The sequence below is a fragment of the Lissotriton vulgaris genome, chromosome 1_1, assembly GCF_964263255.1.
Source record: "Lissotriton vulgaris chromosome 1_1, aLisVul1.2, whole genome shotgun sequence".
Taxonomy (NCBI): domain Eukaryota; kingdom Metazoa; phylum Chordata; class Amphibia; order Caudata; family Salamandridae; genus Lissotriton; species Lissotriton vulgaris.
In genome coordinates this window covers 477,225,919-477,298,007 of record NC_141685.1, presented here as the reverse complement: position 1 = coordinate 477,298,007, position 72,089 = coordinate 477,225,919, and positions in this window count along the sequence as shown.

Below are 72,089 nucleotides of genomic sequence, written 5' to 3'. Positions count from 1 at the left end.
AGGGACTTCAATCTGGCAAGTTCCAGGTTACCAACAGGGCTGACAACCTCCATTCGCCCCTTTTCAGCAACCACCTTTTCTAGGCAGAGGCTGGGGCAGGGGCAGAGGAAAAAGAAGAGGAGGCAAAAACCCGTGCAAGCAGGTGCAATGGCATGGTCAACCACATCAACTAGAGTTGGAACTCAGGAGTCAATCAGGCAAGAAAAACTCATTTTTAATTTGTCTGACGCACATTGAACGCAACAGAATAAAGGGTCCTTCACAAAGTACTTGGGTTTGTACCCACACCAGCCACTGATGTGTTCAGAATCAATTGTGAACTCCATGATTTTTTTAGGAAGGTTCACCTGAGGAGTTTTTTCGCTGACCAAGCTGGTCCAACACCTGCGGACACAGGATTACAAAAACTTTTGACCTTTACACCGACTGCGGCCATGATACCACTGTAGGTCTTAACCTTCGAAAAGGCAGTCCTCAATGACATCAGGATGATGAAATCAAAGAGTGCCTTCCACAACACCTCAAGTCAAGAAAATGAAGACATTAAAAATCTGGCTAGTGACAAATCGATCACTATGAAAGAAGCCGATAAGAAGGGGGCCATTGTCATCATGTCGACCATGGACTACAGTACAGAATGCCTTTGGCAGTTGAACAACAGGATGTACTACACCCCCCTTAGGCAGGCTCTGACTACACGACTTATGACAAACATCAGGTCCATATTGATGGAAGCCCTGACACAGGGAGGGATTACCAAAAATGAGTCTGAGTTTTTTACTAATGAAAACCCCTGCATCCCATACTTTTACTGCCTACTAAAAATCCACAAGGGAACCCTACCACCATCAGGGAAGCCCATTGTCTCGGGGATCATTTCGGTACTGGAACCGCTGTCAAAGTTCTGCAACCATTTCCTCAGGAACCTGGTAAAAGCCACTCCGACATTTCTACAAGACACTAGAGATGTCCTGAATATCATAGAACTACACAATAAAGAGGCCCCCATCTGGATGCATTAATAACCTTAGATGTGGAGGCCCTCTACACCAACATTCCACAATTGGCCACACTAGAGGTGATAGAGGAGATATTACGCTCCACCACATGGGTAGCCCCTACACCCTTTTCATTTATCATTGAATGCGCACATGCTGCACTTACTGAGAACTACTTTCAATTTGAGGACCTCATCTACCATTAAACCCAGGGGACATCAATTGAGAGCACCTTCGCCCCTAGTCTGGCATGTCTCTACATGTCAAACTTTGAGGCCAAGCACATCCTGCCTGCTACCAACTTGTACAGAGAGCACGTCGTCCTCTGGTGACGCCGTATTGATGACGTTCTGGTGTTCTGTAAAGGGGATTTGAACACAATACCCCGTTTTGTCACATGGGTCAACAGTCTCAATCCTTACCTTCGCTCCACAGCGAACATTTCAAAATGCGAAATACCATTCCTGGGCCTCCAAATAAGACTTACCACCACAGGGTTGAAAACAATCACTTATAGAAAACTGACGGATAGCCACAGTCCCCTACTTTTCAGTAGATTCCATCCAAAGGTATTACGTGACAACCTGCCATATGGACAATATTTGAGGCTTAGATGCAATTGCAGCAACCTGTAGGACTTTAAAATGCAGTCCTCGTTGCTGATATCCCATCTGGCTAGAAGGGAATACCCAATGAAAACTATCTAAATGGCCTGCAAAAGAGCCCGCAATGCAAATAGGGAAACCCTTTTAGAAACCAAAGCTAAAAACCGACACTAAACAAATCGCCAGAAGGGGTTTTTTCCTGTCTGGCGGGCTGGTTTTAGGCATTCCTGCAGTGGTGCCTCTATAAATGGGCACTGCAATGGGAACCCCCAAAACAGTTCCTGCACGGCCTGGTCTGAAAAGTGCATGCAATGCAGGAACTGTGTTGCATGCTCACAGGGGGGCACATTTTGTGGAGACACAGGGGGCACTGAAGGGACCCTCTGTTTTCTCTCTGCCATAGTGGTTATGGAGGAGGGATCTCCATGACACCATTGCGGAGAGGAAACTTGTGATGTGCTTGGTAGGACTGCAGTGGTTTCGCAAAGTATATTGCGACCTCCTGACGGCTGCAACACTGCCAGGGAACGGCAGTTACCTGGCGGCTGCAGCAGAACTGTGGTTATCCTTCCCTCCAACCACCAAGTTACTGCGTGTCTAGTGGTCCGTTGACCATCAGACTCGTAACCGGGGCCTTAGTGACATTGGTAAAGAGTATTGTGTATAAGCTTCATCCAATATTACATTAGACATTGTGGCAGAAGATGTCAATACAGAGAGAAGGGCAGTGGCACTTGTTCTCTTTGTGTGAATGTGCATCCCAGGGGCAGTGACCCCCCCCCCCCCCCGCCACACACACCCCTGGACAATAATGCTGGATATGAATTGCAAGGCAAACTCATAAGTTGGAGAAACTAAGCCATTCTGAGACCTCCAAATGGCATGAGGCCACCTCACTTCAAACCTATATCAACAAGGCCATGGTTCCGCATGGCTTACATATCTACACAGTACCGTTATATGAATCTCCCAACCCCCAGATGCTGAATAATTGGGCAGAGAATGCCACACCCAGCTCTAAAAGGAAATTGGACATTCTAATTAAATATGCTTTGGTTGATAGAGGGGTCATTCTTAAAGAGATAGCAGCCATCAAAGCAGAACTTAGTGGAAGACCAGAGAAGGAAATCACATCTAAATGTCTTACAGCCATGAAGGCATGCTTATTGAAACATGAGGAAGACATCAAATTACATAACCAAACCAAGCTATAGCAAGATTATGATGATTATGAAAGCCAAAGAATGTTAACGTTCAACCGCAAGTATGATGAGGAGATGAGGAAGTTAACAACAACAGCCCCACCAAGCAAAGGTAATAAACGAGTTGATGACATGGGCAACATCACTGGCAATGAATCCGATACTTCAACAGGCAGCAACCCCACAGGAAGTAAAAGGGGTTGTAGATCAGCACATTGTTTAGACAATTTAGGAGAAGCGTCAAATGACACGGAGGACAGTCACACTCAAGAACAGAGACTGTCGGTCCACATCAAATACCAGAGGAAGGGGAAGAGGTTGGGGAGGAGCTGTTATTGCTTTTTCTGCAATGCTTGTATTTTACACTTTCCACAGCGCCATACTTTCCGGGTATCTACTCACACCAGATCTCATTCACAGTAAGATCAATTTTCTGTCACTATAACTCTTATCAATTGCCTGTGCTCTTCCTGTGGCAGTTATAGGAGTTTTACAATATAGATCATTAGGAGCTACCTGCGTTTTTTTAATTCCAGTGCTGAACCAGCCTCATTGGGACTTGTGCCCCTACAATACAACACTACCATTCACCCATGGGCAGGCGGAACATTCCGCACCTGGTGGAGACCTTTGACTTGTTGTTCGCCAGTTCTTGACCTTCATGTATACATTTAGCGTTTGATGTTTCACACTTGTACTTTGTTTAATTAGCACGCACATACTCACCATGATAACCGCATAGCAGATTATGTTTCTCCGCCTCCGAATCTTACCTATGTTTGGGCGATTGCTCATGTTAATCAGAGACAAGGGTCAACAGCATATGACTGCAGCATACTTTATGTTGTTCTAATACTCTGTTGGACCTGTATTATCTATGCAATTATGTTTATTTTACTTTATTCTTTGAATTCTTCCTAGGCAGTTCATGCGTTTAATGATGGTGTGCCTGTTTACACCAGTTTTCATATTAATCTGAGAGTCCTTTCTTTGTTTTCATTTTTCTTGGCATATGCACCGTGATTACTCTAACCTGTATATGTCAACAAGGCCACTGCCGAAACACGTCTTGTTGGAAGTAAACGCTTTTTCCACATTAAAGAAATCAATACAATTTAAAATTGTTGGAAGTAAAAGCTTTTTCCACATACATCTGAGTGAGCATCTATTTTTGAAGGATAAATATTTTAGACCTGAGTCTTGGGCTGCTGGAGGTTGTTAATGTGGAGGTCTGAGTTGGGCTCCGATACTCTATACACCAAATGACAAAATCCTCGTGATACGAAAAAAGACTCAGACACTCCTGGATGTATGTGGTATCATTTATTGCATAGTAAAGCCTCTCAGACGCATTTAGGCCGTAGCCTTGGTTATGGATAGCGAGTGAAGCTGACATGTCCCTTTATGTATCCTTGACAAACAACATAGAAAATGGACTAGAGTGAGTAAATAGTATAAACAGAGCCAGAAAATGGCCGCCATCTTGTAGCAGGAAAAGACACAGGGAAACGCTCTAAGAGAATAGATAACTCATATTCAATGTACCAATAAGTATCTCCCCATGTAAACATCAAACATTAGTAACATCAAAGGTAATATGTTGACAGTAATACAGAGGCAACTGACGTCGATTAGCCACCAATAAGTCTCCAATGCTGCCCCAGCCGCTGCAAAATATTAGATGAGTGCAAAAGTGCAAGGTACATTTCAGTGCGCAATAACTGTGCGATACTGTAACAAATGAAAAAAATAGATGTCTTTGGTACTCTAATTCCATTACGCCTCTAGCCCGGTGCAGTGCATAACGGTGTCCCGACCTCATGCTAGTAATTACAATGATATCGCTTGCTGACACCTGCGCTTTATGTCCCTTTTCAACCCTCTTGGCGTGCTTCAAGGGGTACAAGAACAAAAAGTACCTGTCGGTCGGATAACGCCGAGGTGCTAAGAAATAGTGCTGGAGAAAGGAATGCACAGAAGAAACAATACAACAACCAGATAAATCAAAAACTCATTTGACCATCAACATTTGCTGATTAAAGTCCTATCAGACCAACCAAACAAGGCGGGGCCTCATCATGTAGGACACTCAGGCCATGGTCAGTCTACAGATGCCCAGATGTAAATTGGCGATGTATGACTGAGTCACGGTCTGGACACCGCAAAAGTTAATATAGAAATGGTACTGATAGGTGCAGTGCAAACAAAGAATACATAAGTATAGTGCAGTGGCTAAAATGGCTGTCGAGGCAAACAAGGACCTTTATTAGTGCCTGCCTGGACGTCAGATTAAAAATAGTGTAATGACAGCGTAAAATAATCACTGTCCTGCTCGCTTGGTGGAAAACAAAAATAAGGCCAACATGTTTCTGCCGTATTGTGTCAGTACACCGGCATTCGTCAGGGCCAAGCTATCAAATGCTACTGCAGATCACACTACCTAATGTGTAGAGAAAATAAAAACGTGAATAAACTAAGAGTGGTCGGACACGACCATCCTACCGCATCTTCTAAATCTTGGCAGTGGATGCGAATGGACTTCCCCATTAACTGTGGGAAGTACGCCTCACCTCACCCGGCAACTGCTCGGAAAGACAAGGCCCCGCTCTGTCCGTCGGTACCTCACGGCGGGTTCACGAGCCGAAGGGGAGGCCACAACCCATAGTAGCGTCCACCAAAGGTCATCCCCAAAAGTATAACTACGGCGTAATTGCATAACCAAATTGAGCAGTCCTGACTGAGTGGGCTCAGAAATGCATGGACCGTTATCTGGTGGGGGTGCTTGCATTGTGCCCAAATTATCTACTGATGTGTGTGGATTGTATCAGCATCAAGGTATGGTTAATGGTGGGTAGGTAAATAGGACAATGGACTCCTGTTGTCACAGTGGGTATTAAGTGAAAAAATTGTGCCCAAGTGGGCTAATGTGTCTAATGGTTGCTCAGCAGGTGTTACTAAAAGGTGACGAAAGATGCTCGGCTGGCTACTCTCAGTCCCAATATGTGCAACTAAAAAAGATAAAATGTGATTAAAATGAACTCAACATCTAATGACACTCAAAAAAGCCTAAAGGGAAGAACGAGGTTATCACAGAATTACACCAATCAACCCAGATGCTTAGGGCCTGATTCACAGAACTAACTTAAGACAAAATCCTAAACTTACTACTTTTGGTATTCACAGAAGTTAGGATTTTGTCTTAAATTTGTCTTAAAACAGACTTAAGACAGACTTAAGGCAGACTTAAGTTAGGATTTTGTCTTAAGTCTGTCTTAAGACAAACTTAAGACAAAATCCTAACTTCTGTGAATACCAAAAGTAGTAAGTTTAGGATTTTGTCTTAAGTTAGTTCTGTGAATCGGGCCCACAGACATTTCTTCACTGGAATTTAAACCTAACAATGCTAGTGTATCAAAGTCAAGAATATACTTGGATTCAAGGACCTGCAATTTGCGTTCACTGTCACCCCTCCTGATGTCAGGTTTCATGGCGTCAATCACCACAAATTAAAGTATGTTTCAATTTGGAAGTGTTACACAGTGAAGTGCAGTGCAACCGGGTACTGGTGATTGTTATGATGGATTGCATGTTTGTACTCTAATTAGGCCCAGGCAGTAAAATCAGATCCGCTCACGGAGTTTGCAGAATTTTGGGCCATTGCTCCCTTGGCAGACTGTGGAGCTCCTGGAGTAAACCTTCCGGGTGCGAAGCAGAGATTTTTTTTTGTTTGCGTGCTTGATATTCTCAGGCTGCTAGCGAACGCACACAAGACCTCACTTCACGCCCGCTTGCATGACTTTTGGCCATGATGGCATCAATATAGTGCTGGTTGCAGTCACAAATGCACCACTTGAGCAGCTTTTGTGCTCGAGAAGCAGTTACAGGGTTTCTCAATTGTAATTGGATTTTTTTCTCCAACAGACCATTCGAGTTGTTTTTTTTGTGCGAGAAGCCTTTTTTTAAACTTTTATTTCCAACAGGAAGGAAGTGTCCCAGAGACTCCAACTTTCTATTACTGTCCAGCAGGCACCTCCAAGTGCTTTGTCCATCTCCTGGTCACTTTTCTTTGGATTTGGAGCTGGAAGGATAACTCTCTTTGTCTGCTGCATATATACCAATAGATTTGAGGACTCTGTAATTGAGATTTCATGGGTTAAAGGGACGTTATAGTTAGAAATTAGCATTTAAAAAAACTTTGAAATTCACTGAAAAAAAACATAGGTTTAAGGGACGTTATAGTAGCATTTAAAAAACCTTAGAAATTCACTGAAAAAACACAGATTTCAGGGATGTTATAGTTAGAAATTATCATTTAAAAAAACCTTTGAAATTCACAGAAAAAAACATAGGTTTCAGGGACATTATGGTTAGTTGGACATTTTACTTGTACACAACCACAGAAATTCAGCCGTTATAGTTAGTTGCGCTAACTATAATTCACGCCCCTGCAATGCACTGCTGATGACGTCCCATATTACATCATTCATGACATGGTCAGTGACATCACTGATGACATCTCAAATGACAAGTCTTTTAAATGCTTATTTCTAACTATACCGTCCCTGAAACCTATGTTTTTTTCAGTGAATATACATACATATATATATTAATATACATAAACATATATATGTATGTATTTAACACATTGATACACAAGCCATTATTTTAAAAAGAACTGAACAAGAGCAAATATAAATACGAATGTAGGCAATAAATAAAATTTGAAAAATTAAAAAACAAATTCACAAAAAGACTATAAACATGAGAATAAACATAGAAATAAAAATAAATAATATAAATGTAAACCAAATTAATTGAATAATGCTATAAAATCTATTCAGTCAATAATATGAAAAGTATAGGAGTCTAAGGGCCAGATGTATGACCATTTCATTCTGCGACTCGTAAATCATCTCCTTGTGTTTGCTTTGTTCTCCCTAAGTTGGCAGGGTATGACCAGACGTGGGACCCTTGCTCACTTTGCCACTAGATTCAAGCTAGCCTGGCTGAAGAGGTGTGTTACCCCGCAACCGGTCCCAGGATGCTTGTTTCCGGTCCAGAGAAGACATGGCATGGCAGTTCAGGTTGGACTGTTCCCATGAAGCACAGGGCCAAGAATGATTTGCATAAAGCTGAGTCTGAACTGGGATGGTGAAGTGAGCTAAAGAATGGTGATGGATTCAACCCTGATCTGTGACTGGGGGTGAGTATCTCAAATGTTTCAGCGCTTCGTCCATCATCTCCTTGTGTTTTCTATATTTAATTTTCCCTCATCGTTGTCCATTGAAATCCCTTCCACTGGGCCCCACCACCGCACCGATCTTACCTGCACAGGCCGCAGCTGTTCCTACTACAATCTAAGGAAGAGTAGGGAAAATTGCTCACTTCAAACACATTATATGTATGAGCAACCCCATAAAGTTAAAAGAATTCTAAATAAATATTAATGAACATAAATAAATATATATAAATATATATATGGATTTAAACAACTAAAAACAATCAATGCACATAACTACTATTCTATAAATAAAATATTAATTATTAAATATTTGCTATATTATTATTAATTAATTATTTCCCACCCTGTACAATCCATATTAGTCCAATTCCAGGGGAGTTTTTGGTTTTATTTTGTAACTGTAACTTCATTATAACTGTTTTTTTTAATAGAATATCTAAGAATTTTTAAATGTACATTAATGCATGAATGTGTTATGAGCAGAAGAAGTTATAGCATTCGTTTAGCAAAGTGTTTGTTTAACTGAATTTTCAAGGTCTTTGGAGGGTGTACTACCTCCAACATCTATTCCACTCACTATTGAATGCTGAATGATGAGGACTTAGTCATTGAAATGGAAGTCAAAAATCTCCTGCGGAACAAGGCAGAGGGCTATAGCCTATGACAGTTCCACAAAGTTGGATACCCCTTTCGCATGGGACTGCTGAAACAGATTTGCTGCTGTGGAGAAAAACGAAGCAGGAGAAGCCGCAAATTCAATCCGACTGGTGATGCACCTCTGGCAGATATGAGAGCAGGCAGATCGTGGTCTTCTGGTTCTCATAGCAGTTTATGGTCCAAATTTGTCCTAGGTCCATGCAGTACTTTTGAGCCGTCTCCAGAGCATAGAAGTAACTGGTTTGGCCTTGAGTTGGTTAACATCATACCTCAGTAACAGACAGCAGGCAGTGGCACTACCTCCTTTTCGATCTGCCATACGGCAAGTGAATCAGGGTGTTCCCCAGGGGTCAGTGATAAGCCCGATTCTTTTCAACCTTTATCTTCGGCCCCTGGTAGACCTGATAAAGTCATTCGGCATATCTGTCATCAATTATGCCGATGACACTCAATTGATCTTTTCATTTGAGGGCACAAAGGCAGTATCGAGGGACACTTTTCACTGCTGTATGTCGGCAACAGCAGAGTGGTTGCGAGCTAATTCGCTCCAATTCAATGGATCCAAAACAGAGGTTCTTCACTGCTCCTTAGATCGCGTCTCTCGTCCGCTTCCGGACGATTTTTGGCCTACATCCATCTTAGGTACAGCAGAGGCTGCCAAATCGGCCTGTAATCTAGGAGTTCTGTTTGAACCTAATCTGCAGCTTGATGCCTCTGTGAATAGGACTACGGCGACTTGTATGGGCTTACTCCGGGCCCTACGTAAGATCTTACCGCTCCTTCCCACGGAGGCTAGGGCGGAGGTAGTGCGCAGTTCTATTCTTAGTCGATTAGATTACTGCAACGCACTACTTTTGGGAGCTCCCAAAACTCTGATCCTAAAGCTGCAGAAGATCCATAATATGGCGGCCAAACTGGCTTTAGCCCGCCCTCGCTCTGCCTCTTCTTCGGCTGCCTTGGCTGATCTTCATTGGTTGCCTGTCCAACAGAGGATTGCCTTTAAAGCTCTGTGCCTTGTTTTTAAGGCTTTGCATGAACAGGGACCGATACCGCTCCCAAATCTTTTTTCCTGGTATCAGACTACCAGACTTCTGTGATCCTCATCTGCGTTTCTAGTAACGATCCCTATGATCAATAGAGTGAGGATGGGTGGCCGTGCTTTTAGTTTCACAGCCGTTACACTTTGGAACACCCTCCCGCTGACACTGAGGAGTAGACAAGACCTTACCTCTTTTAAAAAGGATCTTAAAACCTTTCTGTTTCCCAGAGTAATGTAAGATGGTCTATCTGCAGGAATGATGTGGTCTCAGCACCAGGATACCCTTTGGGTGGCAGATGCGCTTAACAAGCAATAAATAAATACATACATACATACATACATACATACAGGTCCTCAGTTTTGGGATTTGGCCATCTGGGTACCTTTAGTATCAAAACAAAGGGTTCATGACTGGTGGGGCACAACTTGAGGGTTCTGGACTCAATCAAGCTGGGTTCAGGTTTGAGTTCAAAACAGTGGAAGTATTTTATGTCCCTGTGGCTCTGAACAGAAGACAAGCAAACTAGCCCTTGGAGACACTTCTGGTAGTCCTTGGAGACACTTCTGGTAGTCCTGGGTGCAGGAGAATGCAGAGCTGGTCTCTGAAGGTCCAAGGCAAGCTTCAGGCAGCTAAGCAGTTCTTCCAGGTACAGCAGCAGTCTGGCTGAGTGAACAGCAGATCGCAGCAACAGGCAGGCCTATGAGAGGTTTTCTGCAGGTCCCGAAGTAAACTGGAGAGGGGGTCTGAAGGACTTATTTTTATACCCTGGTGCCTTTCTTCTGGAAGGTGGAAGATGCTTCTAGAAAGGTTCTTTGAACTGCATGGAGTTCCCGGACTCCTGCCCTGGCTCCAAGCTATAGCAACACAAAAAGATGATGGACGGAATGCTGAACAATATCAAACATTCACCCCCAATCTCAGTTCTAGGGTAAATCCATCATTTATTTGCTCAGCATTCCACCCCTGTTGGGACCCAGATATATGCATATTATTCTTGCTTCATGTATGGAAACGGAGATCATTGCTGTTGGCCACTCTGCCTATAAATGCTACCGTCTGCATTAACTTCATTGTACTAACATGACGACCATGGCACTATACCTATTTGTATCTTAGAACCCGTCTTTATTATTAGAATACGAACAAATAACGTGCATATAATTCTGAGCCCTGAAGAGGTCCCTTCTGAGACGAAACACGTTTGCTAAATGAATTTTTGAATGTTGGATTTTAACAACTGCACATATTTAACAATAAAGAAAAACTTTTGAGATTACAAGAAAAATCTGGACCTGGCATTTTCTTCAAATCATCATGGACACCTGATGCTCTAATGGACTTTAAACACGATTTATAATCAATGTGTGCTGATTCCATTCCTTTCTGTTATTGTTTTTGGGGTTCAACCCAATAGGAAGTGGAGAGGGGTGCACTTCCTTGTTTTTTAGCACCATCACCATACCGTTAGGCCACTTTAAGTGGCAGGTGCGGGATTATTGCCTCAACCTTCTTTGTATTTTGTTCTCTGCAGATCAGTCCAGACTGAGCTGCCAGGCCAAATCCACCCTGGACCGGAAATCAAGCATCCTGAGACTGGGTTCAGGGTAAACCCCTCATCAGCTAGGCTAGCTTGAATCTAGTAGCATAGTGAGCACGGGACCCACGTCTGGGCTTACCCTTCCCATTTCGGGCGACTATAGCAACACAAAAAGGTGATGGACGGAATACTGAATGAACATTGTCAAACCTTCACCCCCCAGTCACAGTGTAGTGTAGTTCCTATATTCCCAATAGGCTCTGCGCATTGGAATAATATATACTGTAGTTTAGACGTAGGACTGAGGTCTACCAGGTCTCTACCGATTATATTAAACTTAATAGTGAGTGCCAGCTAGCTCAGAGGTCACAAGAAACTTTCTCGAATTCACAAGAAGGGATTCGTTTCTGACAACCGCATAAACATGACAACTTTGTTTCCCAAGAATAAGAAATCAAATCTCTACAGTCGCAGAAACAATAGACATCTATTTCACTCAGTCAATCGTGCATGCTTCGTTTCACCAGAGATGCAGAGAAATAGAGAGACTGGCGTTTTCAATAAAAGTATTTATTGAACAGTCTTCTTTCTCAAGCATTGGAAGTTAACTGCTACAATCGTAATACTGGTTATACAGTACAAGGCATATAATACAAACAGTATTATAAAGTAGTACTGTAAAAGCATGATATGGTTTCTAAGCCATAAAAGTGTATAAAATATATAAAGTACATACAGTAATAAATAATGATAAAAGTACTCAACTGGTGCTTCCAAAATACGCCTACCCCGGTGTACCTAACCGAAGTCTAGTACTAGGTAGGAAGTAAGTGAGGAGTAGCCTAAGTTTAGTAGTTCTCTGCCAGGAATCTATTCCAAGAATTCTCTAAAGAGTCTAATCAGCTCCGTACCTTGGTTTTAGAATGAATGAGGTCTTGTATCTCTCTCTCAGTAATCGATTTCCCAAATACCCGCAAGGGTAAGCTGGAAACACTGGAGCTGGATTTCTCGGCAAGAGAAAAGACAGCGTCTCTCTCAATGCGTCAGCTGGAGGGTCGTTTCCTTCGGCACTTGCTGCTGCAGGGCGTCGGGCAAGTAGATAGTCGATCTGCTCAAACCACTGTGTGTTTGACTGGGCAAACCTGGGCATATTTATACTTTGAAGGTGCCGAGTTTGACTCAAATTCTAAATTCTTGGAAAACGCCAGGAGTTCTTGGAGAACTTAATATTCAAGCAGTGGGAAGTTCTTAGCTGCTGGAAGGCAGGTTTTTCCAAGAAATCGTTGTTAATTCTCGGAACCTAGTGGAAGTAGCCTTGCTGTATTTGGGCTGTATGGCTTAGGCCAAATAGGGTAGTGATTTCCATGCCTATATAAGGATATGATAAAGTATACCTATATAAGGGCATGAATTGGGAAAATTACACTAGGGGCCTAGATTTGATTACAACACCCACTCCACGATCTTAAGTTCAATTAAGCTAACCTAATAAGCACTGAACATATCTAAAGCTAGTGTTTACTATCCCATCCCAAAATACAAAAAAATGCACTTCGAAATGGTTGTATATGAGAAAATATAGAGCATTTCTACAGTACCCTTTTGTAAGGAAGTGATGACATTCTAAGCCTATAGTATTGTATCTAAATATGCAATTTCAATGAATCATTAATTTATATTTATGAAAAATGGCTCTTAAATACAGAAAGAAAAGTCGAGACCATTTCATAACATAACATATCATGTCAATGGTTATATGAGGACAAGGCCAAATATATTTTTTTCTAGGCAGTGTTTAAAAAAAAGAATTTCTTGTTCTCTAAGGATAGTTCTACTTTAAGCAGATTAGTCTGTGCCAAAACAAAAGTTCAAACATTCAATGGTTGTGAAAAATAGAGTCTCAAAGTTAGAATTTTTTGTTTTAAAAAGTTGAAGGCCGAATTTCAGAGTTCAGGGAACGCTCTGTGCATGAATCAAAAGTTATTCTCGGTGTCAGGAGAAAACATCAGATCATCAAGGCTGGCAAAGAAATCGTCTACCACAGTAGGTGAAAGTGGAACCACTTGATCAAGCAGATCAAATGTGCACAGATGAGAAGCATTGCCGTCAGCGCCAGGTGCCGCATTAGCAGTGTTCAAATCAGATAGTACCTGTGTGCCTGTTGATTCTCGTATCTCACCCTCAGTTAGACTTACTGGTGAGACCTCAATGAATGCCGTCATCAGGATTGGTAGCCGTTGGGGCCAACACAATGCATGAGCCGTTACAGGACCTAGCAAGGTGTCGACATCCGATGGCAGGACTGATGAAGTGTAAGACAGATGTCCAACACGCATTCCTCTCCGCAAAGCAGGCATTGTAGAACAGGTAAGATGCAATCTTGCCAGAATGGTCTGAACGATAGAAACCAGGTTGTGTTCAGATCTCTTAAACGAGCCAAGCCAAGAATCTGTGAAATCCTCTCACGATACCTCATGGCAAGGAGGGCCCCTACCAGGTCTGGGTATCGTTGGTTGTCGGACTTGCCATATCGGAGCAGAAGAAATAAAAATAGAATTCCTGCTACGAGTCCCAAGATGAGAGGCAGGCCGCCGAACACAGAGTGCACGAAGCTTGGTAAAATGCTGAGGACTGCTTTGACTTGAGTAAACAGTCCCGAAAAAATCGTCATAAATACATGCGTGATGCCACTGGTATCAGACATATTTAAGATGTGACTTAACATTTCTGCGAAATGTACTGGGCAGTTTGTTGATAATAATGCATGTATCTCTGCAGATATCCTTGCAACTTGCAGATCATACGTTTCTTTAGACGAGGTCAGTGGCACAGATTTTTGCAAAAGAATGGCTTTTATTCTGCTTAAAGTACCAATTCGTATAGAAGAGATATTCAGTGAAGGCCATGATGCTGTCCCACTGTCTGTCTTGTGAGTTGGATACAATTCTTGCATACAACAAGTGACCATGGACGACACACTAACGAGATAAAGTTTTCCTGGCATCATGCCACAGCAGCTGTGATCATTCAATATAACGTAACTGCCATTGGATAGTTGCCTGAAAATGGGCTCTATCACGGTGGAGGGAGAACCATGCAGGTGGCAAGAGAGGTTATTTGCAGAATCGTCGCAGGCTCGGTGTAAATTAATACTTTTGCATAAAAGTGTACCACTTAGTGAGTTTTTACAATTTTTTCCACTAAGAAATACCTCTTTTCCCTTGTTCCAACATGTGTGTGTGTAAGGTAAAGTCAATGTTGACTTAATGTATTCTTTACCCAACCTTTCATACCAGCCCGCTGGCATATGCTGTAGACAATACTGAAATTGGAAAATCGTCACTTGTATCATGATTGCTGTCCAAAGAATATATTCTGGAGGACAGAGTCGTTAACCCATTGCCCACTACACAGAGAGCTTTCTCTAAATTAATACGATCAATTTCTGGTATTTTTTCTGCAGTTTCCATTTGCGTTATTTTTAAAACTTCGTTGCACACAGCTTATATACCGGCGTATATGAAACGTTTTTGACGTGGTTTGTGAGGCCCCATTAGGAAATTTCGCAAATCATTGCTTTCTTTAAGTAAAGATAAGTGTTGTTTGATTTCCGGAAGTGTGGATGTCTTTAGTCACTCAAGGCAAAGTTTCCCTACACTATATGATGTTACTATCCCTGGATGTTGTCTCTTGGAGCATCTTGGATCTGGCCTGTTCAGTTTTAACCCCTGTGTTTTGTTCAGGAATCTATCATGACAGTTATTGGTGTCTACGGGCCAGATTAACAATTTTTTCTAATCAGGATTAGTTCTGTTTTGTGTTAAAATATATGGTACGTCTACCTCTTTTTCTGTAGTGTCATTACTCTCAGAAGTGGGTTTAGGTAAAGACGGTTTATTCAAATCTTTTATCTGAGCCAGGCCAAGACAAGAAGTCTGTTGAACAGTATCGTTTAAAAACATTATTTATTCTGGTATAATGCAGGCTCTGAACAAGTCCTCTAAACCTTGTACCTGCCATTCTTTTTTTTGTGCCCTAGACAGTTTTTGACTCAATGTTGTCTTTCCAAAAGTCAAAACCTAATGTAGACAGCTGAGCATAAAAGTTTGCAGAATAAATTTGTTTAGTGTTGGTCAACATTGTTTTCATTCCTGTCTTATTTACACGTTTAAAATAAATCATTTCTGGATTTGTAACATTAAACCCTGAGAAGTATCAAAACTTTTCTTGAAATGTTTTTGAGCTGCCTTTTGGTGGCGTGGGACAATGTTCCAATTGATTATATGTAAGAACATTCCTAGCACTTGCAGATCTGTGCAAATAGTGGTGACCATAGTGATTAAAACAATACATTTGTTCATAGTCTGATGACCCTTCTAAATAGTCATGTTCAGTAAATTTTGTAGACATTTCTAAATCTGACCTCATATTATTAATAGTCTCAAAGTCCCAATCATCAGAAAATGTGCTGGGTGAAACAAAGTCACTTAAAGAAACCTTGAACTGGTGTGGAATCTTCAACAGCTCCACCAGGCCATTGATGTCATAATCAGTTCTATCCCATGCTATACCACCAGGTATAGGAACGGCTGTGATGTTTACTGATGACAAGTCTCTTTTTTCACGATGGGATGATTTGTGAAGTTTTAGGACCAAGTTGATTTTCTGACTTGCTGTGTCCATTGTACTGTATTTTCCATCTATCATTTGTCCCAAGCTTAAAACTAATATCAGCCAGAGTAGGAGAAAAAATACACCTAAACCAATCCAAAATTCAATCCATGGTGAAACCAGATATATTTTCTCAAATTGATGAAAGAGTTCTGTTGCCTTTTCCTTGAGAGTTTTATTTGCTGGCCTTTCTTCGGGTTCACTGGTATGCTCAGAAAATGTATCAAAGTTGATGAAATAGCCAGAGGCAGTTCTGTCAATTGTTGGAATTGCATCAGGATTGTTATTATTGTTTGGAGTTGCTTCTTCCTTTGTCATATTGGTGTAATCATAGGCTACATCATTGTAGAAGGTGTTTCTTGACAAACTGTTATTTGGGTCTCAAGAGGCACGAGTTCCATGGCTTTATTGCATAGTCCTTCTTTTCTTACTGCTGGTTTATCAAACGTGATAAGTCTTTCAGTCTGAACCTCTTGGATAGTAGCAAGATTTGGTCTTTTGCTACACCTTGGGAGTCCACTGGGCCTACTACTTATTATTGGCCACATGTTGTAGTTTGACCAGGTCGATGGACACGACCCGGTTCTCCTTTTTACCAGCAAGGGGCGGTGGTAAAATTGATCATGTTCCTTGGATTGCTAAGACAGGTACTGCTTTTCTGTAAGAAGGCCCAAATTCCTTCTTCACCGCTATCTTTTCCCTGACTAGATTCCCAATCTTTGGAATCCAGACAGGTGTTGCTGGGACAGGTGTTTTTTCTTCAGTGACTGTTGGCTTTTGTGTTGTGTTACTCAGACTTCTTCTTGTTTCATTTAAGTCCTGTAAAACAGCTAAGCGATCTTCGACATCAAATGGTTCTTGTTCCACCCCTGAAGTTTGACAATCGAGGTCTTCGATTATCATTCTACTAGCAAACAGTAATTCATAAGGAGTGATTCCCCCCAGAGAATTTCTTGGCAGATTGTTAAGACTAAGTTGGACACGTATTAAATGTTTGACCCACCCATCACCCGAACCTAATAACTTAGCTGTTATGGATTGCTTTATGTCACGGTTTATTCTTTCCACTACCACATTACCCTCAGGATGGAAGGGACTAGAATACTGCAATGCAATGCCCAAACTAACCATAGCCTCCTTGTAAGCTCGAGAGCTAAATGCAGGACCCTGGTCAGAATGTAGCGTGCCGATTGCGTATGTGCCGATAAAGACTCGCAAATCCTTTATTACAGTTCTGGCATCAGCTGAGCGCTGGGGCCATAACCAAATAAATCTTGTCCTAATAGTTGTGGGATCGCATCTGTCTATAGGGACGTCTGCGTGTAGATAGCCGAATGCTGTCTAACAGTGGTATCTGAACTGGGCTGGCTACACTGTAGTCAGGTATCTGGTGGTTGTCAAAGCTATGATATCTGTAACAGGTATCAGAGTTTATTCCAAATTCATAAACTTGGATGCTCATTCCTGGCCACCAGTACATCTCTTCTAACTCTATAAGAGATTTCAAGATCCCTTGATGTGTCAGACCCTCTCCCATATGTGCTTCTTGAACCGCTTCCTGTTTGGAATTACTCTGTCCCCCACCTCAGGGATTCGAGCAAAAGGAACGGAGTTTGCATCAATTATGTACGTATAAGTGAGTGGATAGTTTACTGCCAATAGCGTTTCACCATCTATTACTCTTTTTGAGAGAGCGATTGTAGCTACGGAAGCCGTTTGCACAGCTGCCTTCGTGGCATCATCAGCCAATGAATTCCCTGCAACGTGAAAGCCATCACGCTGATGACTCAGTGTATGTATCACGTGAGTCTTTTGTAGTTCTTTCTGTAAAAGAACTACTTGTTCCCAAAGCGTTTTATACTTAATTGAGCCACCTTTTGATTTTTTGGACCTGTTTTTAACCCAGTTCTGCAAATTTTTGTTGTAAGATTCAACATAGAAATATGAATCGCACACTATTAGTGTGGGGAATTCGTGATCGGTATATTCAAGCGCCATCTTGAAAGCCTGTAGTTCAGCTCACTGAGCTGTACAGTCTCCGAGTGCTTGAGTTTTAGTGACCATAGGTCTGAATTTGCCTTCGCGCCAGTGACCTTTAACACTCGCGCAGGCAGCACTACAAGCTTGTTTACCCCCAATTGCGGGCTGTGCTGATCCGTCTCTCTTTTGCTACTGCAGTTTGAACCGCTGTCAGAATTTAGAAGTGAACTTCATTTCAGCTTGTGTGTACAAGTGTGATTTGTACGCTATTGGTACCGTTTCTCCCTCATTAAAGGTCAGGTACGTGAATCCGCATCTCCCTGGGATGATTCGGATCACAAGGTTGCGAACGTTTTCGCGTGTCTGTAATTGTGTTTTTACTAACATGTCTGTTTGGACTGAACGCAGAATTTCTGTGTGTGTTTGAGTCCAATTAGTCGGTTTGATATCAGGTTTGATTAGTACGTAGAGAGGTTTAACCATTTCTGCATAAATTTAGAAGGTAAGTTCTTCCAAAATTCAGGAAACCTAGAATTGACTGTAAGTTTTTCAGCGATCTTGGAGTTTGGAGCAGCGCACATTTTTCTAGAAAGTTTGCTGCCAGGCTTTTGCCTTCACTTGATAACTCGAATCCTAGAAATAGGACATTGAGGTGGACAATTGTGATTTCTTAAAATTAAATTCATACCCTTCAGAGGCGAACCCAAGTATTGTGGTGTTCATTCTTTTCAAGTGTATGTCCAAGTCGTCATCTGTAAGATAGATGTCATCGACATAAGATAATGTCTCATCATCGTACATTTGTAGTAACTCTGCTACCCTGGATGAAAATAACCCTGGACTGTTCTTGAATCCTTGGGGCAGACGGGAAAATTGTCGCTGCGTCCCCATAATTGAGAAAGCGGTCAGATGCCTGCTTTCGGGTGCAATGTTTTGACAAAAAAACTCATTCGATATATCTAATGTGGTTTTATATTTTTTTCCGCACAATGGTATTCATAAGTGCTGCACTATGTGCATTTTGTACTGCAAACATTTTGCAACAAGAGTTTAAGTGTCTGTAATCCAATACTAGAAGATATGAATTGTCTGGTTTGGAGACAGGAAACAAAGGATTATTCATTGACGAGGTGCATGTTTCAATCACCCCTTGGTATTCAAGTTGATTTAAAATCTCCCTGACTTGTTTTTTAGCTTCTTGCTTCACTGGGTACTGCCTTTGTGCAGCAGGTTGATTTTTCAACTGGATTTTATGGTGAGGAGTATCCTCATCCCATCCCACATGAATTTTATATAATGCTGGAGCCTGAGCTATTGCCCATTTTCTGGCATAAGTATATTTTTTATGAATTGGAATATGATTTGAGAAGGCCGGCATAATTATCTCTTCACCATGTGGGCACTCCCTGACAGATTCAGGCGGCCAGTCTTGTTCAGATAGAAGAATGTCATAGCCCTTAGAGAGCTTTTCCCAAAAGAGTGCTCTTATTTTTTTAGTTATGTCATCCGGAGTGTTACTTCATATAATTTGTGTGGTACACTAACCCTGGTGTCGGCAGTTTCAACCTGAATGCATTCATTCAAGTCCACTGTCTCCAGATGATCCTTCAGGATCCTGCGAACTATGGTGACTTCTGATGCGCTGTCTAGCATTGTTTGAGCCCACTCCCCGTTCTTGAGTTGTGTCCTCATGATCCTCGGCATGTCTGATTTTTACACTTGCTACCTTCTTTTTGGGAAATTGAGCTTTTTTACTTTGGTGAACGGGTTCTTTGTCTTTTGACTTGACGCGTTCTTCCTTGTGTTCTGACCGTCCTCTTCTTTCCGAAGTCTGAAAAGATCGAGAGGGATGTGTATCATTATCTTGATATCTGTCAGGCTTTTTTCAAATTATCCCTATTCCTAAGGTTATACGTTGGGGAGATCTACCTCCCCGTTGGGGAGATCTTCTTCTGGACTGAGAAATTGTTTCTCTCTGAAGAGTCTGTTTAGTATTTTCCCACTTCTTTTTAGGAGTAGTGAGATTATTTTTAATAAATACCTTTTCAGGATTTTCTATTAATTCAGGTTTTACTGGTTTCCCACCCAAACTATCTTTTCCTAATTCTTCATAAGATTTTTCAATTATTCTCGCAAGCTCATATGGTTGATCTGTTATATCTGTTACTTTTAACTTTTGGCGGATTGCCACGGATGCTACTTCACCTTTAATGTTAGCTAATAGTATAGCCGAAAGCTGTTTTAAATCTTTCAGTAATTTCATACCTAGATTTAAGGCCGGTTCTGGACCGTATTCATTTTGAATCTGTCTCAGAACGTCTGATATTACCGCCATGGATGGTACACCATGTGTTTTTGTGTAGATTGAAGCAAACACTGTACCCCAAGTGTCACAGTCCTCCACATGTGGTGCTGTCCCCATTGGTAAACAGATTGTCAGAATTCTGTGTTTCTCATGAGGTGTACTATCAGGAAATTCTGCCTCAATCTGAGTGATTTTTTTAGCTAACCAGAACGGAATTTGTTCCCTCTTTGCGGGTAATGTACCAATGACTGATTGTATAGTCTGTGGTGTAATTTTGTTTATGTTCCCCTGGTGAGGGGTGTGCTGTGGAATCCTTATAGCAGGTTGGACTGTTAAGGTCCGCATGACATATTGAACCAATTGTCTGTGTATTTTGATTAACTGTTTCAGCTGGGCTAACAGTGCTGGACCTGTCATTCTGTTAATGTCAGAATGTGGTGTTTAGCTGGCTAGTACCGGCCATGTAGCTCCTGGTCTACCTAGTGGACCGAGCCTGGTAATGTGATTTTGATGTTGTAGGGCGCCTTTAAAACAGAGCTGATGCTCTTGGTAAGTTAGTGGAATTTCAACGTCCTCGGAAGGAACATATTCCGCTGGAGGTTGCTCTGCTTTGTAGTAGTGGAACTCTGTATTTCTGGTTTTGCTTGTGGAAAAGTAATCCATGAATAGAATACCTCTGTTTGCCGATACTCATGTGCCTCTATAACAAATATAACTTTACCACCTCTCGATGATACACCGTTTTCTATAAGTTTTATAGTTATGATTTCCTTATATTTGCCGGGATTATTACAGTATCCTTGTCGTTTTCATTAAACCCTGTAACTTCTAAACCTGGTTGGTTCGCATTTTCTGCAGCTCCACCGGTTGCGTTGTTGTCGCCGTTATCCGACATTGTTTAATGAAAGTTTGCAGAACAAATTTCAAGGAAACAAAGATTAGGTGCACAATATTTTGGAACACTGTATCCTTCAACGTTGAACAAACCAAAACCTAATACATAGGATTTTCGTCCTACTCAGTTATGGCGGATATTAACCTTTTACCCACTCCAGACGTCTATTGGAATATTTTACGGGAAAAAGGGGTCTGTGTGAAAAGCACGACTGAGTTACTCTAGTATCTAGCGTTAAATTATTGCCTTACCAAAGGTTGGGCGCCATGTAGTAAAGTTCCTATATTCCCAATAGGCTCTGCACATTGGAATAATATATACTGTAGTTTAGACGTAGGACTGAGGTCTACTAGGTCTCTACCGAATATATTGAACTAAATAGTGAGTGCCAGCTAGCTCAGAGGTCACTAGAAACGTTCTCGAATTCACAAGAAGGGATTAGTTTCTGACAACCGCATAAACATGACAACTTTCTTTCCCAAGAATAAGAAATCAAATCTCGAGAGTCGCGGAAACAATAGACAGCTATTTCACTCAGTCAATCGTGCATGCTTCGTTTCACCAGAGATGCAGAGAAAAAGAGAGACGGGCATTTTCAATAAAAGTATTTATTGAACAGTCTTCTTTCTCAAGCATTGTAAATGAACTGCTACAATCATAATACTGCTTATAAAGTACAAGGCATATAATACAAACAGTATTATAAAGTAGTACTGTAAAAGCATGATATGGTTTCTAAGCCATAAAAGTGCATAAAATGTATAAAATACATACAGTAATAAATATTGACTAAAAGTACTCAACTGGTGCTTCTAAAATACGCCTACCCCGGTGTACCTAACCTAAGTCTAGTACTAGGGAGGAAGTAAGTGAGGAGTAGTCTAGGTTTAGTAGTTCACTGCCAGGAATCTATTCCAAGAATTCTCAAAGAGGTCTAATCAGCTCCGTACCTTGGTTTTAGAATAAAGGAGGTCTTGTATCTCTCTCTCAGGAATCGATTTCCCAGATACCCGCAAGGGTAAGCCGGAAACACTGGAGCTGGATTTCTCGGCAAGAGAAAAGACTGCGTCTCTCTCAGTGCGTAAGCTGGAGGGTCGGTTTCCTTCGGCACTTGCTGTTGCAGGGCGTCGGGCAAGTAGATAATCGATCTGCTCCAAACCACTGTGTGTTTGACTGGGCAAACTGGGCATATTTATACTTTGAAGGTGCCGAGTTTGACGCATGTTTGGACTTAATATCGTCACTCAAAGGCTAAATTCTTGGAAAACGCCAGGAGTTCTTGGAGATCGATTTACAAAAGGGGGTGGTGATGAACAGAGTGTCTGAATTGAGCAGACCACTCTTACCCAGTCCAAAGATCAGGGCTTGATCCATCACCGTTATTTATCTCACTGCCCCATCCCAGCTCAGAATCTGGCTATATGCAAATCAGTCTGTCCCTGGCCCAGTGCATCATGGGAACAGGGCAGACTAAACTACCAAGCCAATTCTTTACCAGAAAGGAGACAAGCTACCGGGGACCGGTTTCTGGCATTTCAGCCTCTTCGGCCCGGCTTGCTTGAATCCTGATGGAGCAGTGAGAAAGGGACTCATGTCTGAGTATACCCTGCCACACCTATAGTGGCCAAAATCGATTTACAAAAGGGGGTGGTGATGAACAGAGTGTCTGAATTGAGCAGACCACTCTTACCCAGTCCAAAGATCAGGGCTTGATCCATCACCGTTATTTATCTCACTGCCCCATCCCAGCTCAGAATCTGGCTATATGCAAATCAGTCTGTCCCTGGCCCAGTGCATCATGGGAACAGGGCAGACTAAACTACCAAGCCAATTCTTTACCAGAAAGGAGACAAGCTACCGGGGACCGGTTTCTGGCATTTCAGCCTCTTCGGCCCGGCTTGCTTGAATCCTGATGGAGCAGTGAGAAAGGGACTCATGTCTGAGTATACCCTGCCACACCTATAGTGGCCAAAATCGATTTACAAAAGGGGGTGGTGATGAACAGAGTGTCTGAATTGAGCAGACCACTCTTACCCAGTCCAAAGATCAGGGCTTGATCCATCACCGTTATTTATCTCACTGCCCCATCCCAGCTCAGAATCTGGCTATATGCAAATCAGTCTGTCCCTGGCCCAGTGCATCATGGGAACAGGGCAGACTAAACTACCAAGCCAATTCTTTACCAGAAAGGAGACAAGCTACCGGGGACCGGTTTCTGGCATTTCAGCCTCTTCGGCCCGGCTTGCTTGAATCCTGATGGAGCAGTGAGAAAGGGACTCATGTCTGAGTATACCCTGCCACACCTATAGTGGCCAAAATCGATTTAAAAAAGGGGGTGGTGATGAACAGAGTGTCTGAATTGAGCAGACCACTCTTACCCAGTCCAAAGATCAGGGCTTGATCCATCACCGTTATTTATCTCACTGCCCCATCCCAGCTCAGAATCTGGCTATATGCAAATCAGTCTGTCCCTGGCCCAGTGCATCATGGGAACAGGGCAGACTAAACTACCAAGCCAATTCTTTACCAGAAAGGAGACAAGCTACCGGGGACCGGTTTCTGGCATTTCAGCCTCTTCGGCCCGGCTTGCTTGAATCCTGATGGAGCAGTGAGAAAGGGACTCATGTCTGAGTATACCCTGCCACACCTATAGTGGCCAAAATCGATTTACAAAAGGGGGTGGTGATGAACAGAGTGTCTGAATTGAGCAGACCACTCTTACCCAGTCCAAAGATCAGGGCTTGATCCATCACCGTTATTTATCTCACTGCCCCATCCCAGCTCAGAATCTGGCTATATGCAAATCAGTCTGTCCCTGGCCCAGTGCATCATGGGAACAGGGCAGACTAAACTACCAAGCCAATTCTTTACCAGAAAGGAGACAAGCTACCGGGGACCGGTTTCTGGCATTTCAGCCTCTTCGGCCCGGCTTGCTTGAATCCTGATGGAGCAGTGAGAAAGGGACTCATGTCTGAGTATACCCTGCCACACCTATAGTGGCCAAAATCGATTTACAAAAGGGGGTGGTGATGAACAGAGTGTCTGAATTGAGCAGACCACTCTTACCCAGTCCAAAGATCAGGGCTTGATCCATCACCGTTATTTATCTCACTGCCCCATCCCAGCTCAGAATCTGGCTATATGCAAATCAGTCTGTCCCTGGCCCAGTGCATCATGGGAACAGGGCAGACTAAACTACCAAGCCAATTCTTTACCAGAAAGGAGACAAGCTACCGGGGACCGGTTTCTGGCATTTCAGCCTCTTCGGCCCGGCTTGCTTGAATCCTGATGGAGCAGTGAGAAAGGGACTCATGTCTGAGTATGCCCTGCCACACCTATAGTGGCCAAAATCGATTTACAAAAGGGGGTGGTGATGAACAGAGTGTCTGAATTGAGCAGACCACTCTTACCCAGTCCAAAGATCAGGGCTTGATCCATCACCGTTATTTATCTCACTGCCCCATCCCAGCTCAGAATCTGGCTATATGCAAATCAGTCTGTCCCTGGCCCAGTGCATCATGGGAACAGGGCAGACTAAACTACCAAGCCAATTCTTTACCAGAAAGGAGACAAGCTACCGGGGACCGGTTTCTGGCATTTCAGCCTCTTCGGCCCGGCTTGCTTGAATCCTGATGGAGCAGTGAGAAAGGGACTCATGTCTGAGTATACCCTGCCACACCTATAGTGGCCAAAATCGATTTACAAAAGGGGGTGGTGATGAACAGAGTGTCTGAATTGAGCAGACCACTCTTACCCAGTCCAAAGATCAGGGCTTGATCCATCACCGTTATTTATCTCACTGCCCCATCCCAGCTCAGAATCTGGCTATATGCAAATCAGTCTGTCCCTGGCCCAGTGCATCATGGGAACAGGGCAGACTAAACTACCAAGCCAATTCTTTACCAGAAAGGAGACAAGCTACCGGGGACCGGTTTCTGGCATTTCAGCCTCTTCGGCCCGGCTTGCTTGAATCCTGATGGAGCAGTGAGAAAGGGACTCATGTCTGAGTATACCCTGCCACACCTATAGTGGCCAAAATCGATTTACAAAAGGGGGTGGTGATGAACAGAGTGTCTGAATTGAGCAGACCACTCTTACCCAGTCCAAAGATCAGGGCTTGATCCATCACCGTTATTTATCTCACTGCCCCATCCCAGCTCAGAATCTGGCTATATGCAAATCAGTCTGTCCCTGGCCCAGTGCATCATGGGAACAGGGCAGACTAAACTACCAAGCCAATTCTTTACCAGAAAGGAGACAAGCTACCGGGGACCGGTTTCTGGCATTTCAGCCTCTTCGGCCCGGCTTGCTTGAATCCTGATGGAGCAGTGAGAAAGGGACTCATGTCTGAGTATACCCTGCCACACCTATAGTGGCCAAAATCGATTTACAAAAGGGGGTGGTGATGAACAGAGTGTCTGAATTGAGCAGACCACTCTTACCCAGTCCAAAGATCAGGGCTTGATCCATCACCGTTATTTATCTCACTGCCCCATCCCAGCTCAGAATCTGGCTATATGCAAATCAGTCTGTCCCTGGCCCAGTGCATCATGGAAACAGGGCAGACTAAACTACCAAGCCAATTCTTTACCAGAAAGGAGACAAGCTACCGGGGACCGGTTTCTGGCATTTCAGCCTCTTCGGCCCGGCTTGCTTGAATCCTGATGGAGCAGTGAGAAAGGGACTCATGTCTGAGTATACCCTGCCACACCTATAGTGGCCAAAATCGATTTAAAAAAGGGGGTGGTGATGAACAGAGTGTCTGAATTGAGCAGACCACTCTTACCCAGTCCAAAGATCAGGGCTTGATCCATCACCGTTATTTATCTCACTGCCCCATCCCAGCTCAGAATCTGGCTATATGCAAATCAGTCTGTCCCTGGCCCAGTGCATCATGGGAACAGGGCAGACTAAACTACCAAGCCAATTCTTTACCAGAAAGGAGACAAGCTACCGGGGACCGGTTTCTGGCATTTCAGCCTCTTCGGCCCGGCTTGCTTGAATCCTGATGGAGCAGTGAGAAAGGGACTCATGTCTGAGTATACCCTGCCACACCTATAGTGGCCAAAATCGATTTACAAAAGGGGGTGGTGATGAACAGAGTGTCTGAATTGAGCAGACCACTCTTACCCAGTCCAAAGATCAGGGCTTGATCCATCACCGTTATTTATCTCACTGCCCCATCCCAGCTCAGAATCTGGCTATATGCAAATCAGTCTGTCCCTGGCCCAGTGCATCATGGGAACAGGGCAGACTAAACTACCAAGCCAATTCTTTACCAGAAAGGAGACAAGCTACCGGGGACCGGTTTCTGGCATTTCAGCCTCTTCGGCCCGGCTTGCTTGAATCCTGATGGAGCAGTGAGAAAGGGACTCATGTCTGAGTATACCCTGCCACACCTATAGTGGCCAAAATCGATTTACAAAAGGGGGTGGTGATGAACAGAGTGTCTGAATTGAGCAGACCACTCTTACCCAGTCCAAAGATCAGGGCTTGATCCATCACCGTTATTTATCTCACTGCCCCATCCCAGCTCAGAATCTGGCTATATGCAAATCAGTCTGTCCCTGGCCCAGTGCATCATGGGAACAGGGCAGACTAAACTACCAAGCCAATTCTTTACCAGAAAGGAGACAAGCTACCGGGGACCGGTTTCTGGCATTTCAGCCTCTTCGGCCCGGCTTGCTTGAATCCTGATGGAGCAGTGAGAAAGGGACTCATGTCTGAGTATGCCCTGCCACACCTATAGTGGCCAAAATCGATTTACAAAAGGGGGTGGTGATGAACAGAGTGTCTGAATTGAGCAGACCACTCTTACCCAGTCCAAAGATCAGGGCTTGATCCATCACCGTTATTTATCTCACTGCCCCATCCCAGCTCAGAATCTGGCTATATGCAAATCAGTCTGTCCCTGGCCCAGTGCATCATGGGAACAGGGCAGACTAAACTACCAAGCCAATTCTTTACCAGAAAGGAGACAAGCTACCGGGGACCGGTTTCTGGCATTTCAGCCTCTTCGGCCCGGCTTGCTTGAATCCTGATGGAGCAGTGAGAAAGGGACTCATGTCTGAGTATACCCTGCCACACCTATAGTGGCCAAAATCGATTTACAAAAGGGGGTGGTGATGAACAGAGTGTCTGAATTGAGCAGACCACTCTTACCCAGTCCAAAGATCAGGGCTTGATCCATCACCGTTATTTATCTCACTGCCCCATCCCAGCTCAGAATCTGGCTATATGCAAATCAGTCTGTCCCTGGCCCAGTGCATCATGGGAACAGGGCAGACTAAACTACCAAGCCAATTCTTTACCAGAAAGGAGACAAGCTACCGGGGACCGGTTTCTGGCATTTCAGCCTCTTCGGCCCGGCTTGCTTGAATCCTGATGGAGCAGTGAGAAAGGGACTCATGTCTGAGTATACCCTGCCACACCTATAGTGGCCAAAATCGATTTACAAAAGGGGGTGGTGATGAACAGAGTGTCTGAATTGAGCAGACCACTCTTACCCAGTCCAAAGATCAGGGCTTGATCCATCACCGTTATTTATCTCACTGCCCCATCCCAGCTCAGAATCTGGCTATATGCAAATCAGTCTGTCCCTGGCCCAGTGCATCATGGGAACAGGGCAGACTAAACTACCAAGCCAATTCTTTACCAGAAAGGAGACAAGCTACCGGGGACCGGTTTCTGGCATTTCAGCCTCTTCGGCCCGGCTTGCTTGAATCCTGATGGAGCAGTGAGAAAGGGACTCATGTCTGAGTATACCCTGCCACACCTATAGTGGCCAAAATCGATTTACAAAAGGGGGTGGTGATGAACAGAGTGTCTGAATTGAGCAGACCACTCTTACCCAGTCCAAAGATCAGGGCTTGATCCATCACCGTTATTTATCTCACTGCCCCATCCCAGCTCAGAATCTGGCTATATGCAAATCAGTCTGTCCCTGGCCCAGTGCATCATGGGAACAGGGCAGACTAAACTACCAAGCCAATTCTTTACCAGAAAGGAGACAAGCTACCGGGGACCGGTTTCTGGCATTTCAGCCTCTTCGGCCCGGCTTGCTTGAATCCTGATGGAGCAGTGAGAAAGGGACTCATGTCTGAGTATACCCTGCCACACCTATAGTGGCCAAAATCGATTTACAAAAGGGGGTGGTGATGAACAGAGTGTCTGAATTGAGCAGACCACTCTTACCCAGTCCAAAGATCAGGGCTTGATCCATCACCGTTATTTATCTCACTGCCCCATCCCAGCTCAGAATCTGGCTATATGCAAATCAGTCTGTCCCTGGCCCAGTGCATCATGGGAACAGGGCAGACTAAACTACCAAGCCAATTCTTTACCAGAAAGGAGACAAGCTACCGGGGACCGGTTTCTGGCATTTCAGCCTCTTCGGCCCGGCTTGCTTGAATCCTGATGGAGCAGTGAGAAAGGGACTCATGTCTGAGTATACCCTGCCACACCTATAGTGGCCAAAATCGATTTACAAAAGGGGGTGGTGATGAACAGAGTGTCTGAATTGAGCAGACCACTCTTACCCAGTCCAAAGATCAGGGCTTGATCCATCACCGTTATTTATCTCACTGCCCCATCCCAGCTCAGAATCTGGCTATATGCAAATCAGTCTGTCCCTGGCCCAGTGCATCATGGGAACAGGGCAGACTAAACTACCAAGCCAATTCTTTACCAGAAAGGAGACAAGCTACCGGGGACCGGTTTCTGGCATTTCAGCCTCTTCGGCCCGGCTTGCTTGAATCCTGATGGAGCAGTGAGAAAGGGTGGAAGGGTATTCTCAGATGTGAGACCCTTGCTCATTGCACCATCTGGATTCAAGCAAACCGGGCCGAAGACGGCTGTAATGCCAGAAACCGGTCCCCGGGAGCTTGTTTCCTTCCCAGTGTAAGAATTGGCTTCTGTAGTTTGGTTTGTCCTGTTCCCATCATGCACTGGGACAGGAATAGACTAATTTGCATACAGCCAGGTTCTGAAACTGGGATGGTGCAGTGAGCTAAAAAACGGTGTTGGATCTAGCCCTGATCTTTTGACTGGGTGAGAGCTTTCTGCTTAATTCAGAGACTCTGTCCCTCACCACCCCTTTTTGTAAATATTTTTGTCCACCCTAAGGGTGGAAGGGTATTCTCAGATGTGAGACCCTTGCTCATTGCACCATCTGGATTCAAGCAAACCGGGCCGAAGACGGCTGTAATGCCAGAAACCGGTCCCCGGGAGCTTGTTTCCTTCCCAGTGTAAGAATTGGCTTCTGTAGTTTGGTTTGTCCTGTTCCCATCATGCACTGGGACAGGAATAGACTAATTTGCATACAGCCAGGTTCTGAAACTGGGATGGTGCAGTGAGCTAAAAAACGGTGTTGGATCTAGCCCTGATCTTTTGACTGGGTGAGAGCTTTCTGCTTAATTCAGAGACTCTGTCCCTCACCACCCCTTTTTGTAAATATTTTTGTCCACCCTAAGGGTGGAAGGGTATTCTCAGATGTGAGACCCTTGCTCATTGCACCATCTGGATTCAAGCAAACCGGGCCGAAGACGGCTGTAATGCCAGAAACCGGTCCCCGGGAGCTTGTTTCCTTCCCAGTGTAAGAATTGGCTTCTGTAGTTTGGTTTGTCCTGTTCCCATCATGCACTGGGACAGGAATAGACTAATTTGCATACAGCCAGGTTCTGAAACTGGGATGGTGCAGTGAGCTAAAAAACGGTGTTGGATCTAGCCCTGATCTTTTGACTGGGTGAGAGCTTTCTGCTTAATTCAGAGACTCTGTCCCTCACCACCCCTTTTTGTAAATATTTTTGTCCACCCTAAGGGTGGAAGGGTATTCTCAGATGTGAGACCCTTGCTCATTGCACCATCTGGATTCAAGCAAACCGGGCCGAAGACGGCTGTAATGCCAGAAACCGGTCCCCGGGAGCTTGTTTCCTTCCCAGTGTAAGAATTGGCTTCTGTAGTTTGGTTTGTCCTGTTCCCATCATGCACTGGGACAGGAATAGACTAATTTGCATACAGCCAGGTTCTGAAACTGGGATGGTGCAGTGAGCTAAAAAACGGTGTTGGATCTAGCCCTGATCTTTTGACTGGGTGAGAGCTTTCTGCTTAATTCAGAGACTCTGTCCCTCACCACCCCTTTTTGTAAATATTTTTGTCCACCCTAAGGGTGGAAGGGTATTCTCAGATGTGAGACCCTTGCTCATTGCACCATCTGGATTCAAGCAAACCGGGCCGAAGACGGCTGTAATGCCAGAAACCGGTCCCCGGGAGCTTGTTTCCTTCCCAGTGTAAGAATTGGCTTCTGTAGTTTGGTTTGTCCTGTTCCCATCATGCACTGGGACAGGAATAGACTAATTTGCATACAGCCAGGTTCTGAAACTGGGATGGTGCAGTGAGCTAAAAAACGGTGTTGGATCTAGCCCTGATCTTTTGACTGGGTGAGAGCTTTCTGCTTAATTCAGAGACTCTGTCCCTCACCACCCCTTTTTGTAAATATTTTTGTCCACCCTAAGGGTGGAAGGGTATTCTCAGATGTGAGACCCTTGCTCATTGCACCATCTGGATTCAAGCAAACCGGGCCGAAGACGGCTGTAATGCCAGAAACCGGTCCCCGGGAGCTTGTTTCCTTCCCAGTGTAAGAATTGGCTTCTGTAGTTTGGTTTGTCCTGTTCCCATCATGCACTGGGACAGGAATAGACTAATTTGCATACAGCCAGGTTCTGAAACTGGGATGGTGCAGTGAGCTAAAAAAACGGTGTTGGATCTAGCCCTGATCTTTTGACTGGGTGAGAGCTTTCTGCTTAATTCAGAGACTCTGTCCCTCACCACCCCTTTTTGTAAATATTTTTGTCCACCCTAAGGGTGGAAAGGTATTCTCAGATGTGAGACCCTTGCTCATTGCACCATCTGGATTCAAGCAAACCGGGCCGAAGACGGCTGTAATGCCAGAAACCGGTCCCCGGGAGCTTGTTTCCTTCCCAGTGTAAGAATTGGCTTCTGTAGTTTGGTTTGTCCTGTTCCCATCATGCACTGGGACAGGAATAGACTAATTTGCATACAGCCAGGTTCTGAAACTGGGATGGTGCAGTGAGCTAAAAAACGGTGTTGGATCTAGCCCTGATCTTTTGACTGGGTGAGAGCTTTCTGCTTAATTCAGAGACTCTGTCCCTCACCACCCCTTTTTGTAAATATTTTTGTCCACCCTAAGGGTGGAAGGGTATTCTCAGATGTGAGACCCTTGCTCATTGCACCATCTGGATTCAAGCAAACCGGGCCGAAGACGGCTGTAATGCCAGAAACCGGTCCCCGGGAGCTTGTTTCCTTCCCAGTGTAAGAATTGGCTTCTGTAGTTTGGTTTGTCCTGTTCCCATCATGCACTGGGACAGGAATAGACTAATTTGCATACAGCCAGGTTCTGAAACTGGGATGGTGCAGTGAGCTAAAAAACGGTGTTGGATCTAGCCCTGATCTTTTGACTGGGTGAGAGCTTTCTGCTTAATTCAGAGACTCTGTCCCTCACCACCCCTTTTTGTAAATATTTTTGTCCACCCTAAGGGTGGAAGGGTATTCTCAGATGTGAGACCCTTGCTCATTGCACCATCTGGATTCAAGCAAACCGGGCCGAAGACGGCTGTAATGCCAGAAACCGGTCCCCGGGAGCTTGTTTCCTTCCCAGTGTAAGAATTGGCTTCTGTAGTTTGGTTTGTCCTGTTCCCATCATGCACTGGGACAGGAATAGACTAATTTGCATACAGCCAGGTTCTGAAACTGGGATGGTGCAGTGAGCTAAAAAACGGTGTTGGATCTAGCCCTGATCTTTTGACTGGGTGAGAGCTTTCTGCTTAATTCAGAGACTCTGTCCCTCACCACCCCTTTTTGTAAATATTTTTGTCCACCCTAAGGGTGGAAGGGTATTCTCAGATGTGAGACCCTTGCTCATTGCACCATCTGGATTCAAGCAAACCGGGCCGAAGACGGCTGTAATGCCAGAAACCGGTCCCCGGGAGCTTGTTTCCTTCCCAGTGTAAGAATTGGCTTCTGTAGTTTGGTTTGTCCTGTTCCCATCATGCACTGGGACAGGAATAGACTAATTTGCATACAGCCAGGTTCTGAAACTGGGATGGTGCAGTGAGCTAAAAAACGGTGTTGGATCTAGCCCTGATCTTTTGACTGGGTGAGAGCTTTCTGCTTAATTCAGAGACTCTGTCCCTCACCACCCCTTTTTGTAAATATTTTTGTCCACCCTAAGGGTGGAAGGGTATTCTCAGATGTGAGACCCTTGCTCATTGCACCATCTGGATTCAAGCAAACCGGGCCGAAGACGGCTGTAATGCCAGAAACCGGTCCCCGGGAGCTTGTTTCCTTCCCAGTGTAAGAATTGGCTTCTGTAGTTTGGTTTGTCCTGTTCCCATCATGCACTGGGACAGGAATAGACTAATTTGCATACAGCCAGGTTCTGAAACTGGGATGGTGCAGTGAGCTAAAAAACGGTGTTGGATCTAGCCCTGATCTTTTGACTGGGTGAGAGCTTTCTGCTTAATTCAGAGACTCTGTCCCTCACCACCCCTTTTTGTAAATATTTTTGTCCACCCTAAGGGTGGAAGGGTATTCTCAGATGTGAGACCCTTGCTCATTGCACCATCTGGATTCAAGCAAACCGGGCCGAAGACGGCTGTAATGCCAGAAACCGGTCCCCGGGAGCTTGTTTCCTTCCCAGTGTAAGAATTGGCTTCTGTAGTTTGGTTTGTCCTGTTCCCATCATGCACTTGGACAGGAATAGACTAATTTGCATACAGCCAGGTTCTGAAACTGGGATGGTGCAGTGAGCTAAAAAACGGTGTTGGATCTAGCCCTGATCTTTTGACTGGGTGAGAGCTTTCTGCTTAATTCAGAGACTCTGTCCCTCACCACCCCTTTTTGTAAATATTTTTGTCCACCCTAAGGGTGGAAGGGTATTCTCAGATGTGAGACCCTTGCTCATTGCACCATCTGGATTCAAGCAAACCGGGCCGAAGACGGCTGTAATGCCAGAAACCGGTCCCCGGGAGCTTGTTTCCTTCCCAGTGTAAGAATTGGCTTCTGTAGTTTGGTTTGTCCTGTTCCCATCATGCACTGGGACAGGAATAGACTAATTTGCATACAGCCAGGTTCTGAAACTGGGATGGTGCAGTGAGCTAAAAAACGGTGTTGGATCTAGCCCTGATCTTTTGACTGGGTGAGAGCTTTCTGCTTAATTCAGAGACTCTGTCCCTCACCACCCCTTTTTGTAAATATTTTTGTCCACCCTAAGGGTGGAAAGGTATTCTCAGATGTGAGACCCTTGCTCATTGCACCATCTGGATTCAAGCAAACCGGGCCGAAGACGGCTGTAATGCCAGAAACCGGTCCCCGGGAGCTTGTTTCCTTCCCAGTGTAAGAATTGGCTTCTGTAGTTTGGTTTGTCCTGTTCCCATCATGCACTGGGACAGGAATAGACTAATTTGCATACAGCCAGGTTCTGAAACTGGGATGGTGCAGTGAGCTAAAAAACGGTGTTGGATCTAGCCCTGATCTTTTGACTGGGTGAGAGCTTTCTGCTTAATTCAGAGACTCTGTCCCTCACCACCCCTTTTTGTAAATATTTTTGTCCACCCTAAGGGTGGAAGGGTATTCTCAGATGTGAGACCCTTGCTCATTGCACCATCTGGATTCAAGCAAACCGGGCCGAAGACGGCTGTAATGCCAGAAACCGGTCCCCGGGAGCTTGTTTCCTTCCCAGTGTAAGAATTGGCTTCTGTAATTTGGTTTGTCCTGTTCCCATCATGCACTGGGACAGGAATAGACTAATTTGCATACAGCCAGGTTCTGAAACTGGGATGGTGCAGTGAGCTAAAAAACGGTGTTGGATCTAGCCCTGATCTTTTGACTGGGTGAGAGCTTTCTGCTTAATTCAGAGACTCTGTCCCTCACCACCCCTTTTTGTAAATATTTTTGTCCACCCTAAGGGTGGAAGGGTATTCTCAGATGTGAGACCCTTGCTCATTGCACCATCTGGATTCAAGCAAACCGGGCCGAAGACGGCTGTAATGCCAGAAACCGGTCCCCGGGAGCTTGTTTCCTTCCCAGTGTAAGAATTGGCTTCTGTAGTTTGGTTTGTCCTGTTCCCATCATGCACTGGGACAGGAATAGACTAATTTGCATACAGCCAGGTTCTGAAACTGGGATGGTGCAGTGAGCTAAAAAACGGTGTTGGATCTAGCCCTGATCTTTTGACTGGGTGAGAGCTTTCTGCTTAATTCAGAGACTCTGTCCCTCACCACCCCTTTTTGTAAATATTTTTGTCCACCCTAAGGGTGGAAGGGTATTCTCAGATGTGAGACCCTTGCTCATTGCACCATCTGGATTCAAGCAAACCGGGCCGAAGACGGCTGTAATGCCAGAAACCGGTCCCCGGGAGCTTGTTTCCTTCCCAGTGTAAGAATTGGCTTCTGTAGTTTGGTTTGTCCTGTTCCCATCATGCACTGGGACAGGAATAGACTAATTTGCATACAGCCAGGTTCTGAAACTGGGATGGTGCAGTGAGCTAAAAAACGGTGTTGGATCTAGCCCTGATCTTTTGACTGGGTGAGAGCTTTCTGCTTAATTCAGAGACTCTGTCCCTCACCACCCCTTTTTGTAAATATTTTTGTCCACCCTAAGGGTGGAAGGGTATTCTCAGATGTGAGACCCTTGCTCATTGCACCATCTGGATTCAAGCAAACCGGGCCGAAGACGGCTGTAATGCCAGAAACCGGTCCCCGGGAGCTTGTTTCCTTCCCAGTGTAAGAATTGGCTTCTGTAGTTTGGTTTGTCCTGTTCCCATCATGCACTGGGACAGGAATAGACTAATTTGCATACAGCCAGGTTCTGAAACTGGGATGGTGCAGTGAGCTAAAAAACGGTGTTGGATCTAGCCCTGATCTTTTGACTGGGTGAGAGCTTTCTGCTTAATTCAGAGACTCTGTCCCTCACCACCCCTTTTTGTAAATATTTTTGTCCACCCTAAGGGTGGAAGGGTATTCTCAGATGTGAGACCCTTGCTCATTGCACCATCTGGATTCAAGCAAACCGGGCCGAAGACGGCTGTAATGCCAGAAACCGGTCCCCGGGAGCTTGTTTCCTTCCCAGTGTAAGAATTGGCTTCTGTAGTTTGGTTTGTCCTGTTCCCATCATGCACTGGGACAGGAATAGACTAATTTGCATACAGCCAGGTTCTGAAACTGGGATGGTGCAGTGAGCTAAAAAACGGTGTTGGATCTAGCCCTGATCTTTTGACTGGGTGAGAGCTTTCTGCTTAATTCAGAGACTCTGTCCCTCACCACCCCTTTTTGTAAATATTTTTGTCCACCCTAAGGGTGGAAGGGTATTCTCAGATGTGAGACCCTTGCTCATTGCACCATCTGGATTCAAGCAAACCGGGCCGAAGACGGCTGTAATGCCAGAAACCGGTCCCCGGGAGCTTGTTTCCTTCCCAGTGTAAGAATTGGCTTCTGTAGTTTGGTTTGTCCTGTTCCCATCATGCACTGGGACAGGAATAGACTAATTTGCATACAGCCAGGTTCTGAAACTGGGATGGTGCAGTGAGCTAAAAAACGGTGTTGGATCTAGCCCTGATCTTTTGACTGGGTGAGAGCTTTCTGCTTAATTCAGAGACTCTGTCCCTCACCACCCCTTTTTGTAAATATTTTTGTCCACCCTAAGGGTGGAAGGGTATTCTCAGATGTGAGACCCTTGCTCATTGCACCATCTGGATTCAAGCAAACCGGGCCGAAGACGGCTGTAATGCCAGAAACCGGTCCCCGGGAGCTTGTTTCCTTCCCAGTGTAAGAATTGGCTTCTGTAGTTTGGTTTGTCCTGTTCCCATCATGCACTGGGACAGGAATAGACTAATTTGCATACAGCCAGGTTCTGAAACTGGGATGGTGCAGTGAGCTAAAAAACGGTGTTGGATCTAGCCCTGATCTTTTGACTGGGTGAGAGCTTTCTGCTTAATTCAGAGACTCTGTCCCTCACCACCCCTTTTTGTAAATATTTTTGTCCACCCTAAGGGTGGAAGGGTATTCTCAGATGTGAGACCCTTGCTCATTGCACCATCTGGATTCAAGCAAACCGGGCCGAAGACGGCTGTAATGCCAGAAACCGGTCCCCGGGAGCTTGTTTCCTTCCCAGTGTAAGAATTGGCTTCTGTAGTTTGGTTTGTCCTGTTCCCATCATGCACTGGGACAGGAATAGACTAATTTGCATACAGCCAGGTTCTGAAACTGGGATGGTGCAGTGAGCTAAAAAACGGTGTTGGATCTAGCCCTGATCTTTTGACTGGGTGAGAGCTTTCTGCTTAATTCAGAGACTCTGTCCCTCACCACCCCTTTTTGTAAATAAGGAGTTCTTGGAGAACTTAATATTCAAGCAGGGGGAAGTTCCTAGCTGCTGAAGGCGGGTTTTTCCAAGAAATCGTTGTTATTTCTCGGAACCTAGTGGAAGTAGCCTTGCCGTATTTGGGCTGTATGGCTTAGACCAAATAGGGTAGTGATTTCTTTATATAAGGATATTATAAAGTATACCCACATAAGGACATGCATCGGGAAAATGACACTGGGGGCCTAAATTCGATTACAAAAACAGATCTGGGATAAATCCATTGTTTTGGAACCAAGCTAGCTGCAGTGAGAATGCAGGGTTGTTTGTACCTTTGAGTAAAGGCAAAGCACAGGCTATGCAGGTGTAAGTGGGGTGTACTCAGCTCTGAACCCCATCCTGCCAGCAGATGGCCCGCTGAGGCACACCTAAATTCTCTTTTGTGTGACTGTCTGTGAGGAATTGACAAAGCCTAACTGTCAACTACACCCAGTCATCTGACCCAGGACAGGCTGCCAGCACAAAAGGGCTAGGGGCATGAAAATGCAAATTTTGTAAAAGTATAATTTTCAAAATTGTAATGAAAAATCCAATTTTACCATCAAAGAGGGTTTATCATTACAATTTCATAGGTACCAAACTTGACAATTTCACCTGCTCCAAATTAGGAATTACATCTTTGCAAAGGTAATAAGGAATCCCCAATGGTATCCAATGGGGGTGGGGGGGTAGGCCTCACAGTTGTTGAAAACTAGTTTATGAGTTTTTCACCATCAGGACATATAAAACTTACAAGTACATGCCCAACCTTTTCATGACACATCACCCTGACTTATGGGCTACCTAGGGCCTACCACAGAGGGAACTCTTATGTATTAAAAAGGGAATTTGAGGCTTGGCAAGGGGGTTTAAATGCCAGGTCGACATGGAAGTTTAAAACTGCAATCAGACTGCAATGGCAGGCCTGGGACATGTTTTAAGGTGCCACTTAAGTGAGTGGCGCAATATTTGCTGCAGGCCCACTGGTAGCATTTAATTTACAGGCCCAGGGTATATGATATACCACTCTACAGGAGACTTCTAAGTATGTTAAATATGCCAATTAGGTGTATGCCAATCAAACTATGTTTAGGGCAAGGAGCACAAGCACTTCAGGTACGGTCAACAAAAAACTAATTTCAGCACAAATTGGAGGTAAGTAGGCAAAACGTTTGGGGGAACACCAGCCTAAGGCTGACAGATCTAATAAGTACTGATTGAAAGCATGTGAGAAGATGCTAGTTATGATCTCTGGAAGTCTAAAGGAGCATTTGTGAGGCATAACTTGATATTCAAAGTGCCTGACAGTCCATCCATCGCACCCCAACTACGGAAGATCATCAACATCTCCTTCGAGACAGCGACATTCCCAGAAAGCTGGCAGCACGCAGAAATCAACAAACTCCTCAAGAAGTCCAAGGCAGACCCCAAGGACCTCAAAAACTTCCGGCCCATCTCCCTGCTCCCTTTCCCGGCGAAGGTCATTGAAAAAATCGCCAACATACACCTAGCCCGCCACCTCAAGAACAACAACATCTTAGACCCATCCCAGTCCGGATTCAGACGAAACCACAGCACCGAGACAGCCCTCATCGCCGCCACAGACGACAACAGGCGCCTACTAGACAACGGCGAAACATCTGCCCTCATTCTTCTGGACCTGTCAGCCGCCTTCGACAGGGTCTGCCACCGCACATTAAGGACACGCCTCCAAGAAGCCGGAATCCAGGAAAAGACCCTGGACTGGACCAGGTCCTTCCTCTCTGGCAGAACCCAGAGAGTCCGCCTCCCATCCTTCCGATCCAAAGCCACAGACATCATCTGCAGCGTACCCCAGGGCTCATCCCTCAGCCCGACCCTGTTCAATGTCTACATGGCCCCCCTCGCACAAGTGGCCCACAAGCATGACCTGAACATCATCTCCTATGCCGAGGACACCCAGCTCATCCTCTCCCTCACAAAGAACCCTCACACCACCCAAACAAACCTCCACGAGGGAATGAAGGCCGTCACCGAGTGGATGAAGAGCAGCCGGCTGCAACTGAACTCAGACAAGACGGAGGTCCTCATCCTCTGCCCCACCCCCTCTGCTTGGGACAACTCCTGATGGCCGACCACACTGTGAACAGCACCGACACCCACGGACCAAGCACGCAACCTAGGATTCATCCTTGACTCCTCTCTCTCCATGTCAAAACAGGTCAACGCCATCTCCTTCTCCTGCTACAACACCCTCCGCATGCTCTGCAGGAGCTACAAGTGGATCCCGACCAAAACCAGAAGAACGGTGACCCAAGCCCTCGTCAGCAGCAGGCTGGACTACAGCAATGCACTCTACGCAGGAATCACCTACGACGACTGCAACGCATCCAAAACGCCTCCGCCCGCCTGATCCTCAACATCCCTCATCACAGCCACACAACCCCCACCTAAGAAACTTGCACTTGCTCCCCGTCAACAAGAGGATCACCTTCAAGCTCCTCACCCACGCAAACAAAGCACTCCACAACACCGTACCAGCCTACCTGAACAGCAGACTCAGCTTCTACATCCCCACCCGCCAGCTCCGCTCGCCAGCCTCACCCTCGCCGTCGTCCCCCGCATCCAACGAACAACCTCCTGTGGCACATCCTTCTCCTTCCTCACCGCCAAGACCTGGAACACCCTCCCGACCCAGCTGCGGCATACCAAAGACCTGCTCACCTTCAGAAGACTTCTCAAGCAGTAAGCAGCACCCACTCCCCTCAGCGCCTTGAGACCTTCACAGGTAAGTAGTGCACTTTACAAGTGATTTATTGATTGATTGATTGATTGATTGATTGAATGATTGATTGACAGGAGTTAAGAAGGTAGTCTTTCAATAATCATCTTCCTTGACTCAGACCCAATTGATGTACGGGTCATGATGCTCAAACCAAGGAATGTGAAATATGATGGTATATTTTGGTGAAGTTATCAGATAAAAGGCAACCATCTTCTTATGATTGCCTGAGGAAAGTATCAATGGAACATCATACAAGTCCCAATGTCAAGAAGAAACTATCTATAGTCTGCATATTCTATTCGTTTGATCAATATTTAAGATTAATTTTGAGGCCCACTCCTTATCCATATACATTCCAGAAGCCCCTGTATCCAACAAGACAGGACGGGAGGCAGACCATCCAGGATTTATCTGAAGCAATACTTGCAGAACAAACAGGTAAGATCCATTCTTTTGGAAGAATTCAAGGTATTCTATTTTGGAAGAACAGATTCTCATGTCTTATTCCCCCCTATAAAGGGCGTGACTTGGCATTTCCATGGAACCTGAATGCCACGATGGGGGCATTGTCTAACCAAGTGGCCTGTGTCAACAAAGTATAAACATATGCCACTGTTGCATCTTCAGTACCTTCCAGAGTTAGAAAGTGAGGAGTGCCTAGTTGAACTAATTTGCTGGGCTTCTATGGTGAACATTCAAAGCCAGGGTGTGTCTCAGGCTGTCTAAAACTTTTAAGTGGAAAGGTTGAAGAGCCAGAAAGGACCTTACAGGTCTACAGTTTTCTCTTCAGAAGCCTGTGTTCAATTAGCAAAATCAGTTTTAAGAGTCTGGATAAAGAAGTAGCCAATGGAATTCTAGCTCATTCATCTTCCAGTTCTTGCTTTAAAAGAAAGTCATCATAGTGCATTCAACTCAAGTGGTTTCAGCTAGAAACTCTCAAAAACAGGTGATACATGTGGGAATATCGAGTTTCTTTGGGAGCTGTCACACAAGCTTTCCTCTGAAGAGGCTTATTAATCAGGTCTCTCGAACATGCTCCGGAATTTCTCCAAAAAGTTAGAATAATTATTCAAGGTAGAGCCTTCAATGGAAACCATCAGAGTGGCCCAGGCTAAAGTGGCACCCCATAAGAATCCAACCAGGTAGCAAACTCTTTCTGTCAGAAAAAAATTGTTCAGGATAATAGGAGAAATGAGCCATTAGGCCATAAAGAAATGCTTTCAACTTAGTGAGATTCCCGGCAACTATAAGCATTGAAGGACTAATAACGGGAATTTATTTTGTCCTAGACAGGGCTGCTTTATGAAGGGCAGCATTCTTGGTTTTCAACTGGTCTACTTACAAAGTCTGCTGTTAAAGAAAAGTCACCAGGGGCATATCCTGATCCATTTCTGAACCTGCAGTCACCAATAGTTGGCATTGTAACCTGTTCAGAGCTGGATGCCAAGTTAACTTTCAGAGCGGAAAGGTAGACTATCCAAATTTTGGGCGACTACTTCCTAAAGCTACAATGTAATCACACAACTAGATCGTGCTCAGAAGAAGCTGCCACGGTCTCAGGAGGAAATAGCCATAGGCATAAAAAAATCTCCCTACAGGCTAAAACTCCAGAGTAGGGAATATTCCAGGACAAAGGCCAAAGTATGCTACAAGAATCACCTTCAAACACTATAAAAAAAGGAACCAGCAGGTGGCAGAACTATAGAACAGCTCAAGGAACACAGGTGTGTTGCAACACACCCTTCCAGTCAAATTGGAGCACTACATATGAGATAAACATTAAACAGAAATGGTGAAACATGTCAGGTGGCAATCCCCATGATTTATTGGAAAAGCAATGGAAACTGAAGGGAGAAATAGCCATATGAGAAAGGGAAAAAGGGAAAAATGAAATGAGAAAAAAAACAGAACTATATTACCTGGGGAGGCCCTTAAGGCCCTGCCACAAACCTTCAGGATGGCTTTTCTGGAGTCAAGCCCCCTGGGAGAAAGCCAATAGCACTCAGCGGCAACGAGGCTCCAGGAAAACTAGCCGCACATGAGCATATCTGCAGATCTGTAGTTGCAGCTTCAAAAAGCAGCTTGCCAAGTACTCCGGTTCCTGAACACAGGCATAAAGCGTGTTCACAAACCTCACCCCTGTTCAGTATGTCTTTTGACCTTGCACATTAAGGATTGGCCTCAAGGCCTGTAACCAAACCACTGTGTAGCTAAGCTCTACAGTGCCTGTCCTTCAGAAAGGTCTGGTGCCCACCCCACCACTGGAACAATCCCTACTGTGCATAGGTTTTTCGTCCTTACATGCCACGGGATGCCCACAGGTAGACAAAATCATTTATACTCATAGAAAAGCCATGCCCAGGATGGGTTGGTCACAGGGCACAGACTTTCGCCAAAAGCTGCAGGGTTAAGACAATGCAGCTGAATTTTTCTATTTTTTCAACAGATCCATGGAACAGTTATAATTTCCTTAGCAAACCATATCCTGTGTCTTGCTATTTAAACCATATTTTGAATCCCACATGCAATGCTTCTCACTTCACCCATATGACAAATGCCATCAATGTGAGAAAATGGATTATTAGTTGGGGTGGACAGTAGATCACCACAAATAATAATTACATTGTTCTTTTTCTTAGGTCCATTAAGTTGTTTCCATGGTTTAAACCTAATCTCATGGCACAGAGCAGACTGGCTTAATTTAAGAAACTGTGTACAGCATTTAGACGTACCACAACAGTTAAAATTTTGAAAACACAATGTAATAATAATCCCTGAACAAGACACATGAATTTTTATTGTTTTGAAATAAAAATAGCTTAAGGTTTGTTAATCAAAAATAGAACCAAAAAACGCATAACACCAACCAACTGATCATGCTAAACTGGGGCATGAGTATTTCTGAGGAAACACGGGTCAGATACAGCGACTAGGTCTGTCCCAGTTCAAGGTTTTCCGTTCTGACTTAGTCTCTGAAATGAAAGTCAAAATTATTTGAAATGAAAGTCAAAAATCTTTGCAGCTGTTGACCATTTGTTACCCGTCGTCCATGGGCTTCCCTTTTGGACTTCCTGCACCACTTTTAATCATTCCAGCTGGGCTAACATAAGAAAAGAGAAACTTGCGGTATTGTATCTACTCAGCGGCTATGCGACACTGCATAACAGCATTTGTCACTTCTGAGACTTTCTGCGTTTGCCAGGTAGATGTGCACTGGACTAGAACCTTTGGTTTTGTAATGATGCAATACACTGGAAATAACAAGAGGAGGCAGTTATCATGAGTACACTAACAGGTCTTTCCATACAATTACCATACATTGACTTCTGTGACATGCACTTACAGGTTACATCAACAGCACTGCACGAGAGTAGAATAAGCAAAATAACAGATTGGAGTATATGCACTCCTAGGGACAAACTCTAAACACAGGTTAGAGTTACTTGCACTTCCAAGGATAAACTCGGAACATAGGTTAGAATTACTTGCACTCCAAATGATAAACTCGGAACACAGGTTGAAGTTACTTGCACTGCCAAAGATAAACTCGGAACATAGGTTGGAGTTACTTGCACTCCCAAGGATAGCCTCGAACACAGGTTGGAGTTACTTGTACTCCCAAGGATAACCTCGAAACACAGGTTGGGGGTTCAAAGTTTATGCATATGACTCTGAAGTTCTTTCTCTTGGCACTACCGTTCATCAGAGAAACATGGAGCAAAAGATTTTAGTCCTCGCACAATCACTGTTCTAGCGCCAAGGTTGCAAGAAGGGTTCAGAGTAGGATAAAACAAGAGGCACTGGAGTAAATCAAATAGAGGGCATGGGGGCAAAATCAATAGCTTTTGAAGATGCTGATACTCCGTTGTGCTTACTGCTATAGGATAATAGTGCACACTAACCTAACATCGAGAACTTAGATTAGTTCTTCCACTTCACTGAAGTTCAAAGAAGATCTCAAGGCATTGATTCAGGGAGTCACAGGGAATCCTGCATAGCTGTGTAGGAGGGAGTTCTGAGGATGATGTTGAGGGAGCTGGAGCCACGGGAATCAATGATTCACTTGGACTTGAAGGAAATTGAATCGCTTCTCAGTTCCGTTTGGATTCTTCAGGTGAATAAGAAGGATGAAGCTTGTTCTGCAAGGAGGCCAAGTCAGGACTCATAGTTGGTCAGGATTTATCTACCCTCTCGAAGGCATAACGGATGCTAGACCACATGTGGCAAGTGGGGCACATGGCCATCTGGAGAGTTCTCAAACCCTTGAAGAAAACATGTGTTAGTACATTTGCATTGACCTTACAGGAAGGGCAGGTGCAACTTGTCAACCGAAACCAAATAAAAGGAAACAAATGTATTGTTTTCGCTTGAACTTGCATAATGGAAAACAACACCACTGCCTTAGTAACAGCGGGCGCAAAGCTTGCCATTGGCTTACGGAAATCTAGGGGAAGCTTGCAGGGACTCAAGGGCAATGGAATTAAGGGTTCTGGGGGATGCTTGCAAATACTCAACCACAATGAAATCACAGGTAGTGGGGGACACTTGCAAATACTCATGCGCAATGGAATCACAAGTTTTAGGGAACATCAGTCTTTGTGACAAAAGGCGACACAGGGGTCATACAACATGAGCCCTGTGTGCTAGACCACTATGTAGGGGGCACAGTAAGGGGTTGTGAGAGAGAAGGCGCGGGAGGGGTTAGCGGCTCTGCTCTGCTAACTGCCTCAGCAGTTGTGGCAAAAAACATTCTTTCTCCTTCTATGGAAATTCTTGGTTTTGCCAGGAATATAAATCAATGTGAATTTGTATAGTGTGGCTAATCATCTATTAAGGTATCCAAGTACTGAGAGTGCAGCTGCAGGTAACTCACTTGAACACTCAGGTCTTAAGACATTTTCTGAATTCCAGCAGAGAGGTGGAGGCCTGAAGGTACAATGAGAGGTCATTCCAGGACTTCGCAGCAAGGTAAAAGAAGGAGCATCCTTCACGGTTGCTGCGATGGATGTGGGTGGTGTGAGCAAGGCAGAGGGAGGTGGAGAGCTGGTGTCTGGAGGGGAGATGGAAGTTCAGTTGGTGGTTGATGTATGCTGGTCTCTAGTTGTGGAGGGCTTGAAGGTAGGGATCAACGTCTTGAACTGTCATCTCTTCTGAATGCAGAGCGAGTGAAGCTTCTTCAGGTGGGGAGTGATGTAGGTCCATTTAGGGAGGTCAACAACGAGTCTGGCTGCTGAGTTGAGCATTATTTGCAGTCTCTTGAGGAGGTGCAAGGTGATATGTAGAGTGAATTGTGGTAGTCCATTCAGCTGGTGAATAGGGCTTGTGTGACAATATGTCTGGTGTCGATGGGGAGCCACTTGAAAATCTTGCAGAACAAGCGAAGGGTTCGGAAGACGGCGGGCAATACCGTGTTGATGTGTCTTTTCATGGTGAGCTTACTGTCGAGGATGTTGCCAAGGTTGCAGGCATGGTCAGTAGGAGTGGGTGAGGGTCCTAGTTTGGGAGGCCATCAGGTGTCATTCCATGGGGAGTCGTTGATCCTGAGGATTAGCATTTCTGTCTTGTCTGTGTTGATTTGTCTCTCAACCAGCCTGTAATGATCGTCATGCATCTGTGGAAGTTGGTCAGTGTTGGACTTGGCCCGCAGGGCAGGTTCACCCCTAGACTTTTTGCCTTATTTGTGACCCTGTGTCAGTAATTTTTGGGTCTCTGCGCACTTTCCCCTGAGTCCCAGAGTGAAAGTGCGTGCGTGTAGTATGGCTGGCCTGCCCTCCCATAGGAATGCATGGGGAATGTGTGTGTCCCTAGTAGTTCCTGATGCGTGGGGAGTGCAGGCTCGAGTTTGGTATGCCTGAACTCGTGAGAGTGAATGCTGCAAGATGGTGTCTGCGGCATGTGTGTGTCTAGTTGGGAAGTGCTACTTCTGGACATTGAGATATGTGTACAGTGAGGGTGCTGGAGCGTGATTGGCTGGAGCTGGCTGGCATGCCAGGCTCCAGGAAGTCTGGATGGGTCTGCCCGGTGGTGAGTGGGAGATTAGCATGAGTGATGTGTGGGAGGAGTGTACCTGGGTCCTGGATGGGCTGGGTTTTCCCCACACAATGCTGGCTCCGCCCCCCTGTGGTGTGTCTAATGACCCTAGCCTCCCCAGTGAAAGGAATGGGTGGTTGGGCCATCAAGAGTGCTCCAGAACCAGCTGCGACTGGTTTTCCCTTCACCCTGCACATTGTAACAAAGGATTTGTCAGTATAAGAAGGGGCTGTGTCCCCACTGAAAATGTTCTTCTTTTGGAATCCTGCCAGAGGGGGCTTGTGCCGCTGCTGGGGCCAGAAGGACCGCCACTTGGGGAGTCTCCCTGCCTGGAGACCCAGTGTGCTGGCTCTGGCCCAGCCTTGCCCCCCCTGCCTACCTCCAGCCCTGCTGGAGCCCTGTCCTGTCCTCCAGTGCTGGGGAGCACTGAGGACGCCTGCCTACAGCCTGAGAGCGCTGCTCTCTGCCCTTCAGCGCTAGGAGCGCCGAGATCGCCTGCCTAAGCGCTGGAAACGCAGTACTTTTGCTCGAGCGCTGTGAGCGCTGTATCCTGCCCGCTTTGTAGGAGGATTCGACGGCACGGGTGCCACCCCGCTCATTGCCGTATTATTTTGCCCGGTTTTGATCGATCTCGAGGGAGCCCACTCCTCGGATCCTCTGGTAAGCCGCCTGCCTGCCTAGAAGCGAGCCGCCGCGCTGCCCGCGGCGACCCGGAAGTGGTGAGGCGGCCGACCAATCACTGTGCGGCCCCGGAGAGGCCGACCGGAAGTCCCGCCCCGCTGCCGCGACCCGAAAGTCAGGCAGGCCGGGGGCAGGACGAGAAGCAACCGGCCGAGGAGCGCCCCGGGACCAGCGGGAGAGACCCGCCTCCGTGAAAGACCAGCCGGTGAGTGCAGGTGCCTGCAGAGGAGGGGGGGAGCGTCGGGACACATTGCCGGTGTCCGCCCCGCCTCCTCTCTGTAGCGCGACCTCGCGCTCGCGCATTGGGAGCCCAGAGAGGCTCAGAGGCAGCATTTTGTTGTTGGAGCCCGAGAGGCTCATCGGGGGCAATTATTTCACGAGCCCTGAGAGGCTCTGAGCGCCCCACCTTCCCGGCGAGTCCCCAGAGGGGGGACTCCCCTAAAGAGAAGCGCCGCACTTGTGCCTAGAGCCTGAGAGAGGCTCAGGGCGCCCTTTTAGAGAGCCAGAGAGGCTCGCAAGTGCCTTGTCTTTGCCTTGGGTCCCCAGAGAGAGGGACCCCACAGCCCAGCGAGGCTGCACCTTGTGTTGCTGGAGCCCTGAGAGGCTCAGCAGCACCCTTTCCTGTTTAAGAGCCTAAGCGAGGCTCACCAGTGCCACAGTGGTGGTTCTTTGAGCCCAGAGAGGCTCCAACTTTGTGCTAACTTTCCCTGCTCCAGTTGTCCAGCACTTAGTGGACAACTGCCACGTTTAGGCCCTGACATTGGGACACCGGGACAGTCACAGGTGGTGACTTGTGAGTATGGGGGAATTGTTAGTGATTCTGCACCGCTGAATGTATTGCTGATGCGTCATGTGCCTTTACACCTCTGAATGTTGATACATCATGTGTTTTATCCTTGCACCCCTATAGGTATTGTGACATGTAGGTGGTTGTTTTCTCCCTAGTACAGGTGGTGCTAGAGAGGTCCTGTTACCAGTGATTACTGGTTGTATGCTCTACTGTTATATTTTTGTGCTACAGTAATTATTTCTAAAAGTGCTGATACCCTTGACAGTGGTCCAGGTGGCCCTGTCCTGTACAAATATCCCTTGTAAATTCCGCCCGTGCCTGTTGGCACCGTGTAATAAGATGTGTGTTTTATCTGATGTATATTTTTATAATACAAAGGCTATTTTTACATAACCTTGTGTGGAGTGTTTCTTTGTGGTGGGCCTTGGGTGTTGTTGCTGGGGTGCATGCGCAAATACTTAACTTACATCGCCTCCAAGTTTAGCCTTGACTGCTCGCGCCACGTTACCTAGAGGGCGAGTGAGGGGTTATCTTGGCGTGTAACTCCCTTGCCCTGACACTTAGAACTGGCGATCCCTGACTGACCTCGACGCGAGTCTTGGCCGGCCAGGGTCCCGGGTCTAACATTGGCGGCAAGCGGTGAGGATAAGAATTTGTGTTTGCGTTGTACCACAGTAGCAACTGGCCACTACAAAGCTCTGCATTTTAGATGACCACATTGTTGGGGATTATTGTGTTTTTGGTGAAGTTCCATTATTGCTTCTCCTGAAGAGTGTAATTTGATAATTGTGTTCAGAACATTTGTCCCCCGCCCTGCTTCCAGAGTTTGGTACCTGTGTCACATGTGGTCAGGTTGAGAAGTCAGGGGTGGTAGAAACTGCCTTACCGATCCGAGGGGAGGGTGTGTGTGGATGAATGGTGTGTTTTCCTGGACGCATGAGTAAGTTCTTTTCTAAGGAGAGTGGAAGTTTTGGAATTGTGTACTTTTACTTCAGATTGCTAGTTCCCTTGTGTTGCACGTGTTTGTGAGCATCCTGTCAAGATGGAATCTCCTTTTAACCTGTGTGGCCTGTCTAAGTACAGCGTGCATGAGTTGGTACGGTTATGTAAGGAGAGAGACATCCCAGTGAGCGAGTCAGACACCCAGTCCAAGCTTAGGGATAACATGATCCTGTGGCAGAAGAGTGACTGGGAGCGTGAGCACAGTGAGAGGGAGAGGGCCCGGACCGCACACCATGAGGGTGGTGGGTCTGAGGGGAACCCTGTAGAGTCTGATGTGGAGAGTGAGTTTGACAGTGGATGGGCGCCAGCAGAGAGCGAGTACCCCCTAGATAGGGAGTCCCTTGCTGGGTCCCGTGTCAGAGATAGCACCCCATCCTTTTCCCTGTCCCCAGAGGAGTGGGTGGATAGGAGAGAAGAGAGGGAGCACCAGCTGGCCATGGAGAAGCTCAGGTTAGAGTATGCCTGGAAGATGGCGCAGCTGGGTGCGAATGAGCGGATTGCAGAGGCTGAGAGGGCCTGGGCCAGGGAGAGGATAGCCCTAGAGAGTAGGTTATCCCCTGCCCGCAGTCTTAATTTTCTGGATCCCCCAGGGAGGGTGGAGTCCAGTGGTGGCAGCTATGTAGAGCCCAGTGCGAGCAGTCCCACTCCCAATTCCCCCAGTCTGGTACCTGTTTCCCCAGAGGAGGAGTTAAGGTTGAAATTCAGGGGCAGTAGGAAGCTGCCTCACCAGTCGTGGGAGGAGTTTGAGGATGAATGTTGTGGGACACTGTTTGATTGGGTAAAGGTTCACACGAGAGATGATTTTGATGTCTTGTTTGATCTGATTGTCAAGGAGCACCTGCTCAGTTGTTGTTCTCCAGGGTTGCGCACACACCTGTTGGGGTGTGGATTGTCTGAGGCATGTGAGCTTGCAGATGAAGCGGACCGCTGGGAGAGTGCGAGAGGTTCCGTACAGTCATTAGAGAGTGAGTCCAACAGCAGTGGTACAGGGAGCTTCCAGCCCAGCGTGGTGGAAGAGGCTCAGTGTAGCCCAGCTAGGTCCCAGTATAGTGGGAAGGGTGAAGGGGCTGACTGCCTGGCTCAGTGTAGCAGGAGTCAGGGGGTGGCTGAGAGCACCCAGAGGCCCGAAGCCCTGTCTCAGAACTTGGGTGGTTTCTTGAGGGAACACCAGGTTGGGGACCTAGGCTGTCCTGTTAGTACACTTGAGGAGGATCTCCTAGTGTCTAGGGAACCTGGCGTGTCTGTAACCAGAACTCCAGGGGTTCCAGTGTCCGGCAGTGTCGCTCCAGTTGGGAGGGCACAGAAGTCCGAAGCGAGGAGTGATTGGGGGATGAGTTTCCCAGTGGAAGCACCAGTGGACCAGAGACTAGCCAGTTGGGCTAGGTCTTGGGTGGACCCGGGTGGCGCCACTTCTGGTCTGGGGGATCTTTGCGCCCTGTCAGGTGGACAGGAGGCGGGAGATCTGCGCCAGACAGACCGTCACACGACACATGGGTCATGTGTCAGCCTCAGGGGGATTGCGTGTGAGTCCCCAGAAGTCCTGGAGTGCCAGGCAATTATTCCACCAAAGGTTTTAGACCGGAGGTTGGGAGGCCAGGTGCAGGTTCGGCCTGACCTGAAGGGTAGGACGACTGTAAGCAGTGTCCTGACCGGTTCTTCCAGGGGAACTTCTCCAGTTGGGAGAGGGCAGACCTCTGGAAGGGGGTGCAGAGGGTGGGAAAGCCCACCTCTGGCCCCGGGGCAACCTGAGGGGTTAAACCCTAGGTTGGAATGGCGTTCGGGGTGTCCCCCTCGCAGGAGGAGGAGGAACCCTGGAAGAAGAGGTAAGGGGAGGAAAGCCTTCTCTGAGACTCCTGGTCCGCCTGAGGTTGTAGACCAAAGGCTGGTGAACCAGTGGCAGTCTAGTCCTGTCTTGCAGACAGGGAGAGTGGAGAATGGACACTATGTGCCAGGGGTTACTACCCCCCGCTCTACGAATTGGCAAGGACCGGTGGCACCTGGGTGGCCCAGGGCCCGGTCCGGGCCGCGGACGGCTGAGGAGTACCAGTGGGGTAGCCCGGTCGGTCCTTACAGTAGCTTTAGAAGGAACCCTAGGGGTTCACTGTGGCATAGAACAGGAGAGTGTCCCGGCAGTGGCGGGCCTGCGTCCGTGTTCTATCGCCCCAAGCAGGGAAGTCCATCACGGTGGTGATTGTTCTCCCCTGCGTTTTGGCTGGAAGGGGGTTGTGTTGGACTTGGCCCGCAGGGCAGGTTCACCCCTAGACTTTTTGCCTTATTTGTGACCCTGTGTCAGTAATTTTTGGGTCTCTGCGCACTTTCCCCTGAGTCCCAGAGTGAAAGTGCGTGCGTGTAGTATGGCTGGCCTGCCCTCCCATAGGAATGCATGGGGAATGTGTGTGTCCCTAGTAGTTCCTGATGCGTGGGGAGTGCAGGCTCGAGTTTGGTATGCCTGAACTCGTGAGAGTGAATGCTGCAAGATGGTGTCTGCGGCATGTGTGTGTCTAGTTGGGAAGTGCTACTTCTGGACATTGAGATATGTGTACAGTGAGGGTGCTGGAGCGTGATTGGCTGGAGCTGGCTGGCATGCCAGGCTCCAGGAAGTCTGGATGGGTCTGCCCGGTGGTGAGTGGGAGATTAGCATGAGTGATGTGTGGGAGGAGTGTACCTGGGTCCTGGATGGGCTGGGTTTTCCCCACACAATGCTGGCTCCGCCCCCCTGTGGTGTGTCTAATGACCCTAGCCTCCCCAGTGAAAGGAATGGGTGGTTGGGCCATCAAGAGTGCTCCAGAACCAGCTGCGACTGGTTTTCCCTTCACCCTGCACATTGTAACAAAGGATTTGTCAGTATAAGAAGGGGCTGTGTCCCCACTGAAAATGTTCTTCTTTTGGAATCCTGCCAGAGGGGGCTTGTGCCGCTGCTGGGGCCAGAAGGACCGCCACTTGGGGAGTCTCCCTGCCTGGAGACCCAGTGTGCTGGCTCTGGCCCAGCCTTGCCCCCCCTGCCTACCTCCAGCCCTGCTGGAGCCCTGTCCTGTCCTCCAGTGCTGGGGAGCACTGAGGACGCCTGCCTACAGCCTGAGAGCGCTGCTCTCTGCCCTTCAGCGCTAGGAGCGCCGAGATCGCCTGCCTAAGCGCTGGAAACGCTGTACTTTTGCTCGAGCGCTGTGAGCGCTGTATCCTGCCCGCTTTGTAGGAGGATTCGACGGCGCGGGTGCCACCCCGCTCATTGCCGTATTATTTTGCCCGGTTTTGATCGATCTCGAGGGAGCCCACTCCTCGGATCCTCTGGTAAGCCGCCTGCCTGCCTAGAAGCGAGCCGCCGCGCTGCCCGCGGCGACCCAGAAGTGGTGAGGCGGCCGACCAATCACTGTGCGGCCCCGGAGAGGCCGACCGGAAGTCCCGCCCCGCTGCCGCGACCCGAAAGTCAGGCAGGCCGGGGGCAGGACGAGAAGCAACCGGCCGAGGAGCGCCCCGGGACCAGCGGGAGAGACCCGCCTCCGTGAAAGACCAGCCGGTGAGTGCAGGTGCCTGCAGAGGAGGGGGGGAGCGTCGGGACACATTGCCGGTGTCCGCCCAGCCTCCTCTCTGTAGCGCGACCTCGCGCTCGCGCGTTGGGAGCCCAGAGAGGCTCAGAGGCAGCATTTTGTTGTTGGAGCCCGAGAGGCTCATCGGGGGCAATTATTTCACGAGCCCTGAGAGGCTCTGAGCGCCCCACCTTCCCGGCGAGTCCCCAGAGGGGGGACTCCCCTAAAGAGAAGCGCCGCACTTGTGCCTAGAGCCTGAGAGAGGCTCAGGGCGCCCTTTTAGAGAGCCAGAGAGGCTCGCAAGTGCCTTGTCTTTGCCTTGGGTCCCCAGAGAGAGGGACCCCACAGCCCAGCGAGGCTGCACCTTGTGTTGCTGGAGCCCTGAGAGGCTCAGCAGCACCCTTTCCTGTTTAAGAGCCTAAGCGAGGCTCACCAGTGCCACAGTGGTGGTTCTTTGAGCCCAGAGAGGCTCCAACTTTGTGCTAACTTTCCCTGCTCCAGTTGTCCAGCACTTAGTGGACAACTGCCACGTTTAGGCCCTGACATTGGGACACCGGGACAGTCACAGGTGGTGACTTGTGAGTATGGGGGAATTGTTAGTGATTCTGCACCGCTGAATGTATTGCTGATGCGTCATGTGCCTTTACACCTCTGAATGTTGATACATCATGTGTTTTATCCTTGCACCCCTATAGGTATTGTGACATGTAGGTGGTTGTTTTCTCCCTAGTACAGGTGGTGCTAGAGAGGTCCTGTTACCAGTGATTACTGGTTGTATGCTCTACTGTTATATTTTTGTGCTACAGTAATTATTTCTAAAAGTGCTGATACCCTTGACAGTGGTCCAGGTGGCCCTGTCCTGTACAAATATCCCTTGTAAATTCCGCCCGTGCCTGTTGGCACCGTGTAATAAGATGTGTGTTTTATCTGATGTATATTTTTATAATACAAAGGCTATTTTTACATAACCTTGTGTGGAGTGTTTCTTTGTGGTGGGCCTTGGGTGTTGTTGCTGGGGTGCATGCGCAAATACTTAACTTACATCGCCTCCAAGTTTAGCCTTGACTGCTCGCGCCACGTTACCTAGAGGGCGAGTGAGGGGTTATCTTGGCGTGTAACTCCCTTGCCCTGACACTTAGAACTGGCGATCCCTGACTGACCTCGACGCGAGTCTTGGCCGGCCAGGGTCCCGGGTCTAACAGTCAGCATGGTGGAGGGGTCTTCTGATAGCGAGAGGATGAGCAGTTTAGGGCTGAGGGATGAGCCTTGAGGGACACCGCAGATGGTGTTCTTGAGTTTCAAGGTTAAGGGGGAAGGCCAATTTTCAGTTTCTTTCAATTGAGGAAGGATGTGATCAGCTTGAGGGTATCTCCTTGGACTTCAATGTTGTGAAGCCTTTTGATAAGGGTGTGGTGTGATATTGTGTTGAACACTGCTGAAAGGTTGAGGGGGATCAGTTGTGCCCTTTTTCCTTGGTCGAGGAGGGATCTGATGTCATCTATGGCTGCAATCAGGGGGGTTTTAATGCTGTGGTTGGTGCGGAATCGAGATTGGAAAGGGTCCAGAAGACTGTTGCTTTTCAGGTGTACTGTGAGATGGTGGTTGATATTCTTCTCAAGGACTTTGGCAGGAAAGGGCAGCAGAGAGATGGGCCAGTAGTTCTTAGGTTTGTTGGGGTTGGCTGTTGGTTTCTTGAGTAGAGTCTTGAGTGTTAGGTCGAACAGTGTAAATCGGTACAGTAGCTGGTGGATATTATTTAGAAAATGGGGAGTACCACAAGACTTCAAAAGTTAAGATCTCATGTACTGCCTCATATTATCAAAGGTGATATAAGAATTAGTCCCCATGTCCTGAAAAAAATAAAAAGTAACATATAGGGGGCAGGGTAGGGATACTCTGACCCCCTAGCCATTACAATACTCTGGGGGCAAAAACAGATTTGTTTTTATGGTACAGCAGTACAAATCATCTTAATAAATGATAGGCTCACCCTTCTCACTTAGAGTAGGCCATGGCCAGAGAGGATGTTGCATCCTTTATTTTTCAAACATATGGGGAGGAGGGTGTGCATGCTTTGCTCCCTGAGCCACTTATTGGCCACGGACAGCACTTAATTTGTAAAAGAATGAGTGTGCTGGCCCAAACGCTGAGCCGACCGGCGCTACTAAATATCAGCGCTCCAAACAATGTGACAAACACCAAGCCTATATAGTACTAAATCTACTTCAGGCCTCTTTAATCCACTGCCATCCATTGCCTGCCCCTTGATTACACTGTTTTGGGTCCCTGCTGTATCCTTTGGTGATGGTTTTTCCTCTCCTTCCTCTGTTTCTTTTTCCCTTTCTCATTCTAGGAAAATGTCTACTGGAGAAAAATAGATGCTGTTCCCCCAAAAATAATTCTGGTGGCACTCACCAGCTACCACTGGCTCAAATTAAGCACTGGCCCCAGGGACCACATACCCAGTGGCATGACAACTATTTTACTATTTTGTTTAAGGTATTGGAAAGGGGAGCATGTGTGAGGTCCTCCTCCTTCAGCCACAGATTGGGTTTGGGGACCATATCTCCGGGAGATGACAATTAATATTGCCCCCCCCCCCCCCTCGGTGGGGAGCACATAGGCTCCCATTGGGCAGGAGAAAAAAATTAAGCCCCTGCTGGGCAGGAGTACATTCACTGATGCTGGCTCCCACTGGCACCCAGGATGGGTGCTTGCACACGAACCAGCAGGGCAAAAGGAGCCTTAGGCCTCCCTCCGCAGCCCTCAATGTGATAGAAATGTGTGGGTGCCCAGAGTGGGACCGTGGCACCCCCAAAGAAACAAGAAAATGCACAGCAGCATGGGAGTGGTCTCCCCACACTGGCATATAAAAATAAAAAAATATTCTGTGGGCACCCTGGGTGGGACCAGAACACCAAGCAAAAAACAAAGCAAAAAAAGAGTAGTATGGCAGCACAAGATTGGGCTCCCTGTTGTGCCATTTAACAAATTAAACAGATAGGTAGAATGTAAAAAAATAAATAGTCAGGCCTTGCAGATTCACTATAAAAGAGGTGAGGCTACCCATTAATTATTCACTGGTACTTCCCAATGTGTCCCATAATGCCCTGCATGAGCTTTGTTTTGAACACAAAAAAACACAGAAATTCACCCGTTATAGTTAGTAGAGCTAACTATAACTTGTGCCCCGCCATGCACTGCTTATGACCCTACAAATTGTCACTCATGACATGTTCTACAACACCATTTATTACTGATGACATCTCAAAAAAAATCATTGATGACATTACCAATGACATCATCTAAGCCACTTTTGTACACATTACTCCATGAAAAAGTATGGCTTTAGAGGTATGAAAGTACCAAATAGCTCACAATATTATAAAGCATCATTAATGTCATCACAACTCCTTTAGATTAAAAACAAGGTTCTGTTATGCGCAACACAGACCATACACTTCATGGGTTGCCTAGCTCCTGTGACAATTAACTACACTTTGACTGGTAACCCCTACTACACACAGTGTTTAATCTGTATACAACCAACTTCCTCCAGACACTGAAGCCCTGTCACGTAAAAAATGCCCTATAGACAGCCCTTAGCCTAAATCGAACCCTTCAGTTAGCAAACCTCTTGTGAAATCTGAAGCTGACATGAGTAGAAAATTGGGTACTATAAACAGTGTTTACACTATAAAGAGTCTTTACCATGTACCACACTGTTTTCAGACAGACAAGGTCTCATGAGGAATACACCGGAGCTTATTATAAAGTATCGACTAAGAACATACTTTACTCTATGCAAAATCTCTCAGAAGAAAGACTACTCCCTGTAAACACCCAAGGTCAGAAGATGGTAAAGTTCATACTAACGCCAACCTTCATATGCTGCTGATAACTTGATAAGTAGCTCGCCTCTGGTGGTTAATCAAGCACATGTACATGGGTAAGTACCTGGTGCATACAGTTATCTGTCCTTTGAAGAAATTGTTATGATGCGACGATTCCTTCAAAATACTCAAGGCTTCTTAAAATACTGAATACAGGTGTCGCCAACCAGTTGATTGTGAGCTACCAGTAGCTCACAGATACCTTCAGAGTAGCTTGCAGATTTGAGTCCATTTTTAAATGAGTACAGGGTCACATTTTCCTTTTAAAGTTAAGGGAAGGTTGTTTTTATTTTACATTATTATAATCAGGCAGCAGATAGAAGGGACTGATAATGTGTAGTGCTCAGTCAGATGTATGAACCAGGCTGGGTCACAGAGGTGAAGATTGAGAACTGAAACTGGGGTATTTAACTCTTAAATAAAATGCCTTGTCAATTCAATATTGGAGCGTGAGATCAAAATAATGTTTCTGAATGCTTTTCAATGGGAGAAAATGAAAATGAAAAGCTGCCTAAATGAAAAGCTGCCTAAATGATTTAGTTAACTCTTCATTTTAATTTTCTCCCATTTCAAAGTAAATCAGGCCTCTTGTTCCCAGTGGCCTGTAGACACTGTGCCATATTTATAACTGAAAAATGCAGAATTATTTTTTAGATGGGAGGATTTCAAAGTGATGACAAATATTTCTATGCTTTTTCCCACTTTAATTTAGGCCAATTATGTCTCAATGTTTTATGAAGCATGTTTCTTCACTTTAAATTCCTTCCATTTAAACAAATGGCTATACTTATCTGTTATAAATATGGTACCATGTCTACAAGTCACTGGGAGTAAGTTGCCTGCTGTTTGTAAATATGACACTTGGAAATTTGAGACCATTTCAATGATTCATTTTATGGAATCCTTATAAACATAAAGTTAACTCAAGTTAATTTTCCCTCATTTCAAAGCGTCACCTTTACACATAATAGGCAACTTGCTCCCAGTGGCTGGTAGACACTGTGACATATCTATAACTGAAAAATACAGCCATTATTTTAGTGGGAGAAATTCAAAGTGAAGAAATGTTTTCCATATTATGAACATTTTTCTGCAATTTAAATTTCTTTTATTTAAAGAAATAGTTTTAGTACGTTATAGATGTATAACAATGCCAAATATGGAAATAGGCATGTTCTGTGCCACAAGTACATAAGACATAGGCTCTCAGTCACCTATACACATATATGCAAAGCATACGCACACATGTTCATACATCCCCAAAGACCTCATGTTTGCTGGCGCACATGGCAGTCCTTTCATAGTGCTCTTATTCAAAGTATTTTGATCAACTCACAGTATCTGGCTCTGTGGATATTAGGCTTAAAGTCAATGAAGCTGGCCTTGTGGGAGTCTGGTAACAATGTGCAAGTTGCTTAGCCTTCAGTAGCGCTTGATGATTTTCACTGATCAAAAGTAGCTCTCACTAAAGAAAGGTTTGGAGATCCCCGACTTAGAGCCTGATTTAAATGTCAGCAGGCAGATTACTCAGTCACAATAGTGAATGAAATATAAATCCCAATAAATGGATTAGGAGCACAAGCACAGAAAGAAGCTGTGCAAAATTAGGTAGAGAAGTAAACTGTCACTATGTAAAGTATAAAATAAAGTCATTGGATGATGTTATCAGTTATCAGAGGCAAGGAGGGAGCGACTCGGATGAGCTCCGGGTCAAGGGATCCCTTTCTGTGCAAATCCCGACCGGAGCGACCCCACCTAACCCCCCTGCCATCAGAACGACGAGCAACGGACCCCGCAAAAGAACCTTAACCCTGTTGCCATCCTGGAACTCAGGGGAATCGCCATTGGGGTCGACATGCCCCACTAGGAGGTCCGGGTCCCAAACGCTCCAGAGACGATCCCCCCACTCGATTCTGGTACCGGAGCTTCACCCCACTCCCCTACCCGCAGCAGCCACCATCCGGTAGGGAGACCTCCGCTCTGCACTTACCGGGCTGTGAGGAGGTGGCGAGACGTCCAGAGGCAGCTCCGCCAGGGCTCGCAGCTCCGAGAGAACGGGAGCAGCAGCGAGTTGCGATCCTGCTGCCCCTTGTACATGGGGGCCTGACGGGAACTGCAGCAGAGTGGCACTCATTCTGAGTGGAAGAGCAGGGGTGGAGACTGTCCCGGTGAGACGTTCTATACCGCCGGTTCTGCCTGCCCCCAATATGGTCTGAAGCACAAGGACAAAAAGTGAGCCCAAAATCTCTGAACGGGCCTCTGCACCGCCAGCCCGGTGTCGCGGCTTCAGGATCCAAGCGCCGATCCACAGGGTCGCATAACGCCATCCTACACGCAAGAACCAACTCATTCCACGTGCAAAGGGCCGCCTGTCCCTAATATGGCCGCCACTTAGGAAATCAAATGGTCATGGGAAGCGGACTTGTTTTGTCCGATCTAAGGAAACAAATGTCTTTAACCACAGAGGAACAATTTCTCCTAGCAAAGGGGCAACGGAGGTCTCATGAATAGCAGCGACTCATACTTCTGAGTATGCAGCAGAGACCCCACCACTGGAAAACGCTAGCCACCTCAGACCCTATCTCACTGCACACTCTAAGGGCCGCCTGTCCCTAAAATGGCCGCCACTTTGGACATGGTCTGCCCGATTCCTTGAAACAAAGGGCTTTAATCCGAGGCGAAATTATTTCTCCCAGTGAAGGTGCATTGGAGGGCTAAGGCAAAGCTGTGTCCCCCTCTCTCACCTGATTTTGCAGCAGAGACCCCCCAAATGATAACGCCGGCCACTCCAAAACCAACCGGCGCCACTCTCAAAGGGCCGCCAGTCCCTAAAAGGGCCGCCACAATGGACATGTTCGGCCTGATTTCTTGAATCTAATGGTTTTAACCGTGGTGAAATAAGTTCTCCCCATCGAAGGTACAGCAGAGGTGAATGAAAAGAATGAATGAAAAGATTCTTATTGTGCGCAAACTTTGCCCCATGGGCGTCAAGGCGCCTACATCAAAAATAACAGCTCGTCACCACATGTAGCATTCTATCATTGGTAGGCCCTCCTGAAGAACCAAGTTTTAAGTTCCTTTTTAAACAGGTCAATTGAGGGTAGCGTTTTTATCTCAATTGGGATGGAGTTCCAAAGCTGCGGGGCAACAACTGAAAAGGTGCCGGCTCCCCATCTAGTCAGCCTAAAGCGGGGCACGACAAGTTGGAAAAGTCCAGCGGACCGAAGACCTCTTGTTGGAACGTGATGAGTGAGTAAGGAACTGATCGCACTCGTTGATCCCTCCGCCAGTGCTCTATACGCCAAGCAGAGAATTCTAAAAGAAATTCTGTGCTGCACAGGAAGCCAATGAAGGTCTTTCCTGGCCTTGGTGGCAGATGATGTCTTAGGAAGAGCCAGAACAAAGCGTGCAGCAGCATTCTGCACAATTTGCAGCCGATGTATGAGGCTCTTATTAGACTCCATATACAAAGAGTTGCAATAGTCTAACCTGGAGCCACCAAGAGCGACTGCAACCTGTTTGCGCGCCTGGGGGGAGAGATAACCACGGATTCTGTTAAGTATCCTAATCACGCCCCAGCACGTGGCCACGGTCCTGTTAGCTTGTAGGGACATATAGAGTAAGGTGTCGAATATCACACCAAGATTTCTGGCTGATTGGGATGGAGTGGGGCAGGTGCCAAGAGAAGAAGGCCACCACTCGCTCGACCAAACATCCTGGTCCTTCCCAAAGACCAGTACCTCTGTCTTTTCGCCGTTAAGCTTAAGGGAATTAATAGTCATCCAGTCTGCCACATACTGCATGCATACCCTAAAGCTGGAGGCGGATGTCCTGACAGAGGAGTGAGCCAGAGACACCATTATCTGGGTGTCATCGGCGTAGGATACCACCTCCATCCCCTGCGATCTTACTAGTCTAGCAAGGGGGGGCCACATAGATGTTAAACAGGGTCGGGCTCAATGCCGACCCCTGTGGCACCCCACATTGCAAAGACTTGGCAGGGGAGAGGTAGTTCCCAAGCATTACTCTCTGCTCCCTTTCAAGAAGAAAGGAGTTCAAGAGACTCAGGGCCGGTCCAGTAACCCCTGCCTCCCTAAGCCGAGATGTTAAAATGACGGGAGACAGGGTATCGAATGCGGCCGTGAGATCCAGCAGGACCAGAACTGTAGTTTGGCCAGAGTCCACTTTGCGCCGGATGTTGTCGACCACAAGGGTAAGAGCGGGCTCTGTGCTGTGGTGTTTTCGGAATCCGTGTTGCGTGTTGTCTAAATATTCCGACTCATCGAGAAAAGAGGACAGGTGGAGGTTAAGATGCGCCTCCAATATTTTTTGCTGGAGCAGGGAGAAGGGAGATAGGCCTGAAGTTTTTAAGAAGGCCGGGATCGAGGGACGGTTTTTTAAGGAGAGGCTTCACAATAGCCTTCTTCCATACAGTTGGAAAAGAGCCCTGGACAATAGCTTTATTCATGGCCACGAGCATGGGAGGAAGAAGACTACTTCTACACTCTTTAAGTTTTTTAAGTGGAAGAGGATCCATGGGGGAAGCGGATTTAGTCCTGTCAAGTAGAAGGTTCAGTCCCTCCAGAGACAAGAGAGGAAACTCCATAAGTGGTTTGGGAGGGTCTTTACCTAAAGAGTCAAGATTTAATATGAGAGGAGGGATGTTCTGATCCAAAGAGTGGCAATGGGCTTCCAAAGAGACATGAATATCCAGTATCTTCTTATGGAAAAAGTCTGAGATATTATTGCATAGTTCTTGCGAACTAACTACAGGATCCGGGAGTTGAAGGGAGCTTAACGAATCAGCGATTTTAAAAAGCTCCCTAGAAGATGTGAGAGAGCTGGTAAGATTGGAAAAGTACTCCTGCTTCTCCATTACCACTCTCTGTTTATACTCCCGCAATGCAGACTTGTGAGCCTCTCGATCATTAGGGTCCCAAGATTTCCTCCAACTTCTCTCACTGCTCCTGCATCCCTGCCTCAGAAGTCTCAGCTGGTCAGAGAACCAAGGTGCCGTGGGCTTCCGTCGGGCTACATAGCGCAGAGATGCAGGAGCAAGCTTTTCCACTGCATTGGAAATAGAATCCATCAGATCTTGAGCTGCCTCAGCTGCGTCTCTCCGGGAGAGAGATTCTGTAGAGGAGACCAGAGAGGCAAGAGCCTCATCCGTGATGTTCCTGAAGTTTCTCCTAAGAGTAAGTGAAGAGGTAGCCTGGATGCCAGAACAAAGGGCAGGAAGAGCAAATTCCAACGGTACTGCAAAGTGGTCTGTCCAGACCAGCGGCAGAGGGGGGCCAGTAGAAAGTCTCAGGTCATTAGAAAATACCCCGTCAAGTATATGACCAGCCTTATGAGTGGGACTATTCACAAGTTGAAGAAAGTCACAAGCTCCAAGTGACTCAACCAATGATAAAGTATCTTTTGAGTTGGCCTCATCAAGATGAAAATTAAGATCACCTAAGATGGTGAGGCAGGGCTTACCAAAGTAGGGTTCGAGAATTCTTAATAGCTCCGAAGAGAAGCCAGATCTAGGACCTGGCGGCCTATAGATCAAAATCCCTGTGAAAGAGGCCGATGGGGCACACGTGATACAAAAATAAAGAGCTTCGAACCGATCTTGAGGCATGGATAGTGATTTAATCGTGCAGGGAAGAGAGGATTTTGAAAGAATAGCGATTCCTCCTCCTCTGCGCAACAGTCTATCCTGCCTATGCAGGGAATAGCCATCAGGAATGGCCATAAGCAAATCGTTACCGGAGGTGTCAGAGGCCCAGGTCTCCGTAATAAACACCCAGTCCGGCTGTCGCTCATCCACAAAATCATGAAAGGCCACGTTATGCTTGATGAGTGAACGCACGTTAATAAGAAAGCCAGATCTCAGGGAAGTAACAGGCTGTTTTTGAGGAAGATGGGATTTAAAGGGTCAGTAGATGAGAATTGAAAAGAAACTGAACATGTCCTACAACTATAAGAGTGCAGTATCCCTTCAGGCGAGAAACGATGTAAACAAGGTCGAAAACTTGGCTTAAAAGAGAGGATTTCAGACATGGAATATTGCCTAATTACCTCAGTGAGTGAAGATGGAGTAAAAGCTGAGTCCAGCCCGACCTGCAGCCCGTCCTCAGCGCGGACGGGCGCAGACGGGCTGAACTCAGGCGTAACTCCGGCGTCAGTCTGGCGTCCCCACTGCGCGTTACCGCTGCGCGCAGGCATGGCTGCCTTCCTACTCGCCTCGCAAGAAGAAAGCGGACTAGAGCGCGTGAAGTCTGCCCCTCACCCAATATGGCCGCCAACGAGACAGGGGCAAAGGACCCGCGAAATGCGGTGCTTTCCACAGATTATAGTGCGGGTGAGATGACAGCAGTGGGGGTATGCGTGGCCGGCGTTAAAAGCAGGGGTAAGTGTCCAAAAGAAATCACAACTAAAATGACAAAACAGGAATTAAAATTCAAGAGCTGCAAATGACAGGCGCTGCTGCGAATAGTGCGCTAAAGCTGAGTAGGGCGAGCTGCACGATTTGCCTGCCTTTATACTCGCCTCACAAGAAGAAAGCGGACTAGAGCGCGCGAAGTCTGCCCCTCACCCAACATGGCCGCCAACGAGACAGGGGCAAAGGACCCGCGAAATGCGGTGCTTTCCACACATTATAGTGCGGGTGAGATGACAGCAGTGGGGGTATGCGTGGCCAGCGTTAAAAGCAGGGGTAAGTGTCCAAAAGAAATCACAACTAAAATGGCAAAACGGGAATTAAAATTCAAGAGCTGCAAATGACAGGCACTGCTGCGAATAGTGCGCTAAAGCTGAGTGGCTCGCATTAATCCAATTAGGCAAGCCAGCACACTTCACTGCTGTTGTCGTCACCAGGGTAATTTGATACGGTCCATCCCACCTGGCGTCTAAACACTGTTTTCTTACATGTTTCTTGACGTAGACCCACTCGCCGGGAGTCAGATCATGAGTTTGATTCTGGTGTAGTGTGGTGACGCCCTCTCCAACCTCATGCTTGTTCTTCCTTCGAAGCCTCCTACTCTTCGTGTGTGACGTCTTGTCTTATCGTCAGTCGTCAGAGGCAAAGCTGCGACCCCAACACTCTCCCGATTATGCAGCAGTGTCTCCCCCACTTGATAACGCTTGCCACCTCAACGGTCTGGCATTCTGCCTCTCTCCTTCGGGGTTGCCGCCGCCGGCCCCCATTATGACCGCCCGCTAGCTCCCTACAGTCAAATAGGTGGTCATCCAGGCTGAAACGGACACCCTCTATCACCTGCTCTGGCTAGAATATAAGAGGAACCTTGCAACACCCAACTCACCACCACGCTCAACGTCCTCAAGCACCAGCTTGTTTCTCTGCAGGTAGGCCGCCTGACTTTAAAGAGCTGACATGCTAGACTCCATGTGTGCGTCCAAGGAGCTTGAAGCTCATCGCTGCCCCCCTCTATCACCCAATCGACCTCCCCCACTCCCACGCGAACGAATCAACCCCGCCCCACGCGATCAGTGAGATTGACGCTATCGAGGCTCACCCAATTTGTCACTCAGCCCCGGCTCTCACCTCCACTAAGGGGCAGCCTGATCTCTATGTGACAGCCATCTGAGCTAACCAATTGAGCAGAGGGCCTCAGCATTCTTGGACTAAGGGCCCGCCCTCAGAGAGGTCCCTTGACTGCTCCTCCTACTCCCCCCGCCTCCTAAGCATTCTGCCTCCCTTCCCCTCCCACCTCCAGTCCACCACTCATGAGCGTCCTCAGTGCATGACACCCCATTACCTACCTCGTCGAACAGCCCAACCCCCGCACCGGCTTGACACCCCTCTACCTACCGCACCGAACAGCCCAGCCCCCCTACGTCTTCTCCTCCCCTCCCTTGCCCCAGGGGATCCACACCCCCCCCAGTCCAGCTAGGAGGCCCCCGGCCGTGCAAATGGTCACGTATCCCTGCCCTTCATTCAACCACCTGTCACCACTCAGACAGAACACCTTCGCTATAACATTCCCACACAGTCTCTCCTTCAAAGCAAAACAACGCTTAAAACAGAAATCAATCAGGCAACATCCCGAAACACTAGTTGTTGACACTTATCACTGCTCATCTAGAGGACAGAGGAAAATGGACTTCATTTTCCATACAAACAGGCCTGACCTCTGGGACACCATCTTTAACTCACTCCTCCCCGTCTCCAAAACCACCTTCACAGAACACAACCGTAAACTAACAATCTTCCCCCTGAATCAACAGTCCCTGACCGGAGACATCTCCATTACCATTTTGAATGGCACCATACTAATTCAGGCGAAAGATGAGAACCTAGAGTTCTTCGACTCTCCCTCTTCCCCACATTAAAGATGGCAGCATTTCACTACCCACACCCTCCGATCCCCTCCCCCCCTAGTGGCTCCATACAAACTCCAAGGCAGCTGAGCAAGCTTTTGCCACCACAGCGACCCCACCCCCGTGCTTAGTCACTCTGCCAGTCAAACATCACCCTCAGCCTTAGCTTCTCCAAGCTCCCAACCCTCCTCCACCACCCATCTCACCCAGCCTCCCATAACTCAGCCCCCTCTCATCCCCAATCGACCCTCAATCCCCCATCCCCTAACACCTGAAGCACTCCCAGATCTCAGTCTCCCGCCCTTAGAGAGCCAAGACTCCCAAACAACTCCGATTCACAGCCCCCTCCACCGCTGACCCCCCCCCTCCAGCAATTATTCACAAAAGTGACCTCTCCATCTCCGAAATTCCCACCTGCCTGTATAACTCCTTCGAATATCTATTGGTCACCTTCAAATCGCCCACCCATAGTTCACTTCAATGCCATCTCCTATACCACCCTCCAGTCAACTCCAAAGAATTGTCGAGCTCAGTTGTCGGACCTGATCACCCAATCAGCACTCAACAGCGACAACAGAATAATTCTGGGTGACGTCAACCTAAGATGGAACGAAACAAAAAACCCGCTCATTCAATCTCTCAACACCCTCCTGCAAGACAACTATATGATCCAACACTGTTCAGAAGAAATGCACCATAAAGGAGCGATCCTGGATGCAATCATTGCAGACAAAAATGCAATCACGATTGACTACATCATCCCGGTGGACTGGTCAGACCACCACATCATTCTTTTTCATATCAACCATCCGGCCCTATCCCTCCCACCCACTCAAGCCTCTCCTAAATGGTTCAGGAACACATACTGAGTCCCCCGAGAGAAGCTAGAAGAAGGACTAAACTCACTCCTCCCTAACTCAAAGGAGCCCCTCTCAACCACAGAACTCACCTTGCTCTAACAGTCCAACTTGAAGCTCCACCTGGATCAGCTGGCACCTCTGAAACTTAGAAAACCAAGAAGCATCACCTCTAGGTCTTGGTTCTCCACAGACATAAATGAGGAAAGAAGACACCTCAGATCCCTGAAAAGAACCTGGAGGAACAACCCCTCCACCCTCCACCGGGATCAACTCAAGGCAGCACGCAAAAACTACTATAATCATATCAAGAGCAAAAAAGTCAACCTCTTCTGTTCTGCTCTATTTTATTATTTTTTTATTTTTTAAGTTTATATAGCGCGACAGCTACCCGTAAGGGTTTCCCGGCGCTGATAATGCTAAAAACCGCCCCAAAGAACTCTTAAACATCATCTGGAGTCAAACCTCCAATCCTGTGACAGCCAACATGGTGGCATCCAAAACCCACTGTGACAACTTTGCAAGCTTTTTAATTGACAAAATCTCCAAAATGTATTGATCATTCAGCTCTAACCCCCCCCCCCACATGGAGATCCTGACTCCAGCAACAAACTGCAACACCCGAGTAACCTCGTCTATCCGCTGGTCATCCTTCCGGCTCGTCCAGGATGAAGCGATAAGCAATCTAATCGCCTCCGCTAAACCGTCATCCCACTCCATCGATCAGCTACCCTCGAGACTGACCAAAGACCTGAAGTTTACCCTAGCCCCAATTTGGGGCAAGATCATCAACAGCTCTTTAAGTGAGGGATCCATTCTAGATTGCCTCAAAGTAGGACAAGTCACACCGCTTCTAAAAAAACCTGGCCTTGACCCCACGGACATGAACAACTTCAGACCGGTATCGAACCTCCCTCTCTTATCCAAAATTCTTGAAAGATGTGTACTGTCACAGTTAACCCAACACCTAGAGAGCACTAATCTACTAGATCCACACCAATCAGGATTCAGAAACAGCTTCAGCACTGAAACCGCAATCCTAAATGTCCTAGATGATCTCCAATTGTCACTCGACTCCAACCAATGCAGCCTTCTCATCCTCTTAGACCTCTTGGCTGCGTTCGATACAGTTGATCATACCCTACTACTCAAAGTGCTTCAGGAGAGAGCGGGCATTGAAAAGACAGTTATAAAATGGTTTTCCTCCTTTCTCAACAACCGCACACAAAGAATAAAAATCAACAGCTTTGAGTCGGACCCCCTCCCCATTAGTAGAGAAGTTCCACAAGGGTCAGTACTCTCCCCGCAACTTTTCAACATCTACAAGGAACCCCTCACCTCACTTCTAAGGAACTCCAACATCCCCTTCCACCTCTACGCGGGCGACATACAACTGTATCTGGAAACCACATTGATCGCAGACATTCACAGACTGAACGGTACACTCATGGAGGTCCAACACTGGCTCTCATCCCACCACCTCAAACTCAATGAAGAAAAAAAAGAAGTGCTCAAAGCCTGAAACTCCCTCAATGAAACTCTTGCGCCATCGGACTCTGTGAAATCCCTAGGGATTAGTCTCGACCCCAAACTGGACATGAAAAAACACATCTCAAAACCCACCAAAAGTGCGTTCCTTAACCTGAAACTTCTCTACAAAATAAAACCCTTCCTCCCCCTAAAGATCTGAAACAGGCCACTCAGGCACTGGTGCTCTCCAGAATTGACTATGGCATCGCAGCTCTGACAGGAACAGCCCAATCTCACCTGGGGCCTCTTACCACCACCCTCAACGCAGCAGCAAGAATGGTCACAGGAACAAAGAAATATGAGCACATCTCACTGGCACTCAAGGAACTGAAATGGCTCCCTATAGACCAACGAGCCAGCTTCCGTACAGACTGCCTCAGACACAAAGCCCTGCACACAGGCAAACCAGAATATCTGGCCGCCAAACTCAAAAGGGTCGGTCAGTCTAGGAACCTCAGAAGTTCCAACACGCTCCTACTCATCCCTCTGAAATCACGGAAACACAAAACCTCAAATAAATCCTTTGCGGGAAATGCTCCCAGGATCTGGAACTCCATCCCCCCCCATATCAGAATGACCTCCTCTTTCCCGAAATTCAAGATTCTACTCAAAGCCCTCTTCCTCGAGCGCTCTTTATCGCAACGAGAAACCCACGTCTGACTGTGAAAGATAGCTATCTCCCCCTTTGATGTCCCTGAGCCAGATGATTCGCTCTTGATCTCCGTCCCGTATTGCTCCCAAGTTGATATTGTGCAGACTTTTACTTCCCGCTTGTGTTCCTTGTTCTTGTTTATCGTCCACATTTTCTTTTTGGTGCATATCTGTATTTGCTGTGAAGCGCTCTGATACCCTCGGGTCCAGCTAGTGCTATACAAAACTTCAATAAATAAATACATAAATGTTGTAATATGTGAGATCATGAGCAGTGCATGGCTAAGTTCCAAGTTATTGTAAGCTCTGCTAACTATAACTAGTAAATGTCAGTGTTTTTTCATTCCAAAACATTACATTGTCACTCATTTTGTCACCAAACTATAAAGTCACTTTAAACTTTGTTTTTTCAGTGACTTTGTAGGGTTTAAAAAAAAAAAAATTCCTAACTATAACGTTACTTTAAACTTTGTTTTTTCCAGTGAATTGCTAAGGTTTATTTTATAGAAAGGAAAATATAGTAACAATTCCTAACTATACTTTCACTTTAACCTTTGGTTTTTTTTTCTGTGGATCTTGAGTTTTTTTTAACCTAAATAATATTTTATTACCATACCAAAAGCCAACCCCTTGCACGTGCATGGCCTTTGGCTCTGTGTGGCGAGGAGGTTGCCAACAGGCCAGGTCCTGCAGTCAACTCCTTGTAAGCAAGCACTCCAACTAGCATGGTATTGCCACAGTGCTGGACTATGGCCAGCTCCACGTCCAACCCCCACTTGCAACAACCCCAGGCGGCGTGGGGTTGACCGCAGAGCCTGGCCTTACCTATGGCCAGTTCCTGTGCCCAACCCCAAAAAGGCAGCCAACCCCCACCGTGCATGACCATTCGTCATGTGGGGTAAGTGACAGGGCGTGTATCCAACCCCCCACTGGTAGCAACCCCTCCCCCCCACGCTGGGGTGCACGTCTGAGGTGCACTATTGTCCCCAGAGCCAAAAAATATATTATTATTGGAGGTGGATGTGCAGCCCCATCCCCAAGGCTGTAGAGGCTCCGTGGACACCATCCAAGAGGGCCAAACACTAATTATAGGGGTGGTGCTACATGGTCTCCCCATTTTAAGTCTTAAGAGGAACCCAGTGACCCCATCTACTGGGGCCTTTACCAGAGCCGGACTGACTACCGGGCAGTTTGGAATGCTGCCGAGCTGGGGCCTAATTTCACTGCGGTGGGGGCTGATTTTGTTCATGGAGACCTGCGTGTACTTCGAAATAATTAAAGCAAAACGAATTTCATTTAGTACACGCAGGTCCCCATCTACGAAATCAGCCCCCAGCTCAGCAGCATTCCAAACTGCCCAGTAGCCAGTCCGGCCCTGGCCTTTACCATTGTAAGCAAGTGCCCACCTGCACACCCAAAAAAACATAACATTTTGGGCCAAGGTGAGAGCCCATTGCTCCCAGTGAGAGTAGTTCCTTCTGCTTTCTCCCACCAGGCAGGAACAACCATAGTTTACCTGTTTGCAAAAGCATGGGCAGGGGCGCAGAAGTGTGCTACTACCCAGTGGGAAAATTTTAAAGCTCCCGCTGGGTGGGAGCACATTTTTTTCCCTGCTCACAATCCTGCGGGTAGGGAAAACCACTGTGCGACCACCAGAAAACAGATAACGACCACCCCCTAGGATGGGGTCCCCTGGGACTTATAAGGCTCAGGGAGGGGGCCCTGCAGGCCCCACATCGCTCTAGTTATTCCTTGGCCCAAGGGATGGGGTTCCTGAGATCCATTTTGGCTCACAGAGGTGGGCAGCAAGCCTTCCTTCCCTAAAAGTAAAGACTTTGACTCCGGGAGATGGGTTCCTCAGGGCCTCTTAAGGCTCAGGGAGGAGAGCCAGGGCCCACTCCCCTTTTTGATAAATTTTGCCCTGAGGGATGGGGTCCCAAGGCCCATCTCTGACTCGGAGAGGGGGGCGCTAATGCCCTTCCCCAAAATAACAAAAATATAAACGCCAATGGGATATTAATATTTTTTTTTAAGTTGTGATCCTGCAGGAGCCCCACAAGCCTCACAGGTTTCCAGCTGGATTGCAACTTTTTTTTTAATCAAAAATGTCTTTTGGCCCCAGGAGCATCCCTGAACACCTCCTTAGAGGGCCAATGGGGACTGGGTGTCCCTACCCTGCACCCTTATATTATTTTTTTCTAAATAACCTCAGGACAGGGGACTAGTGGCTTGATTACAATTTTGGCGGACAGGGTTACTCCGTCACAAACATGATGGATAGCCCATCTGCCTTATTACAATTCCATTATATCCTATGGAACCTGTAATACGATGGACAGGATATCCATCATGTTTGTCAAATCATCCTTTTTTTAGACAATTTTGTAGATTTATTGCTTTTTCTCACCTTTTTGTATTTAAATAATTTTTGCTTTTTAAAAAAATAAGCACCATGGCCAAACTGCCCACGTTTGGCTTTTCAGATGAACAATTTGCAAACATGGTAGGTAGCACTGTATCTTTCAGTGATTCCACCATTTCAAGTCAAAACAAAAATGACGATATAAACACCTTACTAGGACTAAGAAAAAAACTTCAACGGATAGAACAACATGGACATTTTATGCTCCAGTATTTGAAAGCAGGTGTGATCCCACAAGGCCTCAGGGTGCGTAATATACCAGGCCTTTTTGTACACATCAAAGAGTTTCTGGAACTCTGGGCACTGATATCTAACCGTTGTTCCAGAGATTACATGATGCTAATTGTTGAAACCTCTAAAGGCATTTTACAAGAATTAGCAAAAGAAATAGCAGACCTGGAGGAAAAGATCAAAAGTTCAGGCATAGTGGAAGATGTGAAGAAAAAACTTGAAGAGATAGAAAAAGACGTTAACTCATACTCAGACTACTTGATCAAAAGAAAAACAGATAAATTACAAAAAAATATTCACTTTTTTCAAAAAGAGACCACCTATCCGTATCTTGCTGATCAATTTTTCACCAATACTGAGGGGCAAACATACAATTGGGGTAACAAACAGCCGGAATTTGGTAAAACAGTTAACACCTTTTCAGAATCATCTGGCTCGGATGGGGATGGGGCATATTATGAAGACTCCTACCAACAAGGCAGACAAAATACTAGATACCAAAATAGACCCCCTTTTTTAGGGAATCGCCATATGAGACGAGGCAATTGGAGGCCACACTATCAACCTCGTTTTCAGCATGCCCCGACACCAGACTACAGCCAATTTCCCAGCACATCAAGCTATGATATACAACCAGTATCTAGAAACGAGAAACAACAGATACTGGAGAAACTAGATCAACTCCCAATTTTCAATTTAAGCGCTAAAAAACTTTCCATGCCCGCTATCTCTGTCCTGTCTAAAGGACTGACATTTGCACCACATTCTGGACTTAACAAATTTGATTTATTCAGAGACTTACAGTCCTTTTTTCGTAAGATCAGACTTAAACTTTTTTTCTTAGGACAAGAAGAATCATCGGAGGTGTTAAACCGGTCAGGTCTATGACCCAAATCAACTTTCACCCCCAATATAGACCAACTACCTCCTCAGGTTGCCATCTTTGAACGAATCATCTATGACAAATTCATGAATATTACTAGCCATATTCCCAAAACACCTTTCAACCTCACTGTGGTGGAACACAAAGCATTAAAAAACATCAAAGGAGACAAGAATATCACAGTGAAAGCGTGTGATAAGGGAGGGGGCATTGTAGTCTATGACACTTCTAGCTACGTATCTAAAATGGAAGACTTGTTAAGCGATACTCGCTTCTATGCCCCGATAACTAGAGATACCACAACTCAGACAAAAAACAAAATCAGAAAAATTACAGACAAAGCCCTCAGGAATGGAGAAATATGTAAAAAGGAATGGGAATACCTAAATGTAATGAATCATAAATTAGCAAGCATTTATGGAATTCCGAAAGTCCATAAAAACAGTCTTGATCCGCCTTTAAGGCCTATAGTGACCACCATTGGTTCAGTCACTGAGCCATTGGCGAAATATGTGGACGCTATCCAATGCCCTCACATCTCCCGTATTCCGGGATATGTACAGGACACTAGACATATCATCAACCTAGGAGAAGACACATATTTTTGCAATACCTCCCAGCTGTTAGTCACTATGGACATAGAAGCACTATACAGCAACATCCCCATCATGGGAGCGTTGGAAGCAACCCATTGGTTCGTACACAAATATAACATCATATGTCCCACTTTGTTTGTCCTAGAATGTCTCAAGATTGTTCTTATGGATAACATTTTCGAATTTAATGGCAACTTGTTTAAGCAACAACAAGGAGTCAGCATGGGTGCTTCATGCGCTCCAACAATTGCTAACATTTACATGTCTCTCTTTGAAAATCATTTTATCTTTAATGAAATTGCACCATTCTATGAATCTGTGACCTCCTGGTCACGATACATAGATGATGTATTTTTTATTTGGATAGATAATGAGGATAACTTGGATCAATTTTTCCAGTGGATAAATCTGTGTGACAATAATATTAAGTTTACTCACCACACAGATAGGTCACAAGTAGAATATTTGGATGTCTTAATTAAACATCAGGATGGGCTTCTTGCAGTGGACCTATTTGTCAAGCCCACAGCAAGAAATACATTACTCCATTACGACAGTTACCACCCGACCATACAGAAAACAGTGTCCCTTTTGGTGAATTCCTCCGGTTACGACGCAACTGTACAAATCTATCAGACTATGATGATAAATCCATAATAATGAAGTCTAAATTCCTGTCAAGAGGATATCCAAACAAGATAGTTCACGATTCATATAAGCAGGCTCGCTTTTATGATCGACAACTATTGTTGGCACCAAGTAAAGAAAAAATGAATCCCAATCTAGTGTTTATCACTAAACACTCAGTTCTCAACTAACGAATCCGACAAACTGTGTGTGCCCACTGGCCGATATTAAATGTGAACATACCAAAAGAGAATCAGTTATCGAAACCGATGTTCGCATACAAAAGGAACAAATCTTTAAAAGATTACATAGTACGTTCCCGCATGGCAAAAGGTACTCCCAGTGGACAACAATCCATGATCGACAGACTTCCAGTTACTGGTACCTTTAGTTGTTCTAATTGTAAATCCTGTGCTACAATATTGCAAGGCCCAACTCTGACCTTCAACAAACAACTGATTAAACCCACAGACCTAAATAATTGTAAGAGTTCCAACGTCATTTACCTAATCATTTGTCCTTGTCGTAAAGGCTATGTGGGACAAACAGGTCGAGCGTTAAATGTAAGATTGACAGAACACAGGTCTGCAATCAGGACACACAAACTAACAGCTCCTATGGTCTCCCACTACTTAGAACAGGATCATGAGCCAGATCAAATGTCTTGGTACATCCTTGAGAGGATACATCCCAAAACAGGTATAGACACTGATAAGATCAGAAAACTAAGAGAAGTT